Source organism: Myotis myotis, unplaced genomic scaffold (assembly GCF_014108235.1).
Source record: "Myotis myotis isolate mMyoMyo1 unplaced genomic scaffold, mMyoMyo1.p scaffold_m19_p_3, whole genome shotgun sequence".
Lineage (NCBI taxonomy): Eukaryota > Metazoa > Chordata > Mammalia > Chiroptera > Vespertilionidae > Myotis > Myotis myotis.
This window is the reverse complement of record NW_023416335.1, coordinates 206,684,574-206,752,919: the sequence shown is the minus strand read 5'-3', so window position 1 is coordinate 206,752,919 and position 68,346 is coordinate 206,684,574. Positions and strand designations below refer to the sequence as shown.

The 68,346-nt window shown below is 56.9% G+C and overlaps 2 protein-coding genes across 6 annotated transcripts in view; both read left to right on the top strand.

The window, feature by feature from the left end:
- CARD10 (caspase recruitment domain family member 10) overlaps positions 1–22,596 on the top strand; it is a 28,145-nt gene extending 5,549 nt beyond the window's left edge. Inside the window, exons 5-21 of one of the 2 annotated variants that reach the window (XM_036299766.1) lie at positions 2,447–2,656; positions 3,515–3,670; positions 4,273–4,398; positions 5,493–5,684; positions 7,097–7,231; positions 7,685–7,800; positions 9,608–9,636; positions 10,085–10,208; positions 16,206–16,371; positions 16,797–16,908; positions 17,334–17,577; positions 17,761–17,830; positions 18,747–18,849; positions 20,494–20,652; positions 20,747–20,862; positions 21,243–21,358; positions 21,551–22,596. In XM_036299766.1, the coding sequence (XP_036155659.1) occupies positions 2,447–2,656; positions 3,515–3,670; positions 4,273–4,398; positions 5,493–5,684; positions 7,097–7,231; positions 7,685–7,800; positions 9,608–9,636; positions 10,085–10,208; positions 16,206–16,371; positions 16,797–16,908; positions 17,334–17,577; positions 17,761–17,830; positions 18,747–18,849; positions 20,494–20,652; positions 20,747–20,862; positions 21,243–21,358; positions 21,551–21,788 (2,412 nt within the window). In that variant the 3' untranslated portion in view covers positions 21,789–22,596. The remainder of the gene's footprint in view (positions 1–2,446; positions 2,657–3,514; positions 3,671–4,272; positions 4,399–5,492; positions 5,685–7,096; positions 7,232–7,684; positions 7,801–9,607; positions 9,637–10,084; positions 10,209–16,205; positions 16,372–16,796; positions 16,909–17,333; positions 17,578–17,760; positions 17,831–18,746; positions 18,850–20,493; positions 20,653–20,746; positions 20,863–21,242; positions 21,359–21,550) is intronic. The other variant, XM_036299767.1, reaches the window with a different exon arrangement.
- Positions 22,597–25,319: 2,723 nt separating this feature from the next.
- Positions 25,320–48,178, top strand: MFNG (MFNG O-fucosylpeptide 3-beta-N-acetylglucosaminyltransferase). 4 transcript variants are annotated; one of them, XM_036300151.1, is made up of 8 exons: positions 25,320–25,792; positions 30,521–30,569; positions 30,896–30,998; positions 31,887–32,040; positions 34,769–34,854; positions 35,089–35,254; positions 37,318–37,403; positions 47,839–48,178. In XM_036300151.1, exons 1-8 carry the CDS (start codon positions 25,538–25,540, stop codon positions 47,858–47,860), a joined length of 921 nt encoding a protein of 306 aa, XP_036156044.1. In that variant the 5' UTR covers positions 25,320–25,537; the 3' UTR covers positions 47,861–48,178. The 4 variants fall into 4 exon arrangements, with proteins under 4 accessions (XP_036156044.1, XP_036156041.1, XP_036156043.1 ...); XM_036300148.1 differs by lacking the exon at positions 47,839–48,178 and adding an exon at positions 38,967–39,166; XM_036300150.1 differs by lacking the exon at positions 37,318–37,403.
- Positions 48,179–68,346: the final 20,168 nt, after the last annotated feature.

Sequence of the window (68,346 nt, the reverse complement as noted above, 5' to 3'; positions counted from 1 at the left end):
GGTGGGGAGAGCTGGGTTCCCCATCGTCATCCGTGCCTGCTTTTTTGAAATGGGCATGAGACCTGCTATGAGTGTTCTTGGACAAGAGTTCTGCTGCTCAGAGAGGACAGTGTGAGGGCCACCGGCCCAGGGAGTTGGGAGTGGCTGAGGCTGGAATGGCCTGGAGCATCATTCATGCACCAAAAGGTTGCTGGTTTGATTCTCCGTCAGGGCACATACCTAGGTTGAGGGTTTGATGTTTTCCTCTTACATTGATGTTTCTCTCTCTCTCTCTCTCTCTCTCTCTCTCTCTCTCTCTCTCTCTCTCTTTCTCTCAAAATCAGGTGAGGATTAAAAAAAAAAAATGAAGAGGCATTGGAGGTGCCTCTGTATCTGCAGATTAGCTATAGGTGCGCATAGTGTGACCACCTAGGGGGAAGAGAATCTGACACTAGGGGAAGAATGGCTGCTTTTTCCCAGTTTAGGGGGTAGAGCAGTGGTTCTCAACCTCCTGGCCCTTTAAATATAGTTCCTCATGTTGTGACCCAACCATAAAATTATTTTCATTGCTCCTTCATAACTGTAATGTTGCTACTGTTATGAATCGTAATATAAATATCTGATATGCAGGATGGTCTTAGGGTCGTTCGACTGCCAAAGGGGTCGCGACCCACAGGTTGAGAACCGCTGGGGTAGAGGGGAAGGGGTGAAATTCAACTAATGGATAAGTTTCTCTTTAAATGTAGCTACTGTAAATTTTGCCTACATTTTGGGGGCTTTTTTCGGCCACAAAAATGAGCAAAGGCGTTGCAGATGGAAATGAGTAGAACAGCTGATGGTCCCTGTCTTGGCAGCCTGGGCCCCCTTTCCCACGGGCAGGTGTGTGGCGGCTGTGACTTAATACCGTGCTTTGTAAGGTGCAAATTTAATGAGCGGCGATTTCCAAGCAACATAAACTTAAGGAACCAACACTGTAATTTTGTGCTAAGTGAGTTTGTACCCCAGGATTAAATGCACCCGCATTTCCTGGCATTCAGCAGAGACTCCCAGGTGCTCTGCCCCCTGAGCTCATCGCGGTAGTGTGCTGGCCAAGGGTCAGGCGGGAGGCCGTGGTGTGTGGCTGCGGTTTGCTGGAGAGGGTGTGACCACGCTTGCCCTTGTAACCAGCTGTCTCTCTCTCCGATGGTTTACAAAGCATGTTTTGTGAGGGAAAGGAATGTGAGAATCATGAATTTCTTCCTGAGCCTTTTGCGGAGGAGGAGAAACTCCTGACCCAGCCTCAGACCCGTGTGTGTGTGTGTGTGTGTGTGTGTGTGTTGGTGTGTGTGTGGCCATGCTCGGCTCTGGGAAGTGTGAGGCTGCCATTCATTTTCCGAGACAGGCCAGGGCATTCCGAGGGCACCAGACATTGGCACGCCGGAGTGTAGCACCAGAGGTCATTGTGCCTTCTTTCAACAATGACTTCGTTTTGTGGCCTGCCACCTGCTGCTCCTCTTGTCGCTATTCAGCAACCTTGGACCCCACATGAATTTGGAAAATACCTCTGGCTGAGTGCGGTTATAATCCAGCAAACCGATCGTGCATATCTGCTCTCAGCCAGCCGGCCACCTCACAGCCGCCCAGCCACCACCCCGGCCAGCTCCAGCTGTACCCACCGTGTGGTGGCAGGTTGGGATTTTTTTTAAAGCTGTGAAGACAGCCACTGTCACACCCCTGGCAGCTCTGCAGCCAGCCTCTGAGCGCTTAAAGATCTCTGCCCACCTTCTGTCTTGTTTGCTTCTTGCAATGACTTTGGAAGGCAGCGCATGCACAGAGCAGGGGGAATGAACGCGCCCATTTTACCTGTAAAGAAACTGAGGCCCAGAGGAGGTCAGTGACTTGCTCAGGAGGACAGGAGGGCAAAGTGGTACAACTGACGCCTGGACCCCAGGCCTGGAGTTCCTGTTGAGGATGAACAGCACAGTCTTCTAGGGGGGAGGCCTGGGAACCCTCAAAACCATCCTCTTCCTCCTTGTCCCCCTCTTCCCTGGGAGATGAGGAAACCGAGGCACAAAGAGAGCCCATGACTTGCCAAAGGCCACACTGAGTTCGAGGCGGAGCTGGGCCCAGACCCTGCTCCCCCTGTTCTCGGTGTAGCCCTCCTCCTCCTCCTCCGTCAGCTGGTATTGGGCTCTCTGGCCTGTTCTCCGTGTCGGAACCGTGGGACTGATGAAGCAACGCGGCCGAAAGTCCTTGAAGCAGAGGCCCCTGGGAGGGTGGCTTGGCCCTGCCGCCCCCTTCCTTCCTCATCGTGTTTGCCCAGCCGGTACTTCCTTCATAGACAAGTCCAGGAGGGCGCCTGCTGAGGCCCCTCTGGGGATCTGGGAGGCACCCAGGAATGAGGAGCAGGCCTTCTCCCCATGGGCCTCCCTGGGGTCCTTCCCTGGGCTGCATCCCTCCCTGGGCTGACCCATGTGTTGCTACCCAGGTGGATCAGCTGAAGCTGAAGGTGAGCCGGCTGGAGGAAGAGTGTGCGCTGCTCCGCAGGACCAGGGGGCCACCCCCCGGGGCAGAGGAGAAGGAGAAGGAGAAGGAGAAGGAGAAGGAGCCGGACAGCGTGGACCTGGTCTCTGAGCTGCGTGCAGAGAATCAGCGGCTGACAGCGTCCCTGCAGGAGCTGCAGGAGGGGCGGCAGCAGGTTCGGAGGTGGCCACTGGGGGGAAGGGGGTCAGAGAATGAGGAGCCTACACCTGGGGTGAGATCGGATGGACCCTGGCTGGCCTCTTGTCTTGGCTGAGCGTTCTGCTCTCTCTGGCCTTTAGTCTATGGTCTGTGGGTGGCCCCATGAGGTAGGTCTCTGGATGCTTTGCCACTGTGCACCTGATTTTGTGTGTGAGCATTTTTAGGGGGAAAGGGCCCCAGCTTTTATTATTTGTAGAAGAGTCTGGAAAGTTGAGACCCCTGGGGTCTGGGTGGCCCAGGGCTTGCTGGGGGTCCTGGGGCAGGTCAGTGGCAGTGTGGGCTGGCCACCCGGCCATTGCTCCACATAGGAAGTGGGGGGTGGGAGCCAGGGTTCTGGTGTACTTCCTAGGGTTGGGGGTGCCTGGCTGGGGTGTGGGTTTGGGGGTGGATCTTGGGCCCATGGTCTACCTGCTGGGGACAGGCTCAGCCCCTACGAAGACCCCTTGTGAGGGGCCGGAATAGGCCTTAGAAATGGCTACCTATCTGCTGCCCTGGGCGGCTGGTGGGGGCCTGAGCAGGAGAGAGCGTGCCTAGTTTTTGTTTCGGAACATGATCCTGGCTGAACTCATTCAAGCATGCCTCACACCCTTAGCTCATCTGCACCCCAGATGTTCCCTGGAGGGTGGGCAGGGCTGGTGGGCCACGCCCACTCTACATTTGGGAAACCGGGGTCCAGAGAGGTCAAGGCCCTGGGCCCAGATGGCAGAGCTAGTGGAGTGGGGCTGAGGGCTGAGGGCTGTGGGTCCCCCTTCCCCTGACACTCAAGGTGGGCCCTGGGCCAGAGGCTGAGGCAGCCTTGAACTCTGACCCCCAGGAGGCAAGCCGGCCAGGGGCCCCAGGCTCAGAGCGCATCCTCTTGGACATCCTGGAGCATGACTGGAGGGAGGCGCAGGACAGCAGACAGGAGCTGTGCCAGAAGCTGCACACGGTGCAGGGGGAGCTGCAGTGGGCTGAGGAGCTCCGGGACAAGGTACAGTCCCCCGTGTACCATCCCCACCCTGCCCTGCCCCCGCCTTCCTTCTTACACAGCTGGGGAGGCTCCCGGGGAGGAGAGGGTGGTGGGCATCACCAGTTCACTTGCGCCGACCTTCCCTGCAGGTGTGCCAGGCACTATGCTAGGAACTGTGCATTCATTCATCCTCAAGTATTTATTGCGATACATCAGGGAACAAAACAACTGTCTCTGTCCCTGTGGAGGGTAAATTCTAGCAGGGGAGACACACCGTCTGCCATACACACAACCTGAGTCAACCGCTTCACGTAGGGGAGGGTGATGCGGGATGTGGAGAAGCAGAGCAGGGCCAGGGAGCAGGATGCAGTTCAGAGGGAGGCCCAGGTTGGTTGGGAGGGAGTCATCATTACTGGTAGTCCCATTTTACAGATGAGGCAGCTGAGGCCCAGGGAGGTGAAGTCAGGCCCAGCTGGGGAGATTGGATGGGCGTGTGTTTTGAGGGCTCAGGCCTCTCTCTCTGGACCTGTTGGGCACCTGCTGGTTGGCTTTCCTGGGTCACCAACCTTGTGGTCTGACCCTGGCATGTTCCACCCTGTGCCGCCCCACCCGCCCGCCCGCAGTACCTGCAGGAGATGGAGGACCTGCGGCTGAAGCACCGCACGCTGCAGAAGGACTGCGACCTGTACAAGCACCGCATGGCCACCATCCTGGCCCAGCTGGAGGAGATTGAGAAGGAGCGGGACCAGGTGAGCCCCACCTTCTGGGCCTGAGGTCCTGCCCGGTGGGTGGGCAGACGAGGAGACGCGGACGGGACTAGAATTGTGGAAAAGAGACTCCCACGGGGCACTGATTGGTTAGGAGGGGCATGTAGGCCAGGAGGACACAGGCGTGGGGCCTTGAGCACTCCAGGTATGCCAGCCTTGCCCCTGAGCACACCTGCTCACCTGAGCTCCTGGGACAGTTAGGGAGTTGGTCCTGGCGCTCTTTACTTCTGAATTTCTATTCTCTCTCCAAGTCAAAAACAAGACCTACGCAGGGGAGGTGCTTGCAAATATTTGCTGATGAAGAAATTCTCTAAAGTTCTGGCTCCCAAGCCCTGGGCACCACGGCCCTCTCCGTCTGAGGCCACAGGGTGGGCTGAGGGCCCAGGCCAGCTCCTCTGGCCCCCAGGCCTGTGCGAGGCTCCCACGCTCTGGGGAGGGCAGGAGGTCCTATCCTCGGACCAAGTTTGAATCCCACTAGAGGAGTTGAGGTCAGCACATGAGAATGAGGCTCAGAATCCCCTGGCGGGCTCGGTGAAGAGGCGGGTTCAGGCTTCATCCCGGACACTCTGGTTCTGTGGTTTGGGTGGGCTCAGGGATCTGCCCTTCGCCCGGTTGCTCCTGGCTGCTGGGCCTGTCTCCAGCTCCCTCTGGGGCAGTGGGTCGGTGGCAGGTCCAGGCACGGGCCCAGCTTTCAGGGACCCTGGGCTTCATCGTGGGGAAAAGTGCTTTGGATGCAATGGGATGGGCTTGAATCCAGGCTCCTCCACTAGGCGGGGGTGCTGTGAGTTAAGCTGGCTACACACAGTAGGTCTCACAGTTTTAAGCTGTCCTTGGGAAATGGTCAGAGCCTGGACTCTGCCTGGGTTTGAATCCCAGCCCTGCCCCTGCTGCCTTGGTTTCCTTATTTACAAGATGAGAATAATGAGACTGCCTCACTTGGAGGGTGAGTGTGCTGATTAAATGAGCTGATATTAAGCCCAGGGTCAGGCACAGGAAGTGCTATTCCTGCTGCCACCCCCTTCTGTGTGGTTGGAGGCCAAGCCAGCTGAGTCAGTGTGGCGCCTTCGCCCTCCCAGGCCATCCAGAGCCGCGACCACATCCAGCTGCAGTACTCGCAGAGCCTCATCGAGAAGGACCAGTACCGCAAGCAGGTGCGGAGCCTGGAGGCCGAGCGGGACGAGCTGCTGACCACGCTCACCAGCCTGGAGGGCACCAAGGCCCTGCTGGAGGCGCAGCTGCAGCGGGCCCAGGGCGGGCCCTGCCTCAAGGTAGATGGGCAGGAGGAGTACAGGGTCCTGGTTGGCATGCTGGGGCCCTGGCAGGAGCTTTTGGCCAGGGGTGGGAACATGGGGGAACTGGCAGGAGCCCTCAGCTGGGAGTGGGGCTTGCAGGATTGATGGGAGCCTTCAGCGGTGGTGGGATGACATGGGACCCACTGGGAACGCTCAGCTGGGCCTGAGAAGATGCAGGTTTTGGGAGGGAATGTGTGGGTCCTGGCTGGAGCCCTCACGTGGGTCAAGAACATGCTGGCTTGGAGAGAGCTCTTGGCCAGGAGGGAGGATATGCCGGTCTGGTGGGGGACCCCAGCCAGGGTGGGTGTGGGTTGGTGCATAGGGAACGGGACAGAGGCATGAGGCATGTGGGTCTCTGAGCTCCTGGGCTTGCTGCTGGGGCACCAAGACTAGTTTGAAGCCTGTCTTTGCAAACCCTTGGAGAAGCCCAGTGGCCTGAGGGCCTGTGAGCATCTTGGAATGCAAAACATGGGCCCTGAAAGCCCCTCAGAGACCAGCTAGTCCGGCGCCCTCATTGCACAGGGCCCAGAGAGGGTCAGGGGCTTGCCCAAGGTCACACAGCCTGACAGCGCTGGAGCTGTGCCTGCAGACCCCTGGAGAACTAGATACTAGATCTTGGACGTCTGTCAGGAACTCTGCCTTTTCTTATCTTGATTTTCCTTGGAGATAATCAACAGGCCAGGTGTTTAATACCCAGAGGAACAGAACAAAGGAAGTGTGAGTCTGTGACTTCTCACTTTTTAAAACCCTCAGGGGTGTTTTGCTTTTAGGTAAAGACAAAGCCCTTCCTATGCCCTAGAGGCCCTTCAGGGGGGCCCTCCCCTCCCTCTAGCCTGGTCGTCTGGGCTCCTGGAAGGTGTCACAGTCCTGACTCAGGGCCTTTGCACATACTGTTCTGTCTGCCTAGAGCAGTGGTTCTCAACCTTCCTCTTGCCGCGACCCTTTAACACAGTTCCTCATGTTGTGGTGACCCCCAACCATACAATTATTTTCGTTGCTACTTCATAACTGTAATTTTGCTACTGTTATGAATCGTAATGGAAATATCTGATATGCAGGATGTATTTTCAGGGGTCGCGACCCACAGGTTGAGAACCGCTGGGCCATCCTCCCCAACTTTATCTATGTAGCGCCTGCTTATCCTTGAGCTCTCCGTGTAAAGCACACTTGCTCTGGGAAGCACGGGATGCCGCCAGGCTGGGTGGGCCTCTGAGTGCCTTCCCTGCACTCCGCTCCGGGCAGTGTAGGGCTGTTTCCTTCATCTGTCTGCTTGTTTACAGCTTGTGTCCTCTGGGCTGAGCGCTCCGTGAGGGCAGGCGTTCACTGAGTGACTGGAGCTGGCCCTGGCCCAGCACTGCTGACCTCATCCCTCTCCCTTCCTCTCCCAGGCCTGCACCTCCTCCCACTCCCTGTGCTCCAACCTCAGCAGCACCTGGAGCCTGAGCGAGTTCCCCTCCCCGCTTGGAGGCCCAGATGCAGCCGGGGAGGCCACTGTCCTGGGGGGATCCGAGCCCCACATCTCGGTAAGACACCTGCCCACCTGAGTATGGGGGGACACTGACAGTGTTCACATAATTACTAACGTGGGGAGTGCCCTCCAGTTTGCTGACAAAGCCCTTACTAGGCCCCAGAGGCCCTTAGGGGGGCCCCTCCCTCCCTCTAGCCTGGTTCTCTGGGTCTCAGCCTTGGAATTCCTGGAAGGTGTCAGAGCCCTGCCTCAGGGCCTTTGCACATACCTTGGAATGTATTTCACATAGGAGGAAATTGAGACCCACAAAGGTAAGCACCTTATTAAGCTTATCCAGAGCCAGCTGGGCCTGGTACCAGACCTGGGGGCCACTCACACTGTAATCTTGTGGAGCTCACTCCTCCGCTCTGGGCCCCAGTTCTCATCTGTGGAATGGGCGCAAACCTAGGTGCATTGAGTTGGGGGAAGGTGCAATGGGGGTGACCCAGGCCCTGTCGTGACATTGCAGGAGGAGGCTACAGACAATGAGAAAGAGATCAACCGGCTGTCCATCCTGCCCTTCCCTCCCAGCGCAGGCTCCATCCTCCGCCGGCAGCGTGAGGAGGACCCTGCACCTGCTAAGAGGTAAACAGGCCCTGGCCAGTTTGGCTCGGTGGATAGAGAGTTGGCCTGCAGACTGAAGGGTCCTGGGTTTGATTCCAGTCAAGGGCACGCACCTTGGTTGCTGGCTGGATCCCTGGCCTGGGAGGCAACCAATCGATGTGGGAAAAAACACACCCAAAAGGTAAACAGGCTGGAAGGAGAGTGGCAGAGGTCCAGCCACCTCCCAGAATCCCCCATGCCAGAGTCAACACTTGGCGGTCACCTCCCCAACTGCCTTTAAATGGCTAGAGCGCTGGGAACCCAGGCCCTCAGAGCAGGCGTGACTGAGGTCAGAGGTTAAGACAAGGCCAAAGGGCAGAATGGGCTCAGCCCCAACCCAACACTCTGGCATCTGAGTCACTAGAAACTGGACCGCAAAATTGCTCAACCCAGGGGAAGCCTGATGATTTAGGCCAGGAGCGGGGAACGTCTGGCCCCTGGGCTGTATCAGGCTTGTGACGCCATCTGGTCTGGCCCTGCCAAGCCATCAGGGGTGAGTTAACTAAATGTCTGACCAAATACAGCAGCTAACTTTTTTTTTTTAAATTTTATTTTATTGTTTAAAGTATTACACATGTTAGTACATATGTCTCCTTTTTTCCCCCCCCATTGACCTTCCCCCGGCCTCCCCTACCACCACCACCTCCCCTCCCCCCCCGCACATGCCCGCACCCCATCTCCCCAGTGTCTTGTGTCCATTGGTTATGCTTATATGTATGCATACCAGTCCTTCGGTTGAGTTCTTACCTCCTCCACCCCCCCAACAATGTGAACATCTACCACGCCCAGGGCATCTTACTATTTGATTTTCATGTGTGTTTTTTCATTGAATTGCTCTTGTTCTAAACAGCAGCTAACTTTTAAGTGGACAATGTTGTATGGCCCTTGAATGATGTTATAAAAATCCACATGGCCCTCGGCAGAGTGAAGGTTCCCCACCCCTGGTCTAGGACGCGGGCGTGCGGAGAATATTTACAGGTGTCAGGGCCTCAGGCAAGAAAGCTGGCCTCAGGTGTGGGCATCAGCAGCCAGTGGGGCCAGAAAAGGCAGCCATGTCCACTGGTGGCGGGACCGAGGGTGGGGACGACCTCCCTTCCTGGTGTAGGTCCCGGTCTCGAGCTTGATCCCCGATGGGTGAATCTGCCAGGAGTGGGTGTGTGACGAGGAGATCATGATCTAGTATAGTGGTTCTCAGCCTGTGGGTGGCGACCCCTTTGGCGGTCGAACGACCCTTTCACAGGGGTCGCCTAAGACCATCCTGCATATCAGATATTTACATGACGATTCATAACAGTAGCAACCTGACAGTGATGAAGTAGCAACGAAAATAATTTTATGGTTGGGTCACAACATGAGGAACTGTATTTAAAGGGCCAGAAGGTTGAGAACCACTGGTCTAGTGCGAGCATGTCATGGCCGTGAGTTTGGCTTGCTTGATCCAGTGTGAGAGGCAGCCCAGGAGCCACCAACGACAATGTAGAAAGTGCAGATGAGATGGGGCTGAGAGGTCAGGGGAGGCCTCCTGGAGGGGGTGGCATTAAAGAACAGGCCGGGGCATTCTAGGTGGAAGGCCATGGGGCTGCAGCCAGGGTGTTACCTTCTTGCCTCTATGAGTTTAGGGGAGCTGGGTGGCATGCGTGCCCTGTGCCTGGGACTCCCACCTGCTCTAGCCTGCCTGTGCTTGGGGGCTGCAGGACCGCTTGGTGGCATAGGGGCAGGAGGAGGGAGTGGGGCAGATGCCCACGGACTCTCAGCTCCTGCCCCTCCCGCCCGTCCTCTCTCTGCCCAGGTCCTTCAGCAGCATGTCCGACATCACAGGTAAGGGCCCTCGGACACTCCATGGGGAGGGCTCACGGGGTGGGGGGTTGGGGGGTGGGGGGGAGGAGAGCTTTTCAGTTTACCTGAGGCCTGTGCTGCCTGCTCTGCCCTTGGCCTGTGACTCCCTCCCCCAGGCCCAGCTATGCCCTGGACAGGCAGGAAGGCTCTACTCAGGAGGCGTCTGGGGGAGTGGGTTTACCCCGAGCTCAGCCCTGGTCCTGGCTGTGCTGTGCGGGGGGGCCCCCCTCAGTTCTGGTCCACCCTTCACCCTCTTCTAGGAAACTCCAGGGCCGTCCTGGCAGGCGCCGGCCCAGCCCTGAGCCCAGTGGGTCCCCTGTGTTCTTGGGGCCTCCAACCTGCTGGGCCCCAGGCCTCTGGGCTGTGGGTGGTCTCGGGCCCTCCCCTGTGTTTCAGTCCAGCGCCCTTGAACCTCACTCCTTCTCCCCAGGGAGTGTAACGCTTAAACCCTGGTCCCCCGGCCTCTCCTCATCCTCATCCTCCGACAGTGTGTGGCCACTGGGAAAGCCGGACGGTCTCCTGGCCAGAGGCTGCGGCCTGGATCTCCTCGGCAGGTACGGACGCCGCCTGGGTAGGGGGAGGTGGGGGCCTGCGTCTCAGGGCCTGGAGCAGGGTGAGCAGGATGAGGTGGGAGGGAGCAGAGCTAAGCCTTTGGTTTATGCAACTGTCAGTTGGATTCCAACCCCGTCGCCACCGTTTATCATCTGTGTGACCTTTCTCCGTTTCTTCAACGGGAGCAGTGAGCTCTCTCTTCTGCATGTGGGTGGTGTGAGGTGTAGGATCCATGTCAGTCAAGCACCTAGCTTTGCCAGGTACATAGTAGATGCTGAGTTAACCCTCTGCCTGTCTTCCCAGCTCTGAGCTCCCGCCCAACAAAGCTTCGAGCTGTGGGTGGGGTGGGGCTCCTCAGGAGCCAAGAAACACATTGGCTCAGAGCGTGCTGGAGGCAGTGAGCTCTGTGTGTTGGTCGCGAAGGGCCTCCCCGGCCAGGCTTTGGAGTGGACCTCAGGAGGGGAGAGAGGGAGGCCGGACTGACAGTGTGGCCTTTGAACTCAGCCACGGAGAGAGGGCAGGTAGGGAGGGCAGCTGCATGACTGGAAGAGGCAGAGAACAGAGGCTGTTTGGGATGGGCTTGGAGTTTGGCGTTGACTGGTGCACGTGGGAGTGGGGCTGGGGGGGAAGGCCAAGCCACAGCAGGCTCTGAGTCAGGCTGGAAAAGTGTGGACTTTGGCTGGTGCACTCTGGGAAACCTGCGAGGGATTAGCTATTACTAACTGCAGGCGCGCTGCTGGCTGCCTTCGGGCATTCTCTCTGTCCCTGGAGGAAGGCGCTATTATGATTATCCCGGTTTCCTAGGAAAGAAACTGGGGCTCAGAGAGGTTAAGCGCCTTGCCCGAGGTTACCCAGCTGGGAAGTGCCCTGGCCCAAGTCCATGGTGACCTGATCAGACGTGGGTTTTGGAAAGGGCGTAGGAAGCACTGAGGTCAGAGCTGGAAAGTGGGGGTGCTGGATACAGAGCACAGGTCACCAGGAAACCAGGGCAGAGCAGGACCAGGAGCCTCCCGCCCCCTGGACGCAGCTTGGCCAGGCCTGAGTCCAGAGCCCTGCCCCCACCCTCCGCCCCGGCAGTGGGCCCAGCGTGACATTGTTTCTCCCTGTGCAGGACGTGCTTCTGAGGGAAGGGGTGGAGGCACCTCCCTTCCTGCCTGACTTGGCCCTTCCTCCCTCCAGCTCAGGCCTGCAAAGGGGGTCTTGGCTCTCGTCCAGGGGGCGCCGGGATGTGGCAGAGGTAGCAGGAGCCGTGTGATCAGGGGGCCGCCTCTGATGCCCGTGCTGTTCCCGAGGAGGAGGGAGATGGGGGAGAACACAGGTCAGGATGGAGGCAGAGGTGGGGGGCGGAGAGAGAAAGAGGTTGAGGGAGAGGCAGAGAGGGAGGTGAGGTGCGGGGCATGTGTCCTGGGGCCGTGTGACAGTACAGTGCAGGAGACCGTGTGTCAATCAGCTGAAATCTTGCTCCACTGTGGAATCTTGGGCGTGTGACGTAGTTTCCCAGTGCCTCAGTTTCCTGCTCTGTAAAATGGGGTCACAATTGTGCCTGCCCCCTTAGGTCGTTAGGGGGTTCCAGTATTCCTATTAGAGTGGCTCAGAGTGAGTGGTAGCGCCAGCTCTGAGCTAATGTCATTGCTGCCCTTGTTGCTTAATTCTCAGAGTGGCCTGCAGGCTGGCATTTCTAGCCGCCTTATTCAGATAGGGAACACTAGGCTCGGAGTCAGGAATTTGTCCCAGGGCCTCTGAGTGGTGGAGTTGGGGGTTCCTGGGTGCCTTCCTTCTGTCTAAGTCACATTTTTTGGGTTAATCCTCACCTGAGAGTATTTTTTCCATTGACTTTTAGAGAGAATGGAAGGGAGGGAGAGAGGGAGAGAGAGAGAAGAGCTAGAGAGACTTGGATGCCTCCTGCATGGGCCCTGACCAGGGCTGGGGATTGAACCTGCAACCACAGTACATGCTCTTGACTGGGAATCAAATCTCCATCCTTCCGTGCCAGGCTGATGCTCTAACCACTGAACACACTGGCCAGGGCCGTCTAAATCAGCGGTCGCCACCCTTTCGGACCTCACAGACCACCAGGGGTCCGCGGACCACCGATTGGTGACGCTGGTCTGAGTCACTTTAATCTCCCACTTGTGTTCAGTGCTCACTCCATGCTGGGTATTCTCAGCCCTGTCTCCCCTGCCCTGCTGGCTCCTGGGGCCTTGGGGCAGGGCAGAGGAGGGGGCCAGTGGGGGTGCTGGGCAGGCTGACAGATAGATGGACGGTGGACAGGCTGGGAGACAGTGAGGCGCTGAGTATGGAGGGGCGTGTGGGGAGAGGACCAGGTGCCGTGGCCCCTGGCCAGGACCCGCCCCTGCCCCCACTTATTCACATAGCCCAGTGGTCGGCAAACCGCGGCTCGCGAGCCACATGTGGCTCTTTGGCCCCTTGAGTGTGGCTCTTCCACAAAATACCACGTGGATGACCACGGGCGCGCACGTACAGTGCGATTGAAACTTCGTGGCCCAGGCGCAAAAGTCGGTTTTCTGCCTGGGCGTCTATTTTGAAGTGGCGTTAGAAGAAGTGGGGGTACTTTCGCTGAGGTCGACCCCTCAGATTGAGGATGTTTTTAGCAAAGGCCAGTTTAGGAGTACCCTAATTAAGTTAATAACAATGTACCTACCTATGTAGTTTAAGTTTAAAAAATTTGGCTCTCAAAAAAACTTTCAATTGTTGTACTGTTGATATTTGGCTCTGTTGACTAATGAGTTTGCCGACCACTGACAGCCTCAGGATCCATGGCCCCTTCGGTTTGCCCAGCGGCTTGAATAGGTCATTGCCCGACTGTACCACCCGCCCGCTGTGCAAGCCTTGTCTAGTTATAACTTCCCCATGCCTCAGTTTCCCCTTCTCAACATGGGGGGAGTAACAGATGTCTCTGTAGGGTTGCTGGCAGGGTTAAGTGAGGTCATCTGTGTAGCTTGCTCAGGTCTCTGGGTCCCTGACCTGAACAAAGCCGCCATGTACGCTGCCCAGAGATCTTCCCACAGTGCCCTGGGTTGGGGCTGGGGGCACTCATCCAGGCCACTGGGCCACCACTAAGGACTGCCCACCCTCCGCCTGCCTTCCCGTGACCTGACCTCCTGACCTGATCCCGGGGGAGGGACTGGGAGCCCTCACCTGGCGGACAGGTTACCCCATCCTCTCACTGCCCACAGGCAGGGCTGAGGGGCAGTCGGATTGTGTTGCTGGAGACCCAGGAGTCCCAGGAGGTTGGAGCAGGCAGCCCTGCTTGTACCATGTTCCTCTGTCCCCTGCTGCTTGCTTGGGTGCTGAGGCCTGGGACTGAGAGGGACCTGGTCTGGACCCTGCCCTCAGCGAGCCCAGGTGCCAAGTGTTGGTAGCCCAGGGCTGTGGGGGCTCAGAGAAGTTACTTGGTCCCTCAGGGAGGTGGGCAAGGGAGGTCCGAAGGAGGGGCTGCCTGATGTGTGTCTTCAGGAAGCGCAGGACTTGGCAATAAGACACCGAAGCAGGCAACAGACTGATGTATTTCAGAGGGAAGGGGGAGCGGGAAGACATTAACCAATGAACTTATGTGCCTGTATGCATAGCTCACGGACAGACAATAGTGCTGGGAAGGCCTGGGGAGGGAGGGGAGGTGGAGGGAGGTGGAGGGGGTTAGTGGGGGGAAAAGAGAGGACATCTGTAAACCTCAACTCTAATGGAAAAATAATAAAACGTTATTAAAAAAAAAGGCCTGAAACCCGGTTGGAGGGTGGAGGTGCCCCCACCTGGGATTGCAGGGAAGGGAGGGGCGTGCTGAGGCAGGGTGGAGGCGGTGCAGGCTGCTCCCTGGGTCCTTGGGGAAGCCGTGCTGGTGAATGGGCTGTGGGCGTGAGGCAGGCGGAGAAGCCCTGCGCACAGAGGGCTGGCTTGTCCTGAGTCACACCTGATAACAGCGACTGTCTACTGTTCATCGGCACTTAGTTCTCACCAGGCACTGTCCTAAGAGCGCCATGGTTTTTTAAAAATATTTTTATTGACTTCAGAGAGGAAGGGAGAGGGAGAGAGAGCTAGAAACATCCATGATGAGAGAGAATCATGGATCGGCTGCCTCCTGCAAGTCCCTCATTGGGGATCGAGCCCACAACCTGGGGATGTGCCCTTGACCGGAATCGAACCTGAGACCCTTCAGTTCGAAGGCCGACGCTCTATCCACTGAGCCAAACCGGCTAGGGCATAAGAGTGCCATGTTTTAACTGGCTGAATTGTACAATGAAACAGGGAGACGCAGAGGGGGCTGCTGAGGACCGGAAGTGGAGTAGCCAGGCCTTCTGGCCCCAGAGTCCTGCTGGCGCCCACCAGGCCACATTGCCAAAACTCTTCTGTCCGGACCCCAGCGAGAGAACCCGTGTGCACGTGATTGAAACACGGGGTCTCTGTAGTTGGATTCACTTGAAGGGAGACAGGCTTCTGTGTGCTCGTCCGTTCCATTAAGAAACAGAATTCTTCTTCCCCTGGGACAGGCCTGCAGGTGGGAGGCCCCCGGAGCCCTCTGGTTCCCCTACCTGCACCGTCTTTACATTCGTCTGATCCTCATGGGCAAAGTGGGAGACAGGTGCCGACACCGTCCTTGGTCTGTGGATGCAGGGACTGAGAACCAGGCAGCCAGCTCGCTCGGCCCGGTCTCGGGTGCAGTTCATGCTGGGGTTTGGAACTGGACTGTGTTGCTCCAGCCGGAAGGCCATTGGGCAGCAGAGCCGGGCCCAGCGTCCGGCCTGCCAGGTCTGCCCAGGCCTCTCCACGCTGCCTCGATGCAGCCAGGACAGTCCCAGCACCCATGTCGAGCCCCAGTCCCCCAGGCCTGGTTCTGTTTTGACTGAGAGGACAGGAGCTGCGATGGGCTCTCAGGGCCAGAGTCCCCCCTCTGCTTGGGTGCTGATTGGGTTAAGGTCCTTGTAGCCTTGCTCACCCAGGTTGGCAGCAGGGGGGCAGTGAGACTGTGGGCTGCAGCTGGAGGGTGGGTGGGGAGGCGGGTGGACGCCGGGGCTCTACCTGAGCCACCTCTTCAGCTGGGGTACGCCCACTGACCTTGGCCGCTCCCCTCCCCAGTACCAGGGCCAGGGGGTCATGAAGGAGACTTCGAGTCAGTGGTCTCTGAGCCTGGCCAGGAGGTCTCATCCGTTCTCATCCAGGGACAGGCAGAGAGCCCTGCCGTGATGGAGGTCTTAGTGACTCTTTGTCTTAACCTTCCGTGGCTCCCACTGCCACGAGAGGAAGGATGGAGGCTTGCTCTCCGAAGGCTGGCCGCAGCTTGCCTTTCTTGGGAGCTGTTTCCCATGGTGTTAAGTTAGGAGCTTCACATGGTGTCTGGCACACGGGAAGCACCCAGTGGGTATCAGCTGCTGTTATTAAATTCTTCCACAATCCTACGCCCCGTCCCCCACACCTGTGCTCATGGCCGCCCTCCAGCCGGGAACACCATCTCCGCCCGTTGCTGGAGTGCTTCTGTTCTTGACCCCGGGGTAGCCCGGCGGCTGCTTCCTCTGGGAAGCCACTCCCTTGTGCTCCCACTGCCCTGGGACCATCTCTGATCTGCGTTGCGTTCCGATGGTGACCTTTCTTCCTAGACTGTGAGCATCACAAGCTTTTATTAGTCATCTCCTAGGTGCCAGGCACTGGGTTTGGTGCTGGCACCCAGAGCTGAGGGTGTTTTTTCTGTTGGAGGAAACAGCAGGCCACGTGCAAGGTGCAGACAGTTGCTCACCGTTTGCTGGGGTCTGGGAGGGAGAGTTCGCTTTTGACCTGAGCTCTGAGGATGAGCAGAATTTGCCAGCCAGAGAAGAGGGGGCAGTGCGCTCCAGGCATTAGCACAGCAGGTGCCGTGGACCAGGGTTGGGGGGTGGGGTAGGGCGTGGGCGTCATGGCATACTTGGGGAATTGCCGTGGTTTTCCAAGGATGTTGAACTGAAGCAAAATGTTGACTGAACTCTAATTCCCATCCCCTTCTCTCTTCTCAGGTCTCTGGCCATACAAGTGTCTGGCCGGAGCCCCCCGGGGGGACCCGAACCCCAGGACAGAGGTCCAGATGGCCTGCCTCTCCTTGGGGACAGCTGGTCCGGGACGGTGGTGCGGAGGGTGCTCTCTGGGCCTGGGTCTGCGTCTGCCAGGGTGGAACCAAGAGAGGTGAGCCCCCCACCCACCTGCGGGCTGGGGGAGGAGTTAGTGCTTTCGCCAGGGCTGGATGCCTTCTGATTGGTGGATCTAGGTCACTGGGCCTAGATTGGCCAGGGATTGGCTACAGAGGAGGCAGGCTCACTGGTTCCCGGCTGGTTGCCCCACCTCACCCAGCATTAAGTGAAATCTGATTGGACAGGGACTGGGAGGTGGGGCAGAATGACAGCCCACCTGCTTTTAAAGGTGGGAAGGACCTGGCTGAACCTGCTGGGTGGAGAGACCCGTTGAAGGTAGCAGAGCCCGGCTGCCCTCGGAGGCGGAGGCGTCTGAATTGTGGAACATGGCTGGTTGCACACTCAGTCTTCCTCCAGAGCCAGGGCTGTCCTGCCTTTGGAAGCTGACTTTTCTCCCTCCCTGCCTGCGTTTTCTCCCAGCCAAGGGCAGAGGCTGCTGGCCCGGAGGGGGCCGGCCTGGAAGGTGAGGCCCAGCGGAGGACCTTGACCTGGAACCAGGTGTCCACACTCCCCTTCCTGATGGATTCTAAGGGTGAGTCTGGCCCGGGGCAGGGGCAGTGGTGGCTGGGGACTCACCAGGCCTACAGGGTCGGAGCTAAGGGCCCAAGAGAGGGCTCATCCAGCCCTGGGGATGGCACAGCTGAGGCCTGAGCAGGAGACTGTCCACCTCCTGACTCTTGGCGGAGCCCTGCCTTCCTGTCGCTGCCTCGTGCTGGCTGTCTGTCCTTGTGCCCTTCCTCTGTCCTCAGCGAGCAGAGACACCTGGGTTCGAGTCCTAGTTCTGTCCCGAGGGCGCTTGGTGGCCTTGGGCAGGTCCTGCTCTCTCTGGGCCTCGGACTCTCAGTTTAAGGGGAGGAAAGGGGTCCTGGTAGCTTGGGCTTTGCGAGGGTCACATCCGATGCCTGACTTCATCCTCCTCTTGTCCTCCCTGCTGCCCCCTGCCCTGTCCGTGCCCAGCTTGCCAGTCCTTCCACGAGGCCCTAGAAGCCTGGGTGAAGGGGCTGGGCGCCGAGCCCTTCTACATTCGAGCCAACCTCACTCTGCCCGAGCGGGCAGACCCCCACGCCCTGTGTGTGAAAGCCCAGGAGATCCTGCGGCTGGTGGACCCGGTGTACAAGCGGCGGCAGGAGTGGTTCTGTGCACGGGTCGACCCCCTCACGCTGCGGGACCTGGATCGGGGAACAGTGCCCAATTATCAGAGGTGACCCAGAGCCAGGAGCCTGGGGAGGGGGTCCCATTGGGAGCTGGGACCGGGGTGGGGCCTCTTTCTCCCTTTGCAGCCCCTCACTATCCTCTGGAACAGGACGGGGGGCTAGAGGAGAGGCTGTGAGGGGTTCCCTGTCGCCATACTAACATATGACAAGACTCCCCCCTGTCCCCCCAGAGCCCAGCAGCTCCTGGAAGCTCAGGAGAAATGCCTGCCCTCCAGTCGGCCTCGAGGGCCCCGCAGTAATGTAAGCAGGGCTGCCCCAGCTGGTGAGGGGCTGGGGAGAGGGGTTTCGAAGGGCGGGTCCAAAAGGGAGAGGCCGGGCTTCATTCTCTGGGGGAGGAGAGGAGGGAGGCTCCCACCTCGATCCCTCATCCGTACTTGGTTGACATCTGTGTGCCAGCAAGTGGAACAGCAGGACTCACGCCCAGGGTAGTTGAGCGATTAAATGAGATAGCGTGTGCCTCGTGCTCACACGGTAAGCACTTGACAAAACAATAGTCATATCCCCTGTTCCAGCCCCTGGAGAAGGACTGGGCCGTGTGATCCTCCCCTGTTCACCTGGGCAGAATGCGTTGCCATAGTAACGCGAGAGGCTCTGGCACTAGAGAGGGGGTTGAGAGCGCAGGCTCTGGAGCCAGACTGGCTGGATTTGAATCCCAGCTCTGCCACTCAATCAGCCATGCGACCTTGGACAACCACCTGACCCTTCCTGGAGGCTGTGTCCTCGGCTGTGAAATGAGGGGCTACACTGCCTGCTTGGCCCCTCGGCATAGAAGGCTTTCGTGGTTCATGCACATCTGTGGCCTAGTTAATATTTGTCACATTGTAGGCTTTTGATACCTGTCAGCTGTTGGTATGATAAGTGCTGCTGTTGTTGGTTTCATTAATCTTCCTCCCCAAGGCCATATTGCGAGTTCATTGTGAGAGACCCCAAAGTTTCTCTCTTGTGACATTAGGTTCCTATAGTCTCTGGGCCTCAGTTTGTCCATCTGTAAAATGGGGGTGGGTACACCTCACTTCTTGGGTCCTTGCCTGGGCAGGGACAGGAGACCTGGTGGCATGGCCCCCCCTCTGCCTGGGGTTTCATGTACTCTCCCCTCTCCCCAAGGGTGGAATAAGGCAGAGTTCACAGGGGCCCCTCTTTCCCTCTGCCCTCCCAGCTGAAGAAGCGAGCTCTGGACCAGCTGCGGCTGGTGAAGCCCAAGAATGCCGGCAGTCCTGCCGGGGACTCCCCGGAGCAGCTGCTGCTGGAGCCCTGCTCAGGTGAGGGCACAGGTGTGAGGGCGCAGCCTGGGCTGCCTGTGGAGTCCAGGAGTGCACCTCTGGGTGTCCTTTGGCCTGGAAGGGCCTGTTGTGAGGGTGCCAGTGGGGCGGGGCCTGAGAGACAAGGCTCCCTTGGTGGGAGATGGGCCTCCAGGTTTGAGAGAGCCGGTTGGTGCAGGAGGCGCATGGGTCCTAGTGTGTTCGTGGTCTGTATGAGTGCGGGGCACACATGAGCTCGGGCCTGTTCTCGTCTGGCAGAGTAGGTGTAGCTGTGCCATGAGGACCCCAGAATAGATTCCTGGAGGCAATAGGGTGAGGCTTTGGGCCAGATCAGGGGGAAGGGGCTGGGAGAGCCCACATGGGAGAATAGCAATTCTGAGGGGCAAGGAGACGAGGATGGTGAGGAAGACGTGCAGGAAGGGAGATTGTTTAAACCGAGTCCTTCAAGGAGGAAGAGGAGTTTGTTCCAGGCAGAAGGCACAGCTTGTCCTGGCCCGTGTGGCTCAGTTGGTTGAGGGTCATTCCTGGCACCAAAGGGTCATCGGTTTGATTCCTGGTCAGGGCACATGCCCAGGTTTTGGGTTTGGTCCTAGTTGGGGTGTGTAAGGGAGCAATTGATGGGTGTTGCTCTCTCTCCCCCTTTCTCTAAGAAATCAACAAAAAACATGTAAGAAAAAGAAGGCACAGCCTGTGCAAAGGCCCGGTGGCATGGCTGTGCATGTGTGTTTGGAGGACATGGGTATCAAGTGTCAGAACTGTCATTCTTGGTCCACAGGACACAGTGGTCCCCCACCCCTTTGAAGCTTACTGCCTGTTGGGGATGGGGAGAGGCAGATACCTGTTGGCCACATCATCTCATTCATGGACATGATTGCAAAGTGTGACACTTGTCATGGAGGAGAACTGGTGGGGCCCTGTGACAGGAGGCAGCTGAAGGGCGGTCTGGGTCTGTGTAGTAGGAGGGGAATCTGTGATGGGGTGCAAGGCTTGCGGCTCCCAGGCTCTGGCGGGGCTGGGTCACCCACAAGGAGGATGTGGTCTTTTTCCTAAGAGTCATGGGAAGTTGACACATTGAAAAAATGAGAGTTAGAAGATCTGACTTTAGTTTTAAAACCTCTCTCTGGCCTGGCCAGTGATTGAGCATCGACCTGTGAACCACGAGATCATAGTTGGATTCCCAGTCAGGGCTGTAGGCTAGATCCTCAGTAGGGGGTATGCAGCCGATCCATGATTCTCTTTCATCATTGATGTTTCTCTCTCTTTCTCTCTCCTTCTCTCTTCCTCTTTTGAAATTAATAAAAATATATTAAAAAAAAATAAAACCTCTCTCTGGCTGCTGAGAGGACAATGGCCTCTAGGGGGCGAGAGGGAGGCAGAGATTAGGGAGGAGTCTACTGCAGAAGTCCCAGGGAGGACTGGACAGCGTGTGTGTGTGTGTGTGTGTGTGTGTGTGTGTGTGTGTGTGTGTAGTGGGGAGGGGTCAGAAGGTGGGGGGCATCCGCAGGACTTAAGAAGGGGAAAAAAAGATGGGGGGCATGAGAGGAGGTGATGGGGTTTTGAATGTTGAGGGGGCTGGCGCCCTGGAAAAGGGGAGCTGGGGCCCTGCCTGCACCCTCATCTCTTCTGCGCCCGCCCCTGCCACAGATCCGGAGTGGAGCCTCAAACCCTACAGCCTGGTGCGGCCGCTGCTGGTGCCCTCCCTGCGGCCCGTGGTGCTCTTGCCCGAGTGCCTGGCACCTCGGCTCATCCGCAACCTGCTAGACCTGCCCAACTCCCGGCTGGACTTCCAAGTGTGCCCAGCGGGTGAGCCTTTGTGCCCGGAGAGGGGAGGGCAGGGTGGCGCTCTGGGGCAGCCAGGCCCACTGGCCGTGGGTTCTGGCTTCTTCCTGCTCTCCAGAAAGCCTGTCTGGGGAGGAACAGTGCGCACCCTCAGCTCCCGGAGCCCCCAAGGCCCGTCCTGCCACCCCTGGGCTGGGCAGCAGGATTCGTGCCATCCAGGAGTCTGTTGGGAAGGTAGGTGCTGGGGCGGGGCCGCTCTGGGCAGTCCCTCCCATTCTGTGGGCCTTTCCTCACCTGTGAATGGCTGGTACATCTCACCTATCTGCCTCCGTGTGCGCAGACTCTCCACTGCCCTGGCAGCGGCTGGGACAGTGGGGGCGGGGGCGGCATTAGCTTGATCCTATAGACCTGGAGGCTGAGGTGCGGAGAGGCAAAGTGACTGATTTCCCCAGGTCTCCTGCCTGCCCTCCTCATTCCCTCACTGCCAAGGTCCCTGTGGACGGGGAAGCAGGACCCTGTAGGGGCGGTGCTGCGGAGCCCAGTGCTGGGGGGTGTGTGGGGTAGGGACGTTAGTGCCTCTGGGCCGGAGTAAAATGTAACCTTGACCCCCCGAGAAGAAGCACTGCCTGTTGGAGCTGGGCACGCGGGGCGTGCGGGAGCTGGTCCAGAATGAGATCTACCCCATCGTCATCCACGTGGAGGTGACCGAGAAGAATGTCCGGGAAGTCAGGTGAGGCCGGACCCGAACTCCTTTCTGGGGGGGTCTGTCTCTGTCTGGCTCTCTCTCCCTCTGTGTCTTCTCCCTCCTTCTTTGCCAACTGTCTTTTTGTCTTCATCTGTTTGTCCTTTCTCTCTAACTCCGTATCTTTGTCTCTCTGCCCCTCTCTGCCCACTGCCCACTCCCCACTCTCTTCTCTCGCAGGGGTCTGCTGGGCCGGCCGGGCTGGCGGGACTCGGAGCTGCTTCGGCAGTGCCGCAGCTCGGAGCAGGTGCTCTGGGCGCTGCCCTGCTCCTGGGTGCGGGTGCCCGCCCACGCGTGGGCCCACTCGGAGGAGCTGGCCAAGGTTGTCCGCGGCCGCATCCTGCAGGAGCAGGCCCGCCTCGTGTGGGTGGAGCGAGGCAGCAGCAGGGGCTGCAGCAGCAGCAGCAGCGAGGCCTGAGGGCCCCTTCGGGGCGGCGACTTCCTCGCACACTCAGATGCCCCCAGGAGACCCTGCTGTCTGTGGCGGAGCTGAGTGTGCGACATCCTCCGTGTCCTGAGCCTTCCCAGGCCCTTGGGCTCTGCTCCGGGCTGTCACCGAGGGATCCTGCCGGAGCCGGAGCCGGAGCCTGAGCGGGAGCCCTCCGACAGCTTCCACCCTCCGGCCCTTACCTGCTGCTTGGGGCCTTCCTGCGAGCCCTCCGGTCTCCGCGTCCCCACTTGTGGGTCTGTGTCCCTCCGTCACTGCCCACCCGAGCGCCTGGGTTCGCACTACTGTGTACTGTTGTGTACACCCAAGTTCTCACGGGCAGGCTCCTGTCTGCCTGTCCCAGGCACTCGAGGTCTCCCAGGCTCTCAGCCTGTTCTGCTCACAGGAGCCCCGAGCCCGCCCTTTGTGACCCCCCCCCCCCCCGTCAGTCACATTTCTGTGTGTAGCTCCACACGTGGGCATTGTAGCTGCCCCGGTCCACTGTCACCTGTGCCCACGTCTCGTGTCTTCAGGTCACACACGTGTCCGTGGTTCTCTCTCCTGTGTAAATGTCATGTCCCCCACCCCCATGACACTCGGGCACTTAACACGCGTGTGTTCCCGGTGAGCACACCCAGGACCATGTTCTCACAGCACCTCCTCCCTGCCCTGCCGCCTCCCAGAGGGACAGGTGGGGAGGGGCCCAGCTGCTCCGGCACCAGAATGTACGGCTCGTTTGAATGGGCCCTTTTCACTCAGAAGCTGCACATTATGGAACATTAAACAGTTTGTCATAGAAGTTGGTGGCCTTTTGCTTGTTTGCATCCCTAGTGGGGGTGGGGGCACACTTGTCTCCACCTGCAGCTCAGCTTGGTACCACCTTTCAGGTTCCCTCTTGCCCTTGGGGAGAGTCAGATTTCACTCCTGACTCATCCCCAGAGCCGCCCGCCATCTGTGCTGGCATCACCTTACCCGCCCCCGAATGACCGGAGAAGGGCCCCACAGATGGGCCACCCCCACAGTGAGCCCTGCTTGTGTCTGATCATCAAAGGAGTGTCCCCTCGGGTGGGGACACTGAAGCCAGCGGAGCGTGGTCTTGGGTTTAAGGGCCTGGCTGCGGAGTCCAGGAGACCAAGAGCAAGCCTTCAGTGTGCAGTCGGGTCCCTGAGACCTCCTCCAGAGAGCCATCAGTCACCTCCGCTGGGAGAAATCCTGGCAGGCCTGCTGGAGGAGGTGCCACTTGAGTTTGAGGTGACTTCTTTCTTCAAGAAGCATTTATTGGACTTGTGTGCCTATGTGCTGTCCTAGGTCCTCCTATGACTGTGTTCTCGTTAACGGTAATGAACTTGGGCTGGCCCCTGGGAGATTTTGGGGACGTGGGTTAGTAGGTGGAGAAAACCTCAAGAACAAAGACTCAGAGGCAGAAAATGGGTTGAGTTTGGCCGCTGGGAAGCGGTAGGAAATGAGGCTGGGATGTTTGGGGGGGGGGGGGGCTGCCTAACTCTTAGTGTCCTTTGAGGTCTGGCTCAGACACCGTCTCCATGAAGCCTGCTTGATTCTCTCCGCCTTGGGGCTTCTCCTTGGCCATGCCCTGCCCTGCCTTGTGGCAGGAAGGTGGGCCTCTGTGGGTGGCTGTGGCCTCCTTGGGGGAGGAAACTGGGTCGTCTCATTTGGGTAAATGAACCTCTCCCCTTGCTGTGTGCCTCGTCCATGGTCTAAGGACCCACAAGTCTGGGTGAAGAGGTGGGAACCTGGGAGCTCAGCTGCCTTTGCCTGGTCCCATGTTAGGGGACCTCCCATGGGGTGAAGGAGTCCACGAATCCTTTACTTTTTACCACGTCTTACGTTGTCCTCGTTTTATAAATGATGAAAGTGAAGTTCAGAGGTGAAGTCACCTGCCCGGAGTTACACAGCCAGGATTTGAACCCTGGTCTGTGTGGCAGGAAGCCTGGTGATGCTGTTCTGGGAAGATGAGCTGTGAAGGGGGCTGGCATGGGGCTAGCCCTTAGTAGGGTGATTCAAAAGGGTTGGTTCCAGCCCTGCTGGCGTGGCTCAGTGGTTGAGTGTCAACCTGTGAACCAGGAGGTCACAGTTCAATTCCTGGCCCCAGCTCTCTCTCCCCTCCTTGTTGGTCCCTGATGCCTGCCAGACTTTTGCTTTTGCGGGCTGGGTCCCTGCCTCACTCCCTTCCTTCCTTCAGGTCTTTACTTAAATGGTAAATGTCACCTTCGCCCTGAGGCCTTCCGAGACCACTTTATTTAAGTTGCGATCCTGTCCTGACTGATGTGGCTCTGGTGGTGGAGTGTCCTCTCTATGCACCGGAAGGTCAGGTTGCTGTTCTATTTCCAGTCAGGGCACATGCCCAGGTTGTGGGTTCAGTGCCCAGTTGGGGTGCGTGCAGGAGGCAGCCAATCAATGTTTTTCACATCCATGTTTCTCTCTCTCCCTCCCCCTTCCTTTCTAAAATTCAATGAAAACATACTAAAAAAATAAATAATAAGTAAATCCCAATCCCTTCTCTCCAGCTGCTTCCCAGGCCCCTTTTCTACTGTGTTCTCTCCATAGCACGTTCATCTCCCCGCGCCTTTACATTTTACTTACCTATTGCCTGTCTTCCTCGTGAGACCATCAGGGCAGAGATTTCTTCTCTTTTATTCGCCGAATCTACAGTGTCTAGGACAGTGCCTGGCACATAGCAGCTCAATAAATATTTATTAATTACATATAAGGAAGTACCGCGTGGCTGTGAACTGAGCTGGCTGAGCTGGGCCTGCTATGGCCCAGCCCTACATTAGGACTGGAGAGAGTGTAAAGGAAAACCAATCTTTTTTTTTTTTTTTTTACTATTTTTATTAATTTCAGAGAGGAAGGGAGAGGGAGAGAGAGAAACAGCAATGGTAAGAGAGAATCATTGATTGGCTGCCTCCTGCACGCGCCCTACTGGGCGTCGAGCCTGCAACCTGGGCATATGGCCTGACCAAGAATCAAACCATGACCTCCTGGTCCATAGGTCGACACTCATCCACAGAGCCACACTGCCCGGGCCATTTTAGATCCTTCTGTGCCTTATGTGTTCAGCTCTAAACTGGGAGTAGCCATCCTAGTGCTGTTGTGAAGACCAAAGGGACTGAGCCAACCACTGTGGGAGCCCAGGAAGTTGGGAGGGCATCAGAGAAGGCTTCCTGGAGGAGGGAACGTGGGTGAGGATGCCAGGGATGGGGGAGAGCATCCAGGAGGAGGAACCTTGAGCAAAAGCTGGGATTCCGGAGAGCAGGGCACCACAACACAATGGGTGTTGAATGAGCTCAGCGGGCCCGTCTCTGGGGAGCGGGCAGGCAGGAGGGCCCCTCCCTTCCACCCTGGCACGGAGGGTTTGTTGTTGCCCCACCCCCACTGCAGCAGCTGGCAGGAATGGGGCTGTCCCTTCAGCTGCCTCTTTAGCTGCCACCTCTGGGGCTCCCATGGGCCGGCCCCGCCCCTTGGGCTGCGCTGGAGGGAGAGGCGGGGCCAGCAGCCCCAGAGCGGGGCGGGCTGCGGTGGGGAGGGTGGCCAGAGCAGGTGGAGGGCTGGCGGAGCAGCGGCAGAGGGGCTGCCTTGGCTTGGCCTCTGGGGCCCGAGCTCCAGCGCCCAGCTCTCCCCTCCTTGCTGGCCCCCGATGCCTGCCAGACTTTTGTCTTTGTCGGAGCCCCTCCCCGTCCAGTTGGGATTTGGGGGCCGAGCTGTCTGGGGTCCCGGGGCCAATGCAGTGCCGGCTCCTCCGGGGCCTGGCAGGAGCCCTCCTCACCCTCCTGTGCTTGGGGCTCCTCTCCCTTCGCTACCACGTGAGCCGGTCCCCGAAGAGCGTGCAGGAGACCCCCGGGCTGAGCCCACCGAGCCCGCCGCCCCCGGAGCTGCAGCTGCAGGACGTCTACATCGCCGTCAAGACGACCCGCGCCTTCCACCGCTCTCGCCTGGACCTGCTGCTGGACACGTGGGTCTCCAGGACCAGGGAACAGGTGACACGCTGGTGACCGTGGGCCCCAGGAGTGGCCCTGGCCTGCGGGACTCTAAGGCTTTTCTATGGGTTGGGGTCCCTGGCAGCCTTGGGGAGGAGCGGCTCCCCCACCTGCCCACTCCCCCTTCTTCCCAGGATCCGGGGGCTCCTGCGGTCCTGGCTGTGCCCTCCCTGGCCCTGGGGTGCATTACCCCTCAGGTCCACTGCTCCGTCTCTTTTAGGGGCCAGGCTGGGCTCATGCCCCTGACTTCTGGGTCCCCCCTGGGATCCTCTATTCCCTGGCTGTGCCAGTGCCGGCTTCACTCCTGCCCAGCCTGGCCCAGCCTGGCACTAGGGGCAAGGGTGGGTGTTGGGCAGCGGGGGCAGAGGCCTCGAAGGGGTCCTGGCTGACATGAGCCTGGCCAGGCTGCCCCAGTGCAGGCCCTGGTGCTGTGAGAACAGGGGTGAGCCCCTGAGGAGGGGACCATCTGGTGGGGCCTGTCGGGAGAGGGCGGAATGGGAGGCATCCTCTCAAAATTCCCAGCAGCCCCTGCACCCATGACTCTGGTGCCCAGGGTGTGCCAGGGGAGCGCCCTGACCCCCTGGCTCTTTTCCTGTGGGGCAGTTTCCGAGGGAGGGAGGAGGGGGACATGCTGTGACTGTGGAGGCTGAGGCAGAGGTCGGGGTAGGGCCGGCTCAGCATGTGGGATCGTGTGTGCGTGTGTGTGCATGTGTGCGCATGTGTGTGCACTGACACGTGTGGAGCCAGTGTCAGTGCTAGACATGTTGACAAGATGCATGTGGGTGACGGCATGCCTCTGTTTCCCCCAGAGGCGGCTCCACAAGCTGAGTCCCTCCTGGTTCTTCCCTTCCCCTCAACCATCGCCCTCCTCAAGCAAAGTCAGTGGCTTGGGTGTTGGGAACCATCTCTGAGGAAGGTGAGGGGGGTCAGATTTACACACGCACACACACGCATGTGCTGTCTCCATTTTGGCGGTGGCTCAGGGAAGGAAGTGACTGAGCCTTCAGAGGGGCGTGGGGACTCCTGGGGACCGAGGATGGGGGCAGGTGATGCCTGGAAGAGGCCAGGGCCCCCTGGGGAGAGGATCCCCCCCCATCCCAAGTTCCTGGCCCTGATATCCTAGATCCTTGGATTGACACTTCCACAGGGGGCCCCCAGCACCCCAGGCTCTTCCTTGCTCACCCGCCCCCCCCCCCCCCCCCCCACACACACACACACAGCTTCTTGTCTGGGGGAAGTTCTGGTTCTACTGGCGGAAGTCGCTGAGCCTGGCCTCCCCGCAGACCTTCCTGTTTATGGCGCTGAGTCTGTGTGTGCCCGGGAGTGTGGCCTCACGTGGTCTGAGGCCCCTTCCTGTCTTGTCTGGATCACCATGGGGGTGCCCTTGCCCCGGATGAGGAAACTGAGGCCCAAGGGGAGGAAGTACTCGCCTGTGTGTCACCCTGAAGCCCAGTGGGACCAGCCCCCACCTCTTGGCCAGGGCCCTGTCTTCTCTGCCGAGACCCAGGATCCAGCTCCCTGGTCACTGAGCTGCAGGAAAGGGTCCTGGGCCTCCAGTTGGGGCGGCTGGGCCTGGCAGGACCAGGCTGGGAGAGGAGAGGCAAGCAGCCAACCCCTCTGTGTCCCCAGTTCAATCCCAGGTGCCACCCCGGCAGCCAGGGGGAGAACCCGCCCAGCATCCAAGGGGCCGCGAGTCAGAGCCATCACTCAATCTAACCCTCCCAACGACCCCACGTGGTAGCCATTATGGGGTCGGCGGCCCTTCCTAGTGTCCCCACAATGTGCCACCCTGGCATGGAGAGGGTTTCGAGCTGAAGCATGCTCAGGAAGAGGCTCAGACCCGCCTTTCGTGCCTAAGGAGACGGGGAGAGAAAAAGCTGGCCCGGGGCAGGAGCCTTAGCACAGCCACCTGGCGCGTGAAGAGCTCTTCCCTAGATTCCCCTCGTGTCCATCGCTGGTGGCCCTGCAGGAATCTGTTTAGCAAATGTTTGCTCCTTCTCATCTAGCTCTGAACTGCCTGCCTCCGCCTCTCAGTCCAGAAGCCTCCCTATTTGGGGAATTTTCATGCCTCTGTGAATTCCCGGTGTGCAGGTATCAACATTTGATTTTCTCCTGTTAATGTGCTGTTTGAACGATCAGACCGGCCAGAAGAACTAAAGGGGTGAGAGGAGAGTGTCCCTGGCTGACACTCTGGATATTCCCATTGCACAGGCGAGGAAAATGAGCCCAGTTAACAGGGGTGGGAGATGGACTCACTCAGCAGAACTCCCGCCCTCGCCGGAGCCCCGAATCTTGTCTTTCAGGGCAGAGGTGAAAAAAGGAAGGAGGCTCAAACTGAGGAAGAGGAGGGAGCGGGGCAGGGAGACCCACTTTCGCTGCCTCTCCAGCCCTTGGCTCCTCTCTCGCTGTGACCTTGGCAAAGCCCTCCCGCTTCCAGCCCTCAGTTTCCCCATCTGCCCAGGACGGGAGGGTCTTGGCACCTCTCGCAGCTCTGCCATCGGGAGCTGGCCCGAGCTGGTTAACTTCAGGGCTGGGCGCCCACCCCAGCTGGTTAAGGGCGGCCGGGCGGTGGCAGGTGGGCCTTTGTGGCAGCGGCTGGGGCTCGTGCGCGTCCTTTGTCCCAGGCAGCAGGGGTGGGCTGGGGGAGGCGTGTTCTGTGACCCAAGAGGAGCCTTTCTCTTCCCCACAGTCCCCTCCAGGGCTGGGGCGGGGCTGGGGGGGAGGGGTGGGTAGCAGCGCAGCCCCTCACTTCCCTCCTCTGGAGCAGATGGCCCTCCAGCCACCCCTCCCCTTCCCCCAGCAGGCTGCCTGTCCCTTTGTTTTCCTGCGAGATTTTAGCCATTGTCGGGTCCCCTCTTTAAACAAATCAAATGCAACCCTTGCTCAGAGGACACTGCCCGCTGCCCTGTGCCAACCTCAGGGTTCCCATGCGCCTGCCCAGCCCCCAGGCCCTGCTCTGGGACCCCTCCGTTCACTCCCGCTTCCTGGCCCTCCACAACATTCCCTGGCCCATTTGGCTCCGGCTCCACACTCTAGGAGAGTCCCACTATCTGGTGGCAGAAGTCCGCCAGGGCGCGGGGGAAAGGCCGGGCTGATCTACTGGCTCCCTCGGGGGTTGTGTTGAAAACAGACATGGGGTTGGGGCAGGAGGAGCAGGGAGCGTGGGGGAAAGGTGACGCGGAAAGCAGGCAGGAGGTGACAGGGAGGGTGGGCTGGACCGCAGTGAGGCCTGGGCTGTGAGGCTGGTGGGGAGAAGCTGCATCTTGGGTCATTTAAAGGTTAAAGGTTAGCTGACAGACTGGATTGGGGGGAGGGTGTGAGAGAAAGAGAGGAGGCACAGTGACCCCAAGGTGTTGATCTCCGAATGATGGGGAGACCAGGAGAAAGTACAGATCCGGGGAGCTCGGAGCTCAGGCTTGAGGCTCTGAGCCTGAGGTGCCCCCCCCCCCCCCACCCGGGTAGCCGGGATTTGGGAGTAGGGAGTGGCCCCAGGCCTGTGGGTTTGAATCCCGGCTCCACTTGCTAACTGCCACATGCCTTGGTCCTTTACGTCGCCTCAGTTTTGCCGTCTGTGGGGGGGACAGACGGAACACCGGTCTCCATGTTTAGTCGGGACCAGGAGTGTGAAAGGCCCTGGTGGGGGCCTGTCCACCTGGGAGAGCTGCATGGGGACAGGATGCAGGATTTCTGAGATGCGTGGCGCCCCCACACTCCACAGGGGTTTGCGTGGCTGTGAAGCTGGGGCTGCTCCCTGAGTGACGCAGTAGCCCAGCTTGGGGTCTTTTCACGCAGTCTGTCTCCTGACGCTGTGTAGGGTTGTGTATATGTGACTGAGAAGGAGCCCGGTGGGACTCTGTGTTTTGTGTGTGTGTGTGTGTGTGTGTGTGTGAGTGTGTGATTCTGCCAGGGGCGTGTGACCGACAGGGTCCCTGTGGGTGCTGGTCTGTGAAGGGCCGCGTGAGTGAGAGGGATGGGTGGGTGCACACAGTGAAGCTGCGTGTCTGCAGAAGGTGGCTTGTGGAGGGAACCAAGGTGTTGCCACCCTGTGGCTGCTCTCTGGGACAGGGATTTGCAGCTGTTGATGAAGAAGCAGACCCAGAGGGGCCTCGCCCCTCCCCCTTTCCTGCCTGCCTTCGGTGGGGGCCTTGGCTCAGTCACCTTAAGAATCTTCACCTCACAGTTCCCCAGACACCTGCTGGGTCCGCTGCTGCTGTTGAGCTGCAGGATTGTCCGGCCAGGGGTGCTCTGCTCCTCCTTAACTACCTGCAAATGGCCCTTTCTCACGCCTGAAATCCAATGCCTCCCCTTTCTCCTTCCTCCAAAATGTCTTATCTACCCAATGCTGCCCCACTGTGTTTGAAACTCATGGCTCTGTGGATTCCCCATGCACATGTATTAAAACCAAGATTTTCTCCTATGGCTTTCTCTCTGTTAATTTGGTTACTAGCCCAGCTAGAAGAAGGTAGAAGGTGGGAGGGAAAGTATCACTATTTCTTTAGCCCCCGCAGCTGTGTGTGTGTGTGTGCAGCATGGGGGTGTCGCTGAGAAGGTCAGGTTGTCCCAAGGGAGAGTGTGACTGGGCGAGGGTGTGTGCCCCTCCCTGAAGGAGCAGCGGGGTCTGCTGTGTGTATCTACCTGGCCGGGTGGACCCTCGGGCTGCAGGCACCCCTCCCCGCCTCCCACTACCCCTGGCGGAGCCCCATCCTGACTCTTCCTTCTTCTTCCCAGACGTTTGTCTTCACTGACAGCCGGGATGAAGGCCTCCAGGAGAGACTGGGTAACCGCCTGCCTGGGGGGTGGCTGCCCCTGGCCTGGGAGTCCCCGGAAAACAGGGCTGCCTACTCTTGGCCTGTGGGGATTCCCCTTGGCCCCAGAGCAGAGCCAGCTTCTTCCCCGGAAATGGGTGTGGGTGTGGGGAGGGGCTGTGCTGGACAAGTCCATCAGCTATGGGGTCCCGGGCAGGCCAGCCCTCCCTGGCCTCAGTTTCCCCGTGTGTGAAATGGGAGTGGTGGACTGGCCTTGCTCCGCCCTGTCACGGGGCCTGTGTGCAGAGCTGTGGGGAGGAGGCGGGCAGGGGCCTTACACTTGTCCTCCCTTCTCCAGGGCCCCACCTAGTGGTCACCAACTGCTCTGCGGAGCACAGCCACCCAGCCCTGTCCTGCAAGATGGCTGCTGAGCTGGATGCCTTCTTGGCCAGTGGACTGCGGTGAGTGCGTCTGGGTCTCTGAGGGCAGGTGTAACCTTCGCCTCAGGCCACTTCCTGAACGGGGTGTTGTGCCAAAACAGTGACGTCACCTGGGTCCTGTGAATTTCGTCGTGTAAGGCCTCCTGTGGTCTGTCTTTGGGCAGACTGTCCAGGTTCAAATCCTGCCATTCACTGGCTGTGTGACCTGGGGCAAGTGTCTTAACCTTTCTGAGTCTTAGTCCCCACTGGTTAAATGGGCAGATCTGCTTCAGGAGCTTACACAGATGCTGCCTGGCACAGAGCCACCCCCACCCGGTAACTGTTTATTGATTGACTAGAGGCCTGGTTCACGAAATTCGTGCGGGTGGGGGGTAGGGGCGGTGTGGCCCTCAGCCTGGCTTGCACCCTCTCACAGTCTGGCAACCCCCTCCCTCATCCATTGCCCCACAGAGGGAGGCCCCGCCCACCCACCACAGCACTGCTGCAGGGTAGCCAGGGCCTCCCTCTTTGGGGCAATGGATCACAGGGCTCTGCGATCCATTGCCCCCAAAGAGATAGGCCCTGCCCACCCGGCCAGGGCTCCGGGATGGATTGCCCCCTCCTACCTCCCGCCCCGCAGAGGGAGGCCCCGCCCACCAGCCCGCTGGTCTGTGGCCTGGGCCTCCCTTTTTGGGGCGATCATGGGGCAATGGCAGGACTCCCGGCCAATTGCATCGCACCTGCCTTGGCTGGCCTGGCAGCAGCGGGTGTCATAGCGTGGTCATCCGGATGGTTGCCAGCTGTTTGGCCGTTCGGTTGATTTGCATATTAAGCTTTTATTATTTAGATTATTATAGATTATGGGGGCACAGCGGCTGGCAGCCCTTGGGAAGCCCCCTCCAAGCTCGTTGTCACCCTCCCATCCCACAGGTGGTTCTGCCACGTGGATGATGACAACTATGTCAACGCAAGGGCGCTGCTGAAGCTGCTAAAAGCCTTTCCGCAGACCCTGGATGTGTATATAGGCCGGCCCAGCCTGAACCGGCCCATCCACGCTGTGGAGCCGCAGCCCCACAATCGCACGGTTGGTCGGTCGGTCCCTCCCTGGCATCTTCGGGCCCTGGCCACCAGCCAGGGGCCAGCCTGGACTGTGGGGTTTGGGGTGGGGCCAGGGCGAGGCGGTGGGTTTTCTGGGTCTCGCTGTGTGTTAAGCTGGTTGCTTTACCTCTGACCCTCTGTGGAATGGGGAGACTGAGCTCATGCCAGGAAGGCAGAGAGACAAGGTCGGGCCTTGGTCACGGGGGAGCAGTGGGGATGAGCTGGGCTCCTAGCCACCTGGTGCGTCGTGTGGTTGTACAGGTTGTTCAAATGCGAATACTGCCGGGCTGGCTGGCTAACCTCCCAGGCCTCAGCCCCTGAACGCTCCCCTCCCCTAGGGCCCCCCTCCCTTCAGACTTCACTAACCTGCGACTGGAGAGCTGACCCCTGACATAACAGGGCCCCCAGCTCCAGCTTCCGCTCCGGCCTGGGTGGACACTGATTAGGGTTCCCAGGTTGAGAAAACAAATAAACAAAACCAGATACATGTTAAATTTGACTTTCAGATGAGCAGAGAATTTTTGAGTACAGGTATGTTGCCCGCGTTTCCACCTGCCCCAGGACGCCACTGGGGGTTCTGTGTGGGGGGCCCAGGCCTCCAGGGCTCCCTGGGCCCAGGTAAAGGCAAGTTGTGCTTCTCTGGAGGCAGCGTCTGCAGCAGGCGCTGGGCCCGCATGGGGCTGTCTCCTCCCTCGGTCACCATCTGCTTCATTAGGCAAACCAAGAGAGCAAGCAACACAAAACCTTAATTATCAGCAGCTAATCAGCCTCCGAGTCCTAATTAAATCCTCCGGGGCCCCAGGGTGTGTGTATGTGAGTTGATTTCAGGTGAGCTGAGGGGTCCCCCAGGCTCCCACACCACCTCACCCCTGACCTCAGAGGTGGAGAGCTCTGCTCTGGAGCCGGACTCCCTGGGTTCACTCACCAGCCCTGCCACCTCTTGGCTTCATGACCTTGATTGAAGTCTCCTTGCCTCGCTGTGCCTCAGTTTTCTCATCTGTGAAACGGGTGGGAATAGTCTCTTCCTCATAGGGTTGAGAGCAAAAAAAGAGAGAGAATCAAGTGGCATTTATCCAAATGCTTGGAATGGGAGCTGGTATGTAATAGACACTAGTAAGTGTTAGCAGTCGGTACCCAACGCAGCCTTCATCTCTGAGCGGGTTCAGCCCCCTGCGGGGCACATGCAGGCCCAGTCCCTAACAACGTGCATGAATGCCCTCCGGCACACACCCCACCCGTGGGATGCCAGGACTCCGCCCCCAAGTTTCCCAGCCTGTTCAGAGCCTGGGACCAGCCAGTGTGGGACAGAAAAAAGGGCAAGATTGCTGGCTTGGGGTTAGTCCCAGCGCTGGGACCTCAGGCAAGTGACTTCACTTCTGTGCATCTTGGGCTCCTCATCTGCGCATAGCCCTCGGCACAGCCAGTGCTCCGGGCCCGGCAGTTACAGTGTTACTGCTGGTGTGACTATAATTACCATCAATTCATTAAACAAGCATCTATTGGGCACCTCCTGTGTGTTAGGTCCTTAAGAAGCCATTCATTTCGCCTTGTTGAGCCCTGACCTCCCTGTAGGAGGGCAGTGTTCCCCGAGGTCAGCTCACAGAGGTTTTAGGAGGATGCTCCGGGCCAGGGGAACCGTCCGATTTAGAACTTAGAGCCAGTGTCGTGCTCACAGGTGACAAATCAGGCCCAGGGAGGGGCAGTGACTTTCTTAAAGTGGGGGAAGCAGGGGACCCAGGCTTCCCAACTCCCTGCTGAGGCTTCTTCTCATGGCTGCATCATGGGAGATGCAACCTCATGCCCCATGCCTCAACGAAGCAACAACTGTGCACATGGGAGGAGGTAACCGTAGGGAATTGGCTTGACCAAGGGATGGTACAGCTCAAAGGGTCCAGTGTTTCTCAAAAGCCTTAGAGAAATTCCAGGGTGAACTCATGGGGCCTCGCAGAGGAGCTAGAGGAGGCCTTGGTGATGCTGGGCAGGGGCGGAAGGGGGTTTAAATCCCAAAGGGATGTGATTGGTTCCTGAGGTTGAGATGTCAAGGGGTTTCTGGCCTCAGGGGCTCACAGGCCTGCCTGTTCTCTTTACTCAGTGAGTCTCATTCCCTCTTTTGTGGAAAAGCGCTCTTGGTCCCAGGGGATCGGAGTGGCAGGAGCGGTAGGTGTATGTGTCCCCAAGCAGGTGGCATCAGGGTTACAGCTTGCGAGCCTGGCGAAAACATCTCTTCCTCACAGTTGCATAGAAAGCTCAGGAAAGGGTTCTGATTGGTTGGCTTAAGTGATGTGCCTGTGGCTGAGCCAATCACCTGGTCAAGAGGTGTGGCCCTGTGATCATTCCTGCCCACCTCTGTGGCCTAGGGGAGCAGGTGCTGTGCTTGGTAGCCCCTCTCAAGCCACATGGGGGAAGGTGAAGACATTTCCCTGGGGAAGAGGGAAAGGTGTGCAGGGCACACCAAGAGCACACCTGCCCTTTTAAACTGGAATCCAACCAATTAACTGGTCTAATTGGTTAGACCCTTGGTTAGCGATGTGACTTTGGGCCTCAGTGTTCTTATCTATGAAAAGGGCATAATAATGGTAGGCTGTAGCAAGACTCGAGTGAAGTGTCAGTGAAAAAGCTTTGGCGCCATGCTAGATGGTGGTGAGGGGTGTCCTGGCTGTTGCCCCCACCCCTCTCCCCCCTCCCCCAGGCTCACTCCCCTCCTCTCCCTCTAGAGGCTGGTCCAGTTCTGGTTTGCCACTGGGGGTGCTGGCTTCTGCATCAGCCGGAAACTGGCTTTGAAGATGGCCCCATGGGCCAGGTAAGCAGAGACCCCCAGGTGGGCGGGGGAGGGTGGGGGCTGCTGAGAGCAGGTGGCGCTTGGTGTATGCATGGGGACTTTCCAGCAGGAAGGTCTTAAGCGACAGTCCAGGTCACACCGCATGCAGGAGGCTCTGTTCTGCCAGCTGGTCCCAGGAGAGCCTTCTGGGAGGCAGGGTGGGCTCTAGGTGTTGAGGGTCCAGGCCAGTGGCCATAGCACGGCTCTACCCCTCAGCGGCCCCCGCTTCGTGGACACATCTGCGCTCATCCGGCTCCCTGACGACTGCACTGTGGGCTACATAATTGAGTGCAAGCTGGGTGGCCACCTGCAGCCCAGCCCCCTCTTCCACTCCCACCTGGAGACCCTGCAGCTGCTGGGGGCTGCCCAGCTCCTGGAGCAGGTGAGCGGCCCCAGGGCACGTGGCAGTAGGGAGGTGCTTATGTTTTGGGCTGTCCCCCTATTGACAGGGAAACTGAGGCCCAGGGTGGCAGAGGACCCCTTAAGGCAGCCGTTCTCAACCTGTGGGTCGCGACCCCTTTGGGAGTCGAACGACCCTTTCACAGGGGTCGCCTAAGACCATCGGAAAACACATATATAATTACATATTGTTTTTGTGATTCATCACTATGCTTTAATTATGTTCAGTTTGAAACAATGAGAATACATCCTGCCTATCAGATATTTACATGACGATTCATAACAGTAGCAAAATTACAGTTATGAAGTAGCAACGAAAATAATTTTATGGTTGGGGGTCACCACAACGTGAGGAACCGTATTAAATGGTCGCGGCATTAGGAAGGTTGAGAACCGCTGCTTTAAGGACATACCGTGACTCTCCGCCTTCAGACCTCCAGGGGTGTGAGGCTAAAATTCTCTGAACTGGTCCCCAAGTGCCAGCGGGAAGGACCTGCCCAGATGAGACGAAGCTTGTCTTCAGGTTCAGATAACCTTGCTCCCGACCCACTGCCTCCTGTCCCTCTCCTTTCTTCAACCTGCCGTCCTCCCCACATCCCTCCGAAGGGACCAGCCCTGCCCTTCCAGCTTTGCCCTTTGTCAGCGGTCCCTCCCTCCCTTCCTCAGAGCTTACCTGTCCGTCCACTGCTCGCTGCTTTTCCTTCTAACCCAGACGTCACTGGGAAGGGCCGGTCTTCGGTGAGGACACTGAAGCATGAAGTCAGGCTCGGGGAGGGGTCACGGCCACTGAGGTCCCACTGGCTCGGCCTTGCGGATGCTCTTCTCCAGCTCAAAGGCTCCAGCCCTGTAGGTGGTCCTGGCTGGGGGGCCCCTGGCATCTTCCGCCCAACAGTGCGAGGCAGAGCCCTTTCGGCAGCCAGTGCTAGCAAAGCAGCAGGGACTGGGTAAACAACAGGACGGTTATGGGCCCGCGTGCCTGCGAAGCTGAGGACTTGGCTGGACTCGCTGGCCCTGGCTGGGCCTGGCTCTAGGGGTCTGTCCCCTTGTTCACCTGCCTTCCCCCACGCTGGCCCACTTCTCAGGCAGGTCGCCCCCTTGCTGGCACGCTGGCAGCCCGGGTCTCTCTCCCCCGGAGGAGGAGGGTGCCTCCTTCTGCAGATCCCAAGGCTGCGCTCACTGGTCAGGCGGCCCGCTTGGGTCCTGTGACGGGTCTCCTGTCGGTGCCCAGAGTTAGTGTAGGTCACTAGGCCTGGAGCTGGCTGTGGGGTTGGTCCCATTAGCACCTCAGGGCCTGAAGCCAGGAAAGGGGGGCAGATTTGAGTCAACCAAACCGGGGCACCCGAATGGGGTAACCAGGGCACCCGAATGGGCTTTCCAGAGCACTCACTATACCAGGCACCACACTGGGGCCTTATCTTCTTTGACTCCCTGGTTTCTCACAACACGCACAGGAGGTTGGTGCTAACATTTCCATTCCACAGATGGAGAAACTGAGGCCCAGAGAGCGGAACTAGCCATGGCCACAATAGTACATGGCAGAGGGGGATTTGAGCCCTGGTGGGTGGCCCCTAAGCTGACAGTCGATAGCCACTGCTCTTGACAGCCTTGGACTGGGGTCGTGATCCCGAGTCCCTGCTGCTGGCGGAGAACGGGAGGCTCTGGGGTGTGGAGGGGATCTGCTAGGGCCCCACAGTGAGCCTCGGGAAACCTCCACCCGGCACACAGCGTACTGGAAAGATGCCTTTCCTCTCCGGCCTCAGTTTCCCAACCTGTGGATGAGGGAATCGTTGCAGCCTCCTAGTGAGCTGGACTGCTGGGGCTGCCATGGGATTTGGGCCTGAAGGTGCGCTTCACACTTACAGTGCTGGCGGGGGGCTCCTCAGTGACGCACCCTCCGCTAATGGGGTTTCAGGCGCAGAGGCAGGCTCTCTGAGCCCTCAAAATGCCTCCTCTGCTTTCCTGCTTCCCCCCAATTCTGCCTCCTTGTGGCGTCCCCATGAAACACCCCTCAAACCTCCCTCGTCTTCTCTGCTTCTCCCTGCCCAGGTCACCCTTAGCTACGGCGTCTTTGAGGGGAAGCTCAACGTCATTAAGCTGCAGGGCCCGTTCTCCCCCAAGGAGGACCCCTCCAGGTGGGTCTGGGGCTGAAACTGTCGAGTGGGAGGAATGGGGCTGAGCCCAGGCACCCAAAGGTGGGCGAACCAGGAGGGAGGGCTGTGAGAGAGGCCCTTGGGCTGACAGCACAGAGCTGGGAGTGAAGGGCATGATGTTAGTCCCTGCTCCACCGCTGGCTTGCTGTGTGATCTTGGGCAAGTGCCTTGCCCTCTCTGGGCCATAATCTCCCCATTTTGTAACCCCAGGAGGCTGGGTGCTGTGGATCTGGAGGCCCTCCCAGCCCCGGTCCTCTGGGATATGGGAATGTCTTCACTGAGCAAGGACCTGCTCCCATGAAGGACCTGCAGGCCCCGCTGGGGAATTGTTATTTGATCTTTGTCGGCTCTTTGTTTCCTTGATTCTCTTCAGTGGCTCTTTTCTGTGGGTAGAAGATTGGAATGGGGGCTGAGATGTCACCCGGGCACCTTCCGGTTCTGCCCTAAACTGGCCCCAGGTTGATTGGGGCTGCTCAGCCCAGCCCCTGGCTGCTGTGGAGCAGCTCAGAGCACAGCCTGTGACCCACGGTGGCAGGAGGGACGAGACCTGCTCCAGGAGGTAGAGGAAGGTAGTGGGACTGGAATGTGGGACAAGAGAGGAGGGTGGTGCCGATTCTTCTCCCCACAGGCCTTGGGTCTGAACTTTGGATTTATCTGAAGTATGTAACCCATGGGGGACCAGGCCTCCTGGCTCTGAAGCTCTGCCCAGCTGTCTGTCGGGGGGGCGGGGGGGAAAGCAGGGGGGGGGTGGGGTGGGGGGCAGAAGACATAACTATTCCAAGGGCTGGGGGCCAGGGGGTTTCTTTTAATGGGGTGAGCTCCCCATCAGTGGAGGTGTGCAAACTGTGGCTGTGCTGCCAGGAGGTTTAATAAATTGCTGTTACGTTCTCTAAGCCCGAAGATTCTAGGGTCCATGGGTTTCTGCTGAGGGGCTGGAGCCGACTGGGACTAGGCTATGCAGGGTTGGAAGGCCCCGGCTCAGCTGGGCCTCCTATGGCTCCTCTGGCCTTAGAGGCGTCCCTGAGGCAGCGGTTCTCAGCCAGGGCCCTGAGGACACCTGGCCAAGCCTGGAGGCATGCTGAGTGTTACCACCTGGGGCAGTGATGGCGAACCTTTCGAGCTCAGCGTGTCAGCATTTTGAAAAACTCTAACTTAACTCTGGTGCCAGGTCACACATAGAAATTTTTTGATATTTGCAACCATAGTAAAACAAAGACTTATTATTTTTGATATTTATTTTATGTATTTAAATGCCATTTAACAAAGAAAAATCAACCAAAAAAATGAGTTCGCCATCACTGACGTAGGGAGATGCTAATGACATGTAGTGAGCAGAGTCCAGGGGACGTGGCTAAACATCCCGCAACGGACAGGACAGCCCCACAACGAAGAACTCACAGTCCCAAATGTGGATAGTGCTGAGGCAGAGAAACCCCGCTCCAATCCGTCCTTGTGATGTGCGCGCCCCCCCGCCCCCGGCCCCAGGGCCTGCGGGGTAAGGGTAGGAGTGGGGTGACGCCTTGTCCGTTTCTGGTCTCTCCTTAGGTTCCGCTCCCTGCATTGTCTCCTCTACCCCGACACTCCCTGGTGCCCCCAGCTGGTGGCCCGATGAGCCCGGAACTGCCGGGTGACTGTGGAGCTGAGGCCTATGGTTGTCCCTCGCCTCCCAAGGCAGCCCGAGGGCCTGCGGCAGTGCCCGGGGTGGGCAGTCCCCGGCAGGGCTCCCGAGTGGTGGGCAAGCCCAGGATCGGATGGTGACTGGTGGTGAAGGCATCCCAGGCTCGGAGACGAGGGTCTGATGGACCGGGAACCGGGTGGAGTCAGAGAGGCCCCAGGGGCTGGGCTCCCACGGGCCCTGGGTGGCTGAATTGAACAGGGGCTTCTGGGTGGGGGGTGGTCCCAGCCCAGCTCTGGTCTCTGTCACTCCCTGGGGTCAAGCACTGGGCCCGCCACTCACTCCTGGGTCCCTGGGCCTGATCCGCAACCGCTGGGCACTGGGGGAAAGGCGGCGAGGGCAAGGTCTGTGGCAGGTGCTGTGGTTGCTGTCCATCTCCAGCTCCTTGCCCCTCACCCTGGCTAACAGGCCCCGGTTTTGTTTGGAGGGTCAGCCTGCCCGAAGCCGACGATGGATCATCATGGGTCCCAGCCAAGCTTGACGAGCCTTTTGCTCACTCTCTCAGCTCCCCGTGCTGTTAGGCGCTTCCATGTGCCCAGCTCTGCTGCAGTCAGAGCTCTGTCCCTTCCTGTGAACTGAGCAAAGCCAAGGGGGAGGAGTCGGGGAAAGTGTTGCCGCCCCGCCCTCGCTCTTCCTGCTGTGGATGTGGGTGTGATGTCTGGTTCTGGGCGGCCACTTTGTGACCATGAAGGAGAGGCCAGGACAACCCTCCGCACCTGTCTTGTCTAGCATCCGGTTCTGTGAGAAAAGTAAACCCTGTCTGTTCAAGTCTCTCTTGGCCCAGGTTTTTGTTACACGCGGCTGACATGTCCCCGAGGGGGCGGGTCTTTGGTCTGCCTGTCACAGTGGCGTTGACTTGGGTCCCGAGCGGTCCATCCTTGCTCTGCCCTCGCTGGGCAGCCTTGGGGAATCCACTAGGTCTCTCTGGCCTGTTTGCCCAGATGTTCCTGTTCTAGTAGATGAGAAAGGGAATACCTTCTTCCCGGGATGGTGTCTGGATGGAACGATGCAGTGTCGGGCACGGCCCAGAGCCCGGCACAGAGAACAGCGACTGCTGTTAGTGTGTGTGAGTCATGGTGTGACAGGTGTGTGTGCGGCACGTACTCTTTCTTCTACACATGTCCGTGCTAAGACGTGTGCTCCGGTCACACATGTGTACATGTACATGTGTGTGAGTATGTGTGTGCCAGGAGGTGCTGGTATGCGGGAGCTACTCCTCCTTCCCTCTGCCCTCAGGCCTGGGTTGGGGGAGGCCAGGGAATAAGGGAATCAGGGAATCGGAAGGCAGAGTGGAGACTTGGAGCTGAAGGATTCAGCCTCTGGTGTTAGATAAAGTGGGGGGAGGGGGGCGTGACAGCCAAGGTGGGAGCTGAATAAATGCAAGTGCCCTGAGAATGTCGGTCCCAAAGCGGTTGGATGAATGAATGAAGTGACTGTGGGAAATGCTGGCCGGTGGTGCTCGGCTGGGGCGGGTTAGGGATGGGAGGTGCCTTCTCCCACCCACATCACGCCCAGTGATGCGGGGAGTCAGGGTCACAGTGGGGCTCTGGGCTGGGGGAGGAGGGAAGAGGGAGGAGAGGGCCTAAGGGGTGGGGGCTCCTGTGGACACACCGTCCAGCCCTTGAAGGACTGGTCCCTGCAGCTCCCCTGTCTGGGACCCCTGAGCCCCAGCGCCTCAGCCCTGTTTTCCAGGGGGAGCCTGAGCCCCAGCGAGGGGCCACTGTGTGCCCGGGGTCACACAGCAGGTCAGGTGCTGAGCCAGAGGGCTGGGCTCTTCCAAGCCTTCTGTCTCCCTGGGCTGCGTCTGTGGGATGTGAGCCAGGAGGAGTGGCCTGGTGGGGGGAGGGTGGGGGGTGGGGTGGGGTGGTGTGTGCTCCAGAGCCACGGTCCTGTCTGGTCCTCTCCGTGCTGCACGTGGAAGGCCCTGCTTAGGGAAGCAGCATCAGACTCGCAGGCTGTTCCCAAATTCTGAGGGTCGCGTGGAGGGCACAGGCCATCTGCTGCCTCCATTGTCCCAAAATAGCTGGGGGTGGGGGTGGGGGGGTGGGCAGAGTCAGCAAGGATCAGAATTGGGATGGAGGAAGGAGGCTGGGTTTAACCCTGTGTGTGTCTGGATGGGAGAGCATGCAGCCGCCTGTACTCTGTGCTGAGGTGACCCTCGTGGGCCCGTGGGCAGGCGCTGGGAGTAGGGGAAGGTTGAACTACCCCATCTTGGCCTTGCTGTGCCCCTGGGGCACATGTCGCTCCCATTTCGCAGGTTAGGAAACTGAGGCACAGAGAGGGAGAAGCCCTTGGTCCAGGTCACAGGGCTATGGGTGCCAGAGCCGACTTGAGGCACCTGGCCCTGCCGGGGTCACCTCCGCGTGGGGCGGCTCTGGAGGTCAGGACCCTCTCCGGGCCCGGCTCCACCTCCGCCGGTCTCCCCTGTGACACAGGCGCCATGACTTCGACACAGCGTGCTGTGTGGTCTCTGGAGGCTGCACAGGAAGCTCCTGGCGCAGGTAGCGTCTTAAGAAGCACCACCTCCCTGCCCTCTCTGAGCTCAGCGTTCTCGGCTGTAAAAGGGGGTGAAAGGGGTGCTGGGCTGGCCTCCCTCTCCACTCTGCCACCCAGGTCCCAGCCCTTGTCAGTCCCACCTGCACAGAAGCCTCCTTGCTGGTCTCCCCACTGCACAGGCCCTGGCACACTGGCCTCCCCGCCCCCCCCATTTCTCCTGGTGGGTGCCCAGGCCCTCTCCCTGGAGGGCACCCCCATCTCTGCATGGCTGGATCGGGCTCCAGTGTCCTCTCCTCGGGAGGCTCTCCCTGGCCGCCATGACACGGTGGCCACCTCACTCCACGGTGGCGCTCTGCAGAGCTCTGACCCTCGCAGACACGTCTCCTGGTGCGTCCGCTTGCTCACGTACTGGTTGTCTGCTCCCATCCGACCGACGGCTCCATGATCCCAGGGAGCGTGTTGGTCCCGGTCCCTGCAGCTCGCTGCCTGGCGTGCGGTAGGTGCTCCACAAATCCTGTGGGAAGAGTGGAAAGCGAGCGAGTGGGTTCCTCAGATCTCTCCCAGGTCTGCGGGTGCTTTAAGACTCCGTGAAAGGCGGCAGGGGGCTTCCTAATGGGGAGATCAGGCTGGTGACACTGGTCATCCTTCGGACAACCCCAAAAGGGACATCTGACTCTAAGTGCTCCTGGTAGATGCAGTAGGAGGGGCACAGCTCCGCCCAGGACGTCTGCTTATCAAAGTAATCGACCCTTCACAGAGCCGCTCTCCGATCGAAATGCCCATTTCCTGGAACGGGGAGCAGTGGGACATGCTGAGTGACACCGTGAGGGTTCAGCCCACCCAGCCAACAACCAGGGCAAAGCCCCTCGTTTCCTCAACACGTCAAAGGGCATAAAACAGGAGGAGAGGGACTAAGAGAGAGCTGAGAGATCGGAAGAGATCGAGAGTCATGACAACAAAATACAATATATGGGCCTTGGTGAGGTCCTGGTTAAATAAATGGATCCTGAAAAGACATTTTTTGAGGAAAATGAGACTATTTGAACATGGACTTTATTCGATTGGGATTCAGAAATAGCTTTATTAGGTGTGATAACAATATGGAGGTTTGTCTTGACGTCGTAACACATGAGAGACACCTTTGGGAATGTTTATAAGTAAAATGATAAAACAGCTGGAATCTTTTTTAACAAGGTGCCCGGGGGGAGAACGAAATGAGAATGGCAACACGGGGATGGTTGTTGGAGCTGGTGATGGGCACACGGGGTTCATTATGTTATTCTTTTTACCTTGGTGGGTGCTTGGAAACTGCCGTAATGGAAAGCAAACCGCGGTAGAGAGGGCCTGTGGATGTTGCGTTTCTCTGGGAGGCTCTCCCCCTTCCCGTTCTCTTTCCCCTGCCCCCTCCTCCATGCCCCACATTCAAGCCCGGAGAACATCTATTTTCATCAGAAACAGCTGCCCGGACTCCACTTCCTGTTCTCCCCAAACGCCAGAGAAAGGAGAGGCTGACCTTGACCCTGCTGATTTGCATTTGGCCGGTGGCCTGCCCCCCCCCCCCCGCCCCCCGCAGGCCACCCTGATTTCTTTTGGTTCTGAGCACTGGTCCCAGCTGCTTTGTAACTCACAGCACTTTCCTCGGCACAGTCATTGGACACATTCCTCCAGCCACTTACCACTTTCCCCAGCCAGCCAGCCAGTAAGAATTCACTGCTCACCTTGGGGTGGGATGGGGGGATGTCCCTGGTTAGAGGCGACACAGGGGACTCAGGTGCAAGCCCTACCCTCAACAGGGAGCTCAAATCCCCGTTGGGACAGCATAGCATGTCCTTGGTAACATGCAACCACGGGGCACGAGGAGGGAGGACTAACATCTGGGGGTCTGCAGGGCAGCAGCGGCCAAGAAGCCTCGATGTGGGAAGTGATGTTGGATCTGGAGCTTGATCCACGAGGAGGTGAGAAGGAGCAGAATGCATCCCATGCTGCCTTGCAGAGAGGCCTGTGGAGACCCTAGGGCAGGGGAGGGCAACCCCTGGCACGCGTGCCAAACATGGCACGCCAGTAACTTTTGCTGGCACATGAAACCCTCTCTTATAATCTTCCATTTACAATTTTTTTCTTAATATCAACTTTTTTATTTTTCAGATAAATTCAGTGTAGGTGCATCTTAGATAAATAAATAATTTTACATAACAAGTTATCTTAAAGACCATAGACATGGATTGATGAGAGAGGGGAAGAGCAATTTCTATGCCTCTGCCCTAACTCTCCCTGCCTTCCTAGATCCAACCAGTGTTTTGGTTTCATCCACATACGCTTGTGAATCTTTGTTCTCAGTGATGAATTTTGTTAAGTCTCGTAATAGGAGTAGCCTGACGGATGAAAGTAGTAGCTCGTGCATATCTCTGAAGGTCACGAAATATAAACCTGATGTAAAATCTCTGTCATCAGCGATGCAGCAGCAAAAGTCCCACTGATAATATCAAACGGAGTCATAAAGTTTTCTGTCGGACTGTCAGTGTACATGTATACATTAAAAAAAAATGTATTTTTCATCATATACTGTGTTTTTGTCACTCGAATGAATTTTATTATTTCTTCAAGGTTCTTCACATACGTACACCTGAAGAGATATCAAGTAGGTGTAACATGTTCTCAAAAAATTAGGGTTGGCACGCAGAAGAATTTTGAGTCAGAGATTTTGCTGGTTTTGGCACGCACTCACAAAAAGGTTGCCCACCCCTGCCCTAGGGAAAGGTGCAAATGGTATGATCAGGAATATGACTGTTTTCATGTGCCTACTTACCTTGCAGGGTAAGTTGAAGGGTGTACCTGGCCCAGTGTCCACATAAAACATGGAGTACTTGCCCTCCTCCCCTCCCTACATGTCCCGAATGATTTTGTAAATTCCCCATGGAGCAGAGACCATGTCTGATGCATCTCTGTACCTCATAGGATCTGGCACGGTGCTGGGCACATAGCAGGCACTTCACAATGACTATGTAGGTGAGAGAGTCAGCCTTGGGCCAGAACCAAGACTCACAGGTGCTTGATAAAAACATATTCCAGAGCCCCTAAGCTCTAGATCTTCAGAACCCAAATCTCCGAAGGAGGGGCCAGGGACGCTGTATTTTTACCTGGTTCCCCAAGGTGCTCTAGTTGCTAGGTTGGAGAAAGATAGGGTTAAAGGAAATTCAGCACCACGGACAGAACCTCCGCAGCGGCCTCTGTCTGCTCTTCTTCCTGGGACTAGCTGGGGCAAGGGCATGCTACCTGTGTCTGTGGCGGGGGCTCACGGTCTAACTCTGACAGGGGCTAGGTGCACACCTGTGGCCTTGGCCCCCAGGTGCCACAGCCCTCGTCTGAGCTTCAGGGGTGAGTCTCAGGGCGGGCGCTGGCCCAGCTGTGGGAGACAGTGCGAACTGCCCAGGAGGGGACAGCTCATAAATATCCCCTCCGTCTCTGTTATTCGCTGTAAGCAACCCCACGCTGTGCCAGCAGCAAAGTGTGAAGCCTGAGCCGGTGTGAACAGATTAGTCCCCCAAATATGGTTTGAGCACCGACTGTGTCCAAGGGCTGTGCTGGTGGCCAAGGCGCACGCAGGGATGAGCGAGATACAGCCGCCAGCCTAAGGAACCCACGGCGGTCAAACACGGTTCGCCCATTGTTAGAAGGGAGAGCTGCCTTCATGATAATGAGACTCGAGCTGGCGAGTGTGGGCACTGGAGGCAACCAGGGGCGTGGAGAGAACAGACATTTGGCGGCGGAAGCTTCAGGGTTTGAGACCGGGCCTGACTAGCGACATGGCCTTGGCTCTCAGAGCCTCCGTTTCCTCATCTAACAAATGGGGGTGATGGCATCTATCCGGGCCCCGCTCCTGGGCATTTGTACGAAAAGGGCCCACTCAGCCCAGTGCCCAGGACCCAGCCCGAGCACCATTCATTCACTCATGGACTCCACACCTGTGCCAGGCACGGTGCCAGGCATCTTGCACTGGGCAGGAGGGCAGCGGTGGCTCCTCCTCTTCCGGCGGGCCCCCAGCCAGACTACATACATGTCCAGCCTCCCTTGCAGTAAGGGCAGTCATGGACGAAGCTCTGGTTGCTGGATGCGCCCTACGTGCAGACCTGGCTCATAAAACCCTCCCACTCGACATGACCTCTCTCTGTCCTTATCGTTGGTTGGATGGAGGGGACCGAGGTTAGAGGTGGGTGGGGCCTGGAGATGGGGGGAGCCCAGGATCCAGAATCTCCTCCGATCTTTTCTCTTGGTGCCGTCTGTGCACCAAACAGCTGCAACGAACTGTTAGAAGACCCAGAACCAAACTGGTGTTGAGTTGAGCCCATGGGTTCGGGGATGTTTGTTACAGGGCTGGGCCTACCCTGACTCATACAGGGAGACACAGCCCCTGAGGAGACAGACGAGCAGGAGCTGCAGTGAGTGACCAAGTGACGGGGAACATACACGGGAAGGCGACCGCGGAGATCTTGGGCGGAGGACACATGGTGGGTTTGTTTGTCAATTGTCCTGAGCTTAACTCGTAACCCGTCAGCCCCTAGCGGTCCTGCTCCGAAAGCCTCTGGCTTTGACCATGTAACTTCCTCTCAAGCCTCCTGAATGCCCCTCTCGCGTGGCATACAAACCCCCACACAACTCCCCACCGTCTAGATTTTATTCCAAGGACCTGCCTACCAGGTTTGCCTCCCATTTGGCCCCGCTGGGCTGGAAACCATGCTGTGTAGCTCCAGCGCCCCTTCTCCCCACAACCCATATCCTTCCCTTCTGGGTGAAACAGCCCTCCAGACAGACCTACGTTCCCGGCTCTCCCCCACGGGCCGCCCCCCCAGTTCACTCAGTATTCGGTGAAAGCACCTTTGCGCCTTCACTGGCTTCATAGAGGCAGGACACAGACCACGAGAGTGAAATCACCCAATTTACCAGTTGGTTGGCAAGAGGCATTTATGAGGTCCGAAGCGGTTTTATTTGTATCTGATTATTTTCAAATTAAATTGAAATAAATTCGAATACATAAGTAATGTGCTTACTGTTCCATTTAGCCGTTGTTGCATAACAAACGGTCCCCAAAGGCTTGGTGGCTTAAAGCGGCAACACCACTCATTTTGCTCACAAATGTGCGATTTGGACAGGGCTCCCCAGGCAGGTGGGGCGGCCGCGGTGGGGCCGGGAGCATGCGCAGGCTCTCTCGTGTGTCTGAGGCCCTGTTGGCCTCGTCCCCTCTCTCTGCGAGGTTGTGGGGAGGCTGGACTTCAGAGCTCGGTAGTCGCTGGCTGGCCTCTCAGGACCCGGCCTAGGAGTCAGGCCGCGTCACGTCATTGGAAACCATTCACCAGTGCCCGCCTGTATGCACAGAGGGGATTTGGGCTCCCTGCTACCCCCATAGACATTACACTACAAATTTAAAAAACTGTGTTTAAAATATATTATATAAAATTCCCATTTTAGCCATTTTTTCAGTGTATCTTTCAGTGGCATTAATTATCTTCATGATGTGCAAACACCACCAAAACTTTTCCATGATGTCTAAGCACCCTGTTTTCGAGGCCCATCCATGTTTGACCAGGCGTCTGAACTCCATTCCTCCCACAGCTGCATGCCAGTCCGTTGCAGGTGTGCGTCACATTGTGTTTTTGCCTTTGGCCGCTTCTGTCTCTTGGCTGTTGTGAACAATGCTGCTATGAACTCAGGTGCACAAATATCTGTTCTCATCCCTGCTTTCAGTTCTGTTGCGAATGTACCCAGGAGTAGAATTGCTGGATCATATGGTAATTTCATGTTTAAATGTGTGTTTTTTGTTTTGTTTTTGAGGAACTGGCATACCGTTTTCCACAGCAGCGGCACCATTTTACATCCACACCAGCCACGCACAAGAATCCCAATTTCTCCACATCCTCGCCAACACTTGTTATTTTCTGTTTTTTTTTTTTTTTTTTTTTAAATAATAGTCATCTAACTCGGTGTGAGGCGGTATCTCATTGTGGTTTTGATTTGCATTTCCCTAATGATTCTTTGGTACAGCCATGTAGTATTTCAAAGAATAGTTATACAGGTATTTATTAACCAGTCCCCTATGGCTGGATATGAAGGTTGCTTCCAAACATGTGCTGTTCAAATAATTCCACAACAAGTTTTCTCGTACAGGTTACCCTGTGCACTGTGAGCATATTGGAGGGCTCACTTGAAGCCGTCGGATTGGTGGGTGAAAGAGACGGTGTGTTTATCCTTTAGGCAGATACTCCAATGCCCCTGAGAGAGGATGGACCGATTGATGTTCCCCGTAGCCACGCAAGAGAGCCAGGCACAGCTTTAAAACGAGCACGTGTGTCTCCAGCATCGCGCCGGAGATTTCTCCCTCCTCGGGGAGGCTAATCTGACATTTCCCAACACGGATTAAGACATCGGCCTAACACTGTGTTCTGTTAAGGGATTTGCAACTTAATTGCATTTGTTCATAAGACGGAATTAATACCGAACAACTAGCCATCAACAGAACTAATTTTGACCCCGTGCTATGAAAAATCCATTCACGTTTTATGTTTTAAAAATATGTTAAAAGAATTGCTACTTGAATACCATTAAACTGATATTAAAAATCAGGCTCAATCTCGATTTGTATGTTAATCCTTCTTCCAAATAGTACAAACTTTATTTTGTTGTTTTATTTTTTTTTTATCAATTCTTGCCCAGAGGTACAGCCATGAAAATTCATGACTGAAAATTCCTTTCTCTTATCAGCGGATCTAACAAGATAATGGAACAACGCACACGTCAAGTATTAGCTCAACCTGCATGTTCACGGCGATGTGGTGCAGAAGCAGACAGCACCCTCTACAAGGCCCGCACCAAACATTCGCTCCTTCAACTTCCAGTAAAAAAAGTAACTGGAAATTGTTGACTGAATTAGAGTCCAGTGAAAACAGATGAATAGATTGTAGACACATTACCAATGTTATATTAATAGATGTTCTTTTTTTTTTTTTTAATCCTCACCCGAGGATATTTTTTCAATTGATCTTTAGAAAGAGAGTGGAAGGGAGGGAGGAGGGTGGGGGAGAGAGAGAAACATGGATGTGGGAGAGACACATCAACTAGTTGCCTCCCGAATGGGGCTGGGAAGCAACCCTGCAACCAAGGTCTGTGCCCTTGACCGGGAATCAAACCTGTGACCCTTCGGTTAGAGCCAATCCTCTAACCACTGAGCAACCCGGCCAGGGCGAATATATGTTCTCAATGAACTGGTCACAGTTTTTAAGAAGGGGAATTTTTGTAGGGGAGAAAAAATTCCCATAAATGAAGAACTGCCCTAGCTAGTTTGGCTCAGTGGATAGAGTGTCGGCCTGAAGGGTCCCAGGTTTGATTCTGGTCAAGGGCACATGCCTGGGTTTCGGGCTCGGTCCCCAGTAGGGGGTGTGCAGGAGGCAGCCGATCAATGATTCTCTCTCATCATTGATGTTTCTATCTCTCTTTTCCTCTCCCTTCCTCTCTGAAATCAATACTAATATATATATATATATTTAAATGAAGAACTAACTTGGAAATAAACTCAAGACAGCCAATGCGATGTGTCCTGCCCAGAAAGTAATGTCATGTTTACAGTAATGATACTAAAGACATATGCCAAGTGAAGCGTGATGTGCAGGGTGCAGAAACGAGACAACCGGAGTAAACACACATCAGCTTCACACGATGTGTCGTGTCGGAAGCTGGTTTACATAAATGCCAGCTCGCCTCCCTTCCTTGCATGGTACCTCTGAGCGCGCCCAGGCCAACCTTTCCCGCAGCATAGGGAGCCCAGGCCGCCCAAGAATGCTCGCTTCCTCCAGTGACGACAGTTTCACCGTCTCAGATGGCAGCGAAGCCAGGCGGCTCCTTGCAAGGAACCCAGGGGTGCGTGGCTTCCCCTCCGGAGCTGTCCACACAGCAGCGTCCCTCAGCCGCCCAGATTCCGAGAGGCATACCTGCCCGGAGATCCTTCTGAAGCCTCTCCAGGCGATTCCAATGTGCAGCCACGTCTGGAGCCTACTGCTCCGGAAAGGTCACCCTTCATCGGCCTGGCCATCTCTTCACCCCCTCATTCGCTAGCATCTGTGGGACACCTCCATGCCAGGTCCCGAGATACCGGGTTATTTACCTACCGTTTTTCTTTACATTGACCCTTTTAACCTACAGACATTGTTTTAAAATCATGGATTTGATGGGCCAGATATTTTATATCATACACACATCAAAAATAAGTGTATAATTTCTAAAATAAATAAGTTCATCATTATTATCTAAATACTTCCTTGTGTAGCCCTAGCTGGTTTGGCTCAGTGGATAGAGTGTCGGCCTGTGGACTGAAGGGTCCCGGGTTCGATTCCAGTCAAGGGCACATGCCCAGGGGGCGGGCTTGACCCCGATGGGGGGTGGGCAGGAGGCAGCCGATCGATGATTCTCTCATCATTGATGTTTCTATCTCTCTCTCTCCCTCTCCTTTCCTCCCTGAAATCAATAAAAAAAATATAAAAAAAATACTTCCTTGTATATTACTAGTGATACTCACATTACCATTTAGGAAACGGAATTCACTCCTTCATTCATTAACATTCCTTCATTCATCGCACATTTCCTGAGCTCCTGGGACGGGCCATGCTAGATGCTGGGCATCCTCCGCTGCCCACTTGCGAGGCCGTGCTGGGCGTCCACCTGCCACCAGCAGCCTCCTCTGCTCCTGCTGCTGGGACAGGAGTGGAGCCATCCCTCGCTTCTCCAGGGCCCATGAACTCCTCCTCAGGGCTTCAGGTTCCCTTGCCGCGAGGCACGTCAAGGTGTGGCTCCCTAGACTCCAGGTTGGAGTCGCAGTGGGCAGTGCAGGCCATCACCACTAGGGGGCACTCGGGCCTCACCGCTGGCTTCTCGCTCAGGCCAAGGCCAGGGCCAGGTGAGTCTGGCTGGAAGGTTAGTGTGCTGCTGGGGGGACCAGAAGAGGCTGGGAAAGGCCGTATGGGATAAGGGGGCATGAAAATAAACCCTCTGAATTCAGATTCTAAGCAAAACCTCCCTCCTCGGTGCCAGGGGGGAAAAAGCACACAGGACATCTCTTTACCAGGTTTAACCAAACAGGACCAGCTGGGGACAGCAGCCATCAATCAATGCTGAGGTTTGGTGAAGGGCGAGGTGGCCCACTTGCAGGTGCTGAGCCCACCACGAGCCCCAGACAGCATGCCCGTGGCCTGGTCCCAGACCTGCCCGTGCCTCAGCCCTTTGCTGATTCTTTCCAGGGAGAGGAGAGGGGCAGAGGACAGGTTCAAAGGTCAGTGGCGGCCTCCCCTGGGGACTGGGGCTGCTCTTCAGCCAGGAAGGCCAGGACAGGTAGACTGGGCCTTCTGCAACTGTCTTCCTCCAGTGCCCTGGGCCTCAGTTTCCCCTTCTCTAAAATGGGGCTGAAAGCATTTCTGCCCTGCCTGTCTCTCTTGAGAGTGTGGCTGTGAAAGCCACTGCAAACAGCAGGGAGCAGGTTTAGACAAAAACAGGAGAATCTGAAATGGAAGCTGGCTACCCTTCTCCCGCCCCTTCCTGCTTGCGAGTCTGTGCGGGTCTGTGATCTGCGAGAGTGGCTCTGTGCTTCGCGCGCCTTCCTCGGCTGGTAATGAGGTGCCGTGGTGGCTCCTGCCTTGCCCTCCAATGCCTCTTCTCTAATTGCTCTAATCTGTGCGTTCGGACCCTTGCTGCAAATGAGAGCAGCGACAGCCTCACAAGAGTGAGCCCCAGGCAAGGGGTGGAGGTTGGGGGCCCAGCACCCACTGTCTGCAGCCCCTGGGGTGGGGCTGGGGAGACCATGGAAAAATGGCATGAGATCCTTGTTCCCAGGTTCTCACAGTTCCCAGGGCTAGGAGGGTGGTCATGGAGGAAGCATGGGGGAGTGAGAAGATTCCTGGGTGAAGGGTGCTGGGCGGAGGGCTGAGGACTGGGAAGGGAATGAAGGAGGAAAGGGAACCCTGGTGGGCTTGGTTCCTGGAGAGAAGACTTGGGGCTCCCAGAGAGGAGAGGAGCTGAGAGCCTGTGGGGCGGGATGCCTCGCTAGCTCAGGCAGGAATGTGTGTGTGTGTGGGGGGCAGGAATGGGGTGCAGGGGCAGAGAGCCTTCCAGGGAGACTGGCCTGCGTGCCTCCCTTGTTTCTGGGAGTGCACAGCCTTGGCCTTGTCCTGGGCGGGACGGTTCGGTGTGGCCTCTCTGGATTAGTCACGCCGTTGGGAGGACAGCTCAGCGCGTGTCTGTGTCTAGTGTGTTGCCTCCCACTGTGCACGAGCGTGTGAGCCGGGGTAGCTGCTAGGTCTGTTACACGCAGCTCCCAGCTCTGCAGGTTTCCTTTCAGAGCCTCTGGGAACCCCCTCCTGGGACCGAGGTGGCTGGTGCAGCTGGGGGAGGGGTGGGGCTAGCCTAGATAGCAGCTTAAGGCCCCCACGGCTGGGATAAAGCGATTAGGGTGTGTGTGTGTGTGTGTGAGTGTGTGTGTGTGAGTGTGTGTGCATGTTTACGTGGATGAGACTGAATTCACACCTTCAGTAGCTGCAGGCTCCTCAACCACTCGAGAAGGTCCAGCATTTATTTGCCTGCGAGGCCGCCCTCCTCGTCCTTGCCATGACTCACTCCCCCCGCTGGCCTGGATGCCTGCGTTTACTTCAAGGCGCTGTGCGTCTGAATTGCATCTTTTCCTGGGTTCTCGGGCTCTCAGGGTGGAATCTCAGCAGGTGTCAGAGAGGAGAGAATTTGGGATGCAGGGCGCTTCCCGGCACCACTTATGACAAGGACGAATTGAGATTCTTGACCTTGTGCTTGACAAATGAATCGCTTATAATCACCGCTTATTTTGACTTGCATCAACCTATGTGAGAGGAAGGGCTCTGGCTGGCTCCTTCCGGTGCCAGGAACTCTACGCGGGGTTAATGATAATAAGAGCCGTGAGTGTGAAGTCAGCGAGTGAAACGTGCTGAAACTGGTGAGTAAACTCAGCTTCCTCTCACAAACACACGGTAAAGAAATGACATTCACACCGAGAACATAACGGCAGCTGGTCCTCATCACCCGTCCTGTGTGGCTGGCACGGCTCCCAGCTCTGCCCAGGTCAGCTCCTCATAGCCACCCCGGGTGCCCATTTTACAGATGGAGAAACTAAGGTGCAAAAAGGGTAAGGCGCTTGCCCCGAGATGACACAGCCCATGGAGCAGCCGCCTGAACCCAGGCTGTCCGGTGCCTTTGTTGAGCTCCAGCCACGGTGCCATGCGTTGTAGGATAGCCAGGTAGGGTGGTCATGGTGTGGGTTTAATGGTGCCCCTCTTTCAGGGGAACCACAGACCTTAGTCCCACCGGGGAGCTTCTTGCCAGCGACTCAGCTTCCTGTGGCAAAGGCAGATGAGGAGAAGTTTAAAGGAAACCTTTCTGCTGTCTGGCTAGTATGTGTTTTGTTTGCTTGTTTGCTCTTTGTAGCTATTATCGGCTCCCCCTTTATCTCTCTAACAGGCGTGCTCTCCGGGACTGCGTTTTGCTGGCTCAACAGCCCCGTGTCATCAGCTCCAGCCAAAGTCGGCAGATCCGCGTGGAGGGCCATCGGCATTGGGCTGACTCACAGGGGCTGGGAGCTGGGGCCTGACTGCTGGCCTGTGGGGCATCTGGGTACCTGAGAGGAAGGCAGGGAGGCAGGGAGGCTGCGGCTGCATCTGGAAAATGGGGATGCAAAGGTGGGGGTTGTACAGTAATACCATCTTTCAAGGCTTTTGTGTATCGCAGTGGTTCTCAACCTTCCGGCCCTTTACATACAGTTCCTCATGTTGTGACCCAACCATAAAATTATTTTCGTTGCTACTTCATCACTGCAATGTTGCTACTGTTATGAATCGTAATGTAAATATCTGATACGCAGGATGGTCTTAGGCGACCCCTGTGAAAGGGTCGTTCGACCGCCAAAGGGGTCGCGACCCACAGGTTGAGAACCACTGACTTAGGGAGTGTTTCCATCGTTGATGAGAAGCTGGAGATAACAGCGAATTAAACAGACTGAGCCCTCTCTCTCTCTCTCTCTCTCTCTCTCTCTCTCTCTCTCTCTCACACACACACACACACACACGATGTCAGGACGTAGGCATCCAGGACTGGTAGGGGGCTCAGCGGTGTCATCAGGGACCTAGGCTCCTCTCTGTGAGAGCGTATGGCCTTCCATCCTCAAGGTCCCCTCATGCTCCAAGAAGGCTGCTGGGTCTCCATCCTCACGTCTGTTTTCCCGGGAGGGTGTGAGCACAGACCAGCTGAAGGTTCCCCCCCGTCCCGCCTAACAACTTAACGCTCGCCCCTTGTTGGCCTCTCCTAGCTGCAAGGGACGCTGGGGAATCAAATCTTTTGGCCGGACACATGGCCACACAAGTGTTCGTTACTAAGGTAAATGGGAGATGGGATATATTTTTAAAAAGTATGCTTTTATTGGTTTTTTTTTTTAGAGAGAGAGGGGAAGGGGGAGGAGAGAGAGAGAGAGAGAGAGAGAGAGAGAGAGAGAGACTAATTGGCCAGGAATCAGCTTGGTGACCTTTCGGTGCATGGGTGAGGGGATGGAGCTCAGCAGTGAGCACCAGGCTCAGGCCTCAGGCCTTGCTATTTGGGGTTAATTTCCCCTCAGTGTCTGTCCTGTGGCAGTTCCAGCCATGGGGCAGGGGGAGAGAAGATGGGCCCTGTGCCTGCAGGTGTGCTCCAGGCGGAACCGTGGTGACATCAGTGATGTGCAGTTGGCACTGAGTTGGGAGGTCTGAGTGGACCACCTGGGGGGCCGGATGGGGGGGGGGCTGGGGTCTTGAGGATGTGGGTGACCAGCAGATGGTGGCCCGTCTGGGAAAACCTCCTGATTCCCCTGGAAGCCCAGCCCCAGGTGACCCAGGCCTAGGGGCCTAGTCCACGCCCCTCCCCCTCCACATCTGTGGGGCCCTGAGAGGGCTCGCCCACACCCCTTCCCAGCCACTGACTCTGCCCCACAAAGGCAGCCACTCTCCTGACCTCGTCACTGGACCCGGCTGTGCCTGTCCCTGCACTCCACGTAGACGGTCACAGCGTGGCCTCTCGCTGCTGGCTCCGTGGGCTTCGCCCAACGCCTGCAAGAGGCACCCAGGTTGTGGCCCGTGTCTCAGCAGCTGGTTCTTTTGGAATCCCATCGTGGGGAGAGGCCACCATTGTTGGCTCATTCGCCTGTGGATGACATTCGGGTTGTCTCCGGGCCAGAGCTGTCACGGGTGACGCCGCAGTGAGCACTCGCGGCCAGTCTCCGTGGAGACAGATGCTTCTGCTTCTCTCGGGCAGAGCCGAGGTGTGGAATGGCCGGGTCATGGGAAAGGTGCGTGTGTAACTGAGAAACCGCACACTGTTCTTCAAACAGCTTGAACCACCGACACTAGCTGTGGACAGTGGACCCTCCTCTTGCGGTCACTGGATATTATCAGTGGCTTAGCGTTCGATGCTGTGGGGGTGAATGGTGCTTTCGGGGGTTTCAGTCTGCACGACTCTGACAGCTGCTGATGCTGACTGTCCTTTCGTGTGACAAGGCCATGGGGACACGCTCTTTCGTACAGTGCAAGCTCATATCCTTTGCCTATTTAAGAATGTGCTGTTTGTATTTTCCTATTGATTCCTAGGTGTTCTTTATATATGCTAGGATACTAGTCCTTGTCAGATATGTTCACCGAAATACCTTTTCTGCATCTGTGGATTGGTGTTTCTTTCTCTTCATGGTGTCTTTTGTTTGTTGAATGTAATTTCTTAATTTTAATGAAACCCAATTTATCATTTTCCCCTCCTGTGGTTACTGTTTTGTTGTGTCTTAAGAAAGCTTAGCCTCCCAAAGCAGAGTCTTTTGTTTGTCCTCAAAAGAGGATATATTTTTCATTGATTTTTAGAGAGAGTGGAAGAGGGGGAGGGGCAGAAAGAGAGAGAGAGAGAGAAAGAGAGAGAGAGAAAGAGAGAGAGATCAACTGGGGCAGGGAGTGGGCATCGGGCTTATAATCCAGATATATGTCCTTGACCGGGAATCAAACCCCAAACCCCTCAGTGTGTGGGCTGATGCTCTAACACTGTGCCACACAGACCAGGGCAAAAGCAGTCTTTTTAATACACCTGACCTCGCCCCCCCCCCCCCCCCCCCCCCCCCCCCGGCTGCTCTCTGCCTCCTCATCTCCTATTAGAAGTGCCACCCAGGAGCAGGGGTGAGGCAGGCAGAGATGAGATGGGAGATCTGCGGTGAAGTGCAGGGTTAAAGCCTAGATTACTGGCCTCCCAGGACACCAGATCTGTGTCTCTCACCCCCTCGCCTCCCGTGTGGATTTGGGTTTATGCTGGGCTGCAAGATTAAAGCCAAAGAGATTAAAAGATTACCTTCAGCTGGGAAGGCAAATTCCGCCTCTGCTCCTCTCTGCTCCTGGGGCGGGGAGGGCAGTGGTGGCGAGGGTGCGCTCCCCTTCCTGCCCAGGCCCGGTCACCCTCCTGTGGGTGGCCTTGGGCACATGCTCATCTCTCTGGGCCTCAGTTCCTAAGCTACTGAGTGGGCGGGGGAGCTGAGCTGGAGCGTGAGCACCGACCTGGTCTTCCTCGGGGTCTTACAGTGTGGCCCCCAGAAAAGCAGTCCCAGTGTCAGTAGGTAACTGGGTTAGAAACGCAAACTTTAGGCTCCTCCCCGGACCTATTGAAGCAGGAGAACTGGAGGGGGGAGGGGGGTGGGTGGCGAGGCGGGCAGCCATCTGGGTTTTAAAGGCCTGCAGGGGATTTGATGCACAGTGTGGTTCGCACACCAGCGCCTTTAATGACGGCAACAATTGCTAATTTTTAGGGCACTTAACTGTGCTCACCAGTGGCTTCTAAAGAGTATGTACCCATTCACTCAGGCTGCAGGGGCGATCACTCACTCCACTCAGCACAGAAGGAAACAGGCTCAGAGAGGTGAAGTGGCTTGCCGAGGGCCACACAGCTGCGAGGGGCTGAGCCTGGATTGGGACGTGGGGAGGCTGGCTCCGGAGGCCGAGGCACTGACCACCGCTTCTACTGTTTCAGAATCCCAGCACCGGCTGCCCCTGGCCTTGGCAGAAGCCCACAGTTTTCAGCAGCTGCTCCAAGGGGCAGTGGCCCTAAAAGGCTGACAGCTCTGGGGGCCCCTGACTCTCAAGGTCCTTTCCTGGCCTCCACCAGGGCCCACTGAGTCAGCTCTGACCACGGGGGCACCTTAAAAATGCCTCTTCCTGCCTCTCGGGGGACAGGGCTGAGGCTGAGGGAAGGATGCTGAGTGCTGACCCCAGCTGCACGTCAGCCAGACCCTGAGACAGAGTCCGTGCGCTCCCTGTCTCGGGAATCCGTTCCTGGCTCCGTTCATTCCTCATCAGAATGTAGTGATCCCACCAGAGAGAAGGAGCGGCAGGCAAAGAGCTGGAGGCAGAGGGGAGGAAGAGAGGGGACGGGGAAGCCTGCCCGTTAACTTTACAAATCTCCCTGCCAACCCCCTCCTGGCACCAGGGGTGGTGAGAAACCCCAACCCCAGAGCTGGGAAGCGATCAAGGAAGAGCCGAGGCTGAGAGGAGGAGGCTGATTTATGGGGGGACTGCTGGGGAGCGGGAGTGTGTGCGCTGGCGGTGGGAGAGAGCAATTCATCACAGCTCCTGGGAGAGCCGAGAGGGCCAGCTCCCAGCTTCACGGCCTGGGCCGGAGGCCTGACTACCCATGGGCTGCCCAGCCTGCCCCTGCTCTCTGCCAGCTCAGCACGGACCCTGCGGTCAGGGTGAGGGTCAGGGGGCATGCCGGTAGCTTCAGGGCCCCAGCACTCCCCCGGCCCCCCACCCCCACTTCTCTTCCTCACTTGGGCCTGCAGCCTCTTTGAACCACTGAGCGGGTGGGGTGCAGCCCTGGGCAAGTCCCTTCCCGAGGCCTCAGTTTCCTCATCTGTGACATGAGGGCTCCAGCCCTAAGGGCGGTTGTGGAGGTGAAGCAAGCGACGAGCTGCAAAGCTCTGTGCCACCTGGGAGGTGAGGAGCGTGAGGCTGGAATGAGGGACTTGCCTCCTGCTGTGCTTCTGGGCACGTGCTGGTCTCTTGCTGGGGAGACGTGTGCCGGGCACTGGCTGCTGCAGTGGAGTGTCTGTATGCACAGGGGCGCTCACCTGTGCACGTGCACAGCGAGTCCAAAGCCGCAGCTGCATGCATGTGCATATATGCATGTGTGCATGTGCATGCGTGTGCGCGTGTGCATGTGTGGGCACGGGTGTGCAAGTGCACCAGTTGTGAGCTGCAACTCTCCTGTAATCCTTCCCCCCCTGCCTGCTTGGGAGGACCCCCTTCTGGGGTGGGGTGGGGGGTGGCTGAGTGCTCATGCCCAGGCCCCATCCAGCTGGTTATTTATTGATTAATGCTGCTGCCAGCTGATGAATGCCAAGCCCGTGCCAGGCGCAGGCCCTGGGCTGATTTACATAATTAAAAACCATCAGTAATAGAGCCTGGCCTCGCCCGCCAACTGCTTCCTCCAGCGTGACAACAGGCTGAGCCTCCCTCCTCCACCCCACCCCGTCCTCTGGCTTCCCCGACCCCTCATCCCCCGGCCTGCCCTGTGCGGGCCCACCCACCTGGGCCGCTGATGGAGAGCTCGGAGCGTTCTGGGATTCTCGAGTCACTGACTCCGAGTTCTATTAGTCGATGGCTCAAAGGTTCTTTGATGGAGAGTCTCAGATTATAAGATTCAGCTGTGATCCTCTGAGTATGTGATTTTTCAACAGTCTATTACTCTATGTGACAAAGGGGAGAAATGTTTGCTCTCAGCAGTCCTGCCTGCTCTCTGGGAGGTGGGCCCGCATTGGAGGGCCAGGCTTGCTGCGGAGGCGGCCATGGCGGGGTGGGTGTGTCCCCTGCTTTATGGAGGGAGGAGGCGGGGGGAGGAAGAATTTGTCACTGCAGAGGGCTGAGGCCGGGGTGGGCACTGCAGGGATCTGGGCAGAAGGAAGGAGCAGCCAGGGACAGCAGGGGAAGGAGAAATCCGTGATGGCATCCTAGCCACCGAGAGGGACTGCGGAAAACATGGGATCCTGTGGGTGTGCAGTGTTAACCCCTTGCCTGGGTCACCTGCAGTGTCTTCAGAAGAGGCTCCGGCACGCAGAGAGGGGTTTGGGGGCCGTGTGTGCGCTTCTCCACTTGCCAGCTGTGTGGTCCTGGGGAGGCTGCTCAGCCTCTCTGAGCTGTAGTTACCTCCCCACTAAAATGGGGGTGGTTGTGAGGATTAAATGTTAGTCAGCAAAGTCCTTAGAATGCAGGCAGCCCCTGCTGGAGCCCGAATGAAAGGTGGCTATTATTGTGTGGGAGTGGGCTTTTGGGGGAGATCTTCAGCAGGCTGGTTAGAGTCGGGGAGAACAGTGACACACAGGAGGGCTGGGCCTGCTTATCTCCACGGTAGAGCAGTTCCCAGCGGCTCGGTGCTCAGAGGATGTTTGTTGAATGAATGAATGAATGAATGAATGGATGTTTTCTCAGCCTTTCTAAAACACGGAGTGGCCTGCAGTTTAGGGAGGGTGCCCGGGACACCCGGGGCCCCAGGCCTTGCTCTCTTCACCTGTCCCATCTCTGCCTCTTCCTCTCCATTCCCACAGCCTGATTCCTGTGCTCAGCAGGAGTCCCGGCCCCTCCCAGTGGCCTTCCCTGCAGCCAGCCTTCCTCAGGGGCAGCCTGGGAAGCCAGAGCTGCCTGAGCGCGAGCCACCACCGTGGCCGGGAAGTGCACTCACAGACCCGGTTCCATGCTGCCACGCGCCCTAGCCTAGCACCTCAGTCCTCTGATCCAGGAACCTCGGAACGGAAACCCCCAGAGCAACCTCGCCCTGGCCTGTGACCTCTTGGATTATGTAATGGCACAAGGTGTCCAGGCAAACCACTAATCTTAGGTAAATTAAGAAAAGATGTGTCATGATTTAAAACATCTAAATAAAATACGTTTAAAATTAATGATAGCATGTAAGATGGTGCAGCCGCTGTGGAAAACAGTATGGCAGTCCCTCAGAAGGTTAGATGTAGAGTGTCCATATGATCCAGCAATTCCACTCGCAGGCACAGGCCCGAAGGAGTTGCAAAGTACCCGGAAAGCGGAGAATCAAGCATCTGTACCCAGGAAGCAGCATTACTCACAATAGCCAACAGGGGGCAACAACACAAATGTCCAGCAGCAGGTGACTGGACAAACAAAATACGAAACACACAGAACAGATGCAAACAAGGGATCATTAAACAGCCTTCGAAAAGGAACACATTCTGATTCATGTTACCGCATGAATGAAACTTGAAGACATCATGCTAAGTGAAAGAAGCCAGACACAAAACGACAAATCCCGTATGATCCCACTTACCTGAGGTGCCTAGAACAGTCAGATTTATAGAGACAGGAAAGTAGAATAGAGGCTCCCAGAGGTTGGGAGAGGGGGGATGGGGCATTAGTGGTTAATGGGGACAGAGTTTCAGTTCAGGAAGACGGAAAAGTTCTGGAGGTGGATGGGGGTGATGGTGACACAACAGTGTGAATGTGCCTAAGCCACTGAGCTGTACACTTAGAAATGGTAAATTTTGCCCTGGCCGGCTTGGCTCAGTGGATAGAGCATTGGCCTGAGGACTGAAGGGTCCCAGGTTCGATTCCGGGCAAGGGCACATGCCTGGGTTGCAGGCTCCATCCCTAATAGGGGGTGTGCAGGAGGCAGCCAATCAATGATCCTCTCTCATCATTGATATTTCTATCTCTCTTTCTCCCTTCCTCTCTGAAATCAATAAAGAAATATATTTTAAAAAAATGGTAAATTTTGTTATGTGTATTTTACATCAATAAAAAGGCTTCATTTGAGTGAGAGATTATTTTTTTGTAATCCTCTCCCTTTCATTTTCTTTTTAAAAAATTATTAGTATTGATTTCAGAGAGGAAGGGAGAGGGAGAGAGAGATAGAAACATCAATGATGAGAATCATTGATCGGCGGCCTCCTGCACGCCCCCCACTGGGGACCGAGCCCAGGGCATGTGCCGTTGACCGGAATCAAACCCAGGACCCTTCAGTCCGCAGGCTGATGCTCTATCCACTGAGCCAAACCGGCTAGGGCTTATTTTCATTTTCTAATGTTCGGCATCGATCCCCCAGGCCTCTGTGTTCCTGGCCACAGCAGGCCTGTAACCATTGCTGTCCGAGTGGATGAATGGGCCGGGCCCCCCATCTGGCCGGGTGACAAGCCAGCTTGACCAGCGCTCAGGGTACCCAGGTAGCAGCTGCTTTTCTTTTACTCGTGGTTTCACCAAACCAGACGACCCATCACTCAGCCACAGGTTGTCGGAGATGGAGACGGGGACAAGTGCCTGTTTCTGGGCTGTGAGGATTGGACATGGTCCGAGGTGACAGGGAAGTGATTTCTCCCGGAAGCCTCGTTCTAGCACCCATCAGAAGAGAGGGCGCCGTGCACAGCACGCTGGAGAGCCAGAGTCACCGGGACACGCGCCGCCTGAAATTCATTCATGTGGTCGCATTTCACAGCGGAGAGGATTAGGGTTCCTTCTTGGCGGCCGCGGCTGGTGGCTGTGGCTTTCATATGCTTGTTGCTGTGTCATCGATTTCCCACCCTGAGCAGCGGAGAAAATCATCAAGGACTGGGGCAGAGTCAGGCTCTTGGGGATCAAGAAATTTGGCCCACAGTTTGGTCCTAGGAAACCCCGGTATTTTTTCATCAACTGTGAAAATTGTAATTTAACTCCAAGGCGACAGAATCAGATCATGCCATGTGCTGCCTGCATAGCCGAGACATGTTTCCTAAAACCAAAGAAATGGCTTTTGCTGGTGTTCTTGTGTTATGGAGACTGTTAAAAACAATATATGTTTATTGACTTCAGAGAGGAAGGGAGAGGGAGAGAGAGGTAGAAACATCAATGATGAGAGAGAATCACTGATTGGCTGCCTCCTGCACAACCCCAGCACGTGCCCTGAACAGGAATCGAACTGTGACCTCCTGGCTCATAGGTCGATGCTCAACCACCGAGCCACGCCGGCTGGGGGGGACTGTTAATCTTGTCCCTCATTTAAAACATTGGATGTGCACCTTCATCCGATAGCGAGGGTTGCTCAGGTTGGAAAAGCAGGTAGTAGTATTTGTTCGGCCCATCTCTCCCGACAGCTGGCTCCAAAGATGCCCACTCAGTGGCCTTGGTGATTGCACTAATTTTCTCAGTTTCTCTCGGTACTGAATGGAGATGGGGAGGCACATTGTTGCCCACCAGCTGCTCTGTGAATAGCGCTGAGTGCTGGCATTCCGAGTAAGTGGCTTCGTCCTCAGAGCAGGAGCGGCCCCCTGCCTCACGTCCACGTGGTGACTGAGAGTCAGGCCTGACCTCAGTGTCCCTTTCCTGTCTACATCTGGCTCACCAAGTCGTCATCAACTTAACACAAGTGTCCTCCCTGCAGCAGCCACGCTGTGGGATGAACAGGACCCAAATACATTGCAGTGACAGGAAAAAGGAAAAAAGTCCAGCTACAAATGCTCTAATGAAGGTGCGTTCCTGCGTGTATAGGGCTGTCTGCTACAAGACAAAATAACAGTGATTGATTTTTAAAAAAATATTTTTATTGCTTTCAGAGAGGAAGGGAGAGGGAGAGAGAGAGAGAGAGAAACATCAATGATGAGAGAGAATCATCCATCAGCTCCCTCCTGCACGCCCCACACTGGGGATCCAGCCCACAACTCAGCCCTGACCGGGAATCGAACCATGACCTCCTGGTTCGATGCTTAACCACTGAGCCACGCCGGCCGGGCCAAAATAACAGCAATTTACTATTATAAGATAGAAGTTTACTCCTCTCACGTGGGCTCTCGTTCTCCTGAGTACAATGTGATCAGGGCTGATCGGCTACAGCTTTTTATTTTATTACCTTAACCCACAGGTGGCTCTACCGTCTGGGTTAAGATGGCTGCTCCAGCTCCTGCCATTGCGTTTCCATTCAAGTCTGTGGAAAGGGAGGAAAAACACAGGAGAGGTACGCACTGTTCCTTTTGAGGGCAGGAATAGGAAATTGCACGACTTGTCTCTGCTCCCATTTCATTGGCCAGAGCCCATGACCACACTACCTGCATGGTAAGTTGGGAAATGTAGTCTTTATTTGGGCATCTATGTATTAAGTAAAACTTCTATATCTGTAGAGAGGAGAGTGGCTATTGGGGGACAACCAGGGGTCTCTTCATGAATTCAGTGAACAGTGTTGACTACCCCGCCACCCCCAAACAGTGAATAAGAAAACAAACACCAGGTTTCTTGCAGAGCTTACAGTAAGGTGGGAGGAGAGGGCTTTGGGAGAAGCGATGCATTTACTAATGTTGTGGCCCCGCCCCTTAACAAAGAAACAGAATTTCCGGAGGATGAGGCCCAGAAATCAGGATTTTAAAAAGATTCCCAGGTGATTCTAATGTGCAGCCAAGGTTGAGAACCACTGGCCTAGAGGAAGCCGCTGGGGAGGAACTGGGGTGAACAAATAGAGCTGGGCCTTTGGGTATCTTTCTTTCTAGGAAGGAAAGGAGAGAAAGGGGCTGTGAAGTGCATGGATTTTAAACAGGGGGAGAGAGCAGTATGGGTGGGGTGCTGTGAGCGATCCTGGAGAGCGAAAGATGAAAATGAGGATGCAGGAGAAAGAGGGGAGATGCTGGAGGAGCAGCTGGAGGAGGAGAGGGGGCGGAATCCAGGGCACCTGGAGCCTGGCCTTAGAGGAACGTGGGCATCGGTGGAACCTTTTCTCGTTACTTCTGTTTCCTCAGCGACTCGGGAAGCAAGGTCGTCGATGGCTGGGGTGAACATGGCGGGGAGAGCCTGGCGGTTTGGGAGCAGAGGAGCAGGGATGTGCCTGCCACCGGGGTGTGCCATGAAGCCTTGAGGGGGACAAGAGGGCGGCCACCACTGGCACCAGCATTCCTGGGGGCGGGGGAGGAGGGAGAAGGTGAGGCCCCACCAGTCATGTCTGACGTTTAAAAGAAGAGATAAAACAAAAGCTTTGTTAGAAACCCACCAGCCGCTTTCTGCTTGGATCCCATTGGTCAGAATTGGGTTACATGGCTGCTCCCAGCTGCAAGGGAGGCTGGAAAATCAGGAACAGGTTTCTCAAGATTGGCTGAGAGCAGGACACATGGCCTCACTGAGTGCAGCCAGGGCTCAGCTGAGAGAAAGGTGGGGGCTTGCCTGCCGCACCCTCTCGTACACGTGCCCGCGGCCGAGATGCCCTCCCCACCAGCAGTTTTGTGCATCTGTGAAGGGTTATAGCAGCCAGCGTGCACGTAGGGTCATGACTGATCTTCTGCATCACTGGCGTTAATTTCACCCAGTGGTGTTACTGGATGAAAAGTAACTTTGCCAAGAGCTTAACCGGTTTCGTTTTCTCTGACTCGTCACTCACTCTGTGGCTGGCTGCCTACGTGTCCTGGCCATAGAGGGGTCTGCGCCTGGTTCTTCTCTGAGGCCGGCCACCTTGAGCAACACCTCTGTGGTTTTGGCCTCTTCTCTGCGTTTGGTGATGGAAGTCATCAATTTTGTGTTGGAAAGCTTCATTGTGTGCTTGTTCTAGAAACACCCCATTGGTTCCCCAGAGCGACGCCTTGATTGTTTCGTGGGGGAATAGAAGTGGAAGCTTCAAAGGCTCCCCGCCAGCCCTGGATGACCTGACATGAGAGACCCCACGCTGGCCGCAGCGGTGATGCCACTCCGCTCCCGGGCATTTCGGGTGGGACCGTCTATTTTTGCTTTTCTTCTTTGCTTCTGCAAAACCCTACCTGTCCAAACCAGCCCCTCCCACAGGCATCTCCGGCCCTGGGCACTATTTATGGTCGTGCCTTCTTCTGAATTATAGAATTTTTGTTCACATTGTCATCCTTACTTTAACGCAGCGGTTCTCAACCTGTGGGTTGCGACCCCTTTGGGGGTCGAACGACCCTTTCACAGGGGTCGCCTAAGACCATCGAAAAACACATACATAATTACATATTGTTTTTTGTGATTCATCACTATGCTTTAATTATGTTCAATTTGTAACAATGAAAATCCATCCTGCCTATCAGATATTTACATGACGATTCATAACAGTAGCAACATTACAGTGATGAAGTAGCCACGAAAATAATTTTACGGTTGGGGGTCCCCACAACATGAGGAACCGTATTAAAGGGTCGCGGCGTTAGGAAGGTGGAGAACCACTGCTTTATCGTTTCCACAAATCACTTTGCGTCGCCGAGCCATTTCTTGTATCGGGGGCTATCACACAACAGCAAACTCGTTCGAGGGCTCATGCTGTGCCGGACGCTATTCTAAGTGCTTGCTCTGTGCTGTGGGAGCTGAAAAACAGGCTCCCAACATTTCCAGCGCCTGTTAAGAGGCGGCATCCGTATCCCTTCACCTTTAATCCGGGCTGGATTAGTGGCTCACTGGTCACCGAGGGAAGGAACAGAGTGATGTTGTGGGATTTCCAGGCCGGGTCATTTCTGCCCGTTTCTCCTGAGACACACATTCTGGGGGAAGCCAGCCGCCATGAAATGGCCCAACTCCCCCGCTTCTGCCACGCGGGAGGCAGGCGCTTTACTCCCCAGCTCCCACAGAGCCGCCAACCTCCAGTGGGCACCGGTGCCCGCCGTGGGCATGAGCCGTCCTGATGTCCAGCGCAGCCCAGCCGAGTGCTCAGACGATGGCAGCCCCCGAAGGCACCAGGCCCCCCCTGCACGAGGGCGCCCAGCGAGAACTGCCCACCCAGCGCTGCCAGAACTCCCGGCCCCCGGAGCTGAGCGCAGAATAAAACGGCGGCGTGTGCTTGCTTTTGTTTCCCGCACCCCTCGCATCTTCGAGCAGCAGCAGCAGCAATCAGAAGACACAGAACGCGTTCAGTCTCGGGTTTTCAGAGGAAGAAATTGAGCCCCAGAGAGATGAGCAACTCACACACGCCCTCACAGCAGCGCTGAGGCGCAGGCGGCGGGTTCTAATATTCTGCCTCTGGACAATAAACGGGGGAGAGCAAAGTTAACGAACGAACAGGCAGCAGAGCACAGGATGGGGAGGTGCTGCCTGGCTGACAGCGCCCGCCGAGGGGAGGGGAGGGGAGGGCCTCTGGCCCTTCCTTTGGAGCCGGATCGATGGCCTCTGGCGCTCACAGCACCTTAAGGGTGGAGCAATTACTGCAAGAATCACAATTAATTTCACACTTCAGACTGGCAGATCGTCAGTGCGTGAAGTCCTCCCCATCCTTCTCATTTCACCTAAAACCTCCTCACCGCCCAGGATGGCCGGGTTTGAGCCCACAGGAAAGCCCTGGTCCTAGCTCAGCATCTGAGGCACGGGGTGGCGGGGTGGGGCGGGGGGTGGCGGGGTGGGGCAGGGTGGCGGGGTGGGGCGGGGTGGGGTGGGGGGGCTCCAGAAGCTTCCCGGCCAAAAAAATATGAGAGTCACAAAATTAAAGGACATCAGTATCACTGTTGGAAGTGCCTTGGAGTTCGTCTCATCCACCCTTCACCCAGGGCGAGACAAGGAAAAGCCACGTGAGGGCAAGCCGTCGCTCGATACAGCGCCCCGAGCAGCGGCAGCAGGCGGCCGTGATTAATGGCCGGGGATTGTCAAGGAAACATGGCAGGCAGAGCGCAGGGCGCAGGGCGAGGGTGGTCGCTGAGGGCTGGGGACTGGGTCGGCTTCATGGGCGCCGGGCCTGCGCCGTCACTCAGGGCCCCGCCTTGAAAACCCCGCACTGGGTTTAATGCTCTGCATCGCTGTTTTGGAATTCTTAATAATTTTTGAACGAGGGGGTCTCCCATGATCAGTTTGCTCTGGTTCCTACCAAGTCCGGAGCTGGGGCAGGCTGGGGAGGTTTGAGAGATGGCACAGCAATGAGGATACCAGGCAGGCAAGCAGGGCAGGCAGAGCCTGGGGGCTAGGGAGCCCCAAATTGGCTTAGGAGGCAGACACTTGCTGAAGACCCCCTCGTTAGGAACTGAACCCAGTCTTGTCCAGCTCCAAGGCTCATGGTCTTAAACACTTTGCTCTTCTGTCTCCTGGATGGAACGTACCCCTGCCCTGCCCTGCCCTCCCGACTATTCCTACAATGGTAGCCTCCTCTTCCAGGGAGCCTTCCTGGATTGTTCTGGCCCACTCATGCTTGTCATTCCCTCCTTCCTTCATCCTTCCTACCCTGCCGATTCCTTGTGCCAGCCTGTCTTCTTTCCCTCCCCTTCCTGGTTAGTCTACGGTGGCTTCCGAGCCCCCAGGCTAATCCTGACAGGGCCTTACCCCCCCAGTAGAAGTCTTGGGCTCAGTCCTCTTCTTGGAAACCTCATGCAGGTTCCATGGTGCAGTCTTTCTCACTTTCCCATTCCTAGAGTGGGCTCCTGCCTCAGTTTCCCTGCCTAAAACTCCAAAGAACTGTGGGGTAATGGGGAGTCAGAAAGGCCTAGTTCATATTCTGTGCCACAAATCACTCTACCACAAGCAGCTTAGCCTCGCCAAGCCTCAGTTTCCTAATCTGTTAAGTGGGGAAAGACCCTATCTTAACCAAGTGATGAAGATTAACATCACGGGTCACGTGGATGTCCTGTACCCCCTGATATGCAGCAATGACAAGGGCACCACACCTCTGAGCTCTTCTTCCTACCCGTGACCCAGACCAATCCTGGGAAAACATCAGATAAAGCCCAAACGAGGGACATGTTGCAAAATACCTGATCATTGGCCGTCAAAACTCTTAAGGTCACGAAAAGCAAAGCAAGACTGAGAAGCTGTTACAGACCAGAGGAGATGAGGAGACACATGCCTGAATGCGAGGTGGTGTCCTCAGTGGGGCCCGGGTACAGAACATGAGCTTCAGTGGAAACACAGGTGGATGCGGATAGAGTCCGGCGTTGTTAATGGGAACGGACCAGAGCTAATTTCTTAGTTCTGATGGGTGTTCCATGATTACATAAGGTGTTAATGTCAGGGGAAGCTGGGTACAGGGTAGACAGCAACTCTCCGTGCTAACTTGGCATTTTTAAAAATAAATCTAAATTATTCCAAAGGAAGATGGTTATTAACAAAACACAGGAACCGAAAGAACACAACCCGCACTGCTGCGGTGGCTTTTGTCCGCCAGGGTCGCCCGTCCGCAGCTCCCAGGCTGTCTTCCAGCAACAAGGGGGGGTAGTGACCCCCTGGGCGTTCATCTGCCCTAAGCTCTTCCCAGGCATGAATCTGCAAGGCTGTAGGCCTGGCTCTGTGGGTGCCCCTGGGGGGGGGGGGGGATAATGCTGGAGGACGGCCTCCCCCTCCTTCCCATCTTCCTCAGGCAGGCCCTCCCCTCCTGCCCTGCATGGGAGCCAAAATATCCTGTTTTGAGTTTGAGCCAGGTCACACTGGGCTCCAGTTGGGTATCTGTCACTTGCAACCACAAGTGCTGACTGGTAACTTCTTCTCAAGTTGTTGTGAGGATTCCCTGGCGTTTGTACAGTACAACCTGGCCCAGGGCAGCCACCTGTGAATGGCGAGGGATGCTGCTATGTTCTCCAGGGAGTGTGGGCCCTGCCTGAACTCCAGCCTTCGGGGCTGTGGTGCCTGCCTTGTTCTCCCCCCCTTTCCGCCACCTCCACCCCCCCCATGCCCCCCCCATGTTCTGGCTCCTCCTCTTGGTGCTGGGAGCTGAGTTTGCAGCTGCGGCTCAGCTCTGCTCTGCTCTGGGGAAGGCATCAGGGAGGAAGAA

Coding starts and splice junctions, on each gene's coding strand:
- MFNG (XM_036300147.1), top strand. CDS start 25,538: ATGCAGTGCCGGCTCCTCCGGGGCCTGGCAGGAGCCCTCCTCACCCTC. Junction 32,041..34,768: donor CGCAGCCCCACAATCGCACG/GTTGGTCGGTCG, acceptor CTCTCCCTCTAG/AGGCTGGTCCAGTTCTGGTT. Junction 35,255..38,966: donor CTGCCCAGCTCCTGGAGCAG/GTGAGCGGCCCC, acceptor GTCTCTCCTTAG/GTTCCGCTCCCTGCATTGTC.